At 31.8% G+C, this 72,089-nt stretch overlaps 3 protein-coding genes across 12 annotated transcripts in view; 1 reads left to right on the forward strand and 2 right to left on the reverse strand.

Annotated features, from left to right (window-relative positions):
• The window catches only part of LOC113867377 (SKP1-like protein 21), a 9,318-nt gene extending 2,414 nt beyond the window's left edge, over nucleotides 1–6,904 (forward strand). The window contains exons 2-11 of one of the 6 annotated variants that reach the window (XR_003505167.1): nucleotides 414–652; nucleotides 1,824–2,015; nucleotides 2,099–2,209; nucleotides 2,921–2,996; nucleotides 3,709–3,812; nucleotides 3,976–4,157; nucleotides 4,481–4,611; nucleotides 4,961–5,101; nucleotides 5,190–6,516; nucleotides 6,592–6,904. Coding sequence is in view for 2 of the 6 variants with exons in the window: in XM_027502661.1 (XP_027358462.1) it covers nucleotides 617–652; nucleotides 1,310–1,531; nucleotides 1,824–2,015; nucleotides 2,099–2,209; nucleotides 2,921–2,996; nucleotides 3,709–3,812; nucleotides 3,976–4,157; nucleotides 4,481–4,611; nucleotides 4,961–4,977 (1,071 nt within the window). In the remaining 4 variants the exon portion in view is untranslated. Of the gene's footprint in view, nucleotides 1–261; nucleotides 653–1,309; nucleotides 1,532–1,823; nucleotides 2,016–2,098; nucleotides 2,210–2,920; nucleotides 2,997–3,708; nucleotides 3,813–3,975; nucleotides 4,158–4,480 lie in introns of those variants that run through there. The other 5 variants (XR_003505166.1, XR_003505164.1, XR_003505165.1 and 2 more) reach the window with 5 other exon arrangements.
• A 13,747-nt stretch (nucleotides 6,905–20,651) lies between these two features.
• Nucleotides 20,652–30,556, reverse strand: LOC113867641. Of its 5 annotated transcripts, none has more exons than XM_027503050.1 (11): nucleotides 30,426–30,551; nucleotides 29,303–29,357; nucleotides 26,462–26,674; nucleotides 25,831–25,967; nucleotides 25,634–25,678; nucleotides 25,499–25,552; nucleotides 24,217–24,321; nucleotides 23,911–24,114; nucleotides 22,605–22,690; nucleotides 21,195–22,153; nucleotides 20,652–21,070 (listed from the first exon to the last, which is right to left on the reverse strand). In XM_027503050.1, the coding sequence occupies exons 3-11, from the start codon at nucleotides 26,631–26,633 to the stop codon at nucleotides 20,817–20,819; spliced, it is 2,016 nt and encodes a 671-aa protein (XP_027358851.1). In that variant the 5' UTR covers nucleotides 26,634–26,674; nucleotides 29,303–29,357; nucleotides 30,426–30,551; the 3' UTR covers nucleotides 20,652–20,816. The 5 variants fall into 5 exon arrangements, with proteins under 5 accessions (XP_027358851.1, XP_027358850.1, XP_027358848.1 ...); XM_027503049.1 differs by having other exon boundaries at nucleotides 22,605–22,684; nucleotides 26,441–26,674; XM_027503047.1 differs by having other exon boundaries at nucleotides 26,441–26,674.
• Nucleotides 30,557–34,332: 3,776 nt separating this feature from the next.
• On the reverse strand, nucleotides 34,333–39,466 carry LOC113866646. Its single transcript, XM_027501458.1, has 3 exons — nucleotides 38,784–39,466; nucleotides 35,949–36,604; nucleotides 34,333–35,681 (listed from the first exon to the last, which is right to left on the reverse strand). The coding sequence occupies exons 1-3, from the start codon at nucleotides 39,464–39,466 to the stop codon at nucleotides 34,333–34,335; spliced, it is 2,688 nt and encodes an 895-aa protein (XP_027357259.1).
• Nucleotides 39,467–72,089: the final 32,623 nt, after the last annotated feature.

Consider the following 72,089-nt stretch of genomic DNA (forward strand, 5'->3'; position numbering starts at 1 on the left):
TGCATAGATCCCCCGCAAGGGTTTTTGCTTCCCCATCCATAAGAGAGAGACATAGAAAGGGCTTAAAATTTTCTTTCAGTTATTCAAAGTTAAGTTGAAATTCATCAGCTACTTATTATTATGGAAAGTGGAGTTTGAAATTTATAATTACGATGAAGTTTAAAATAAAAATATTTTCTTTTTACTTTTATCACCTTGAAAAATGAAGAAATTTAGGTTTCTTTTGCATATTGAGTAAGAGTAAATACATACATCATTTTGAGATGAAACTTCATTCTTTTACTATATTGACTTTACAATCAGTTTGCCTAAGGATATAATTGGTACACTCTGGAATCACAATTATTGAATATTGAATAATATTTCATTCTCAATTGGTTTATTCCCATAGCACTTCCTGCTTTATCTTTTAGTACAGGGACTTGTGGAAGCATCTCTCACAAGAATGCTATTAGAGTCCATTACTATCCCAACTCATGGAGAATATTTGAAGAATCTATGCTTATCTTGCAAACCAACGTTTTTGAAGAAGTACAAAGTTTCCTTTGTATTGTAATAAACTTGTCATTGCAAACGTGCCAAAGCCCTAGTAATTACAAGCCGTGTCTGTTTCCAAATGTCTGATGCTGCTATGGCAATTGTGAAACCAGAGGTATCAATTATATTCAATCTGTTCTTTTAATCCATTTTTTTTCTGTTATTATGGACTTGTTTCAGCTTGCTTTGGCTGTATGTGTTGATTCAATGCATAATATATGCATATGAGATTGCATTGTCATCTCATTACTGTAGGTCTTAATGAGTAACTATTAGGGCATCTAAAATTCTTATTTATTTTACTTCTAGTTCTTCAGTATGTGTCAGAATTCTTTGAATTTGTAGACAAGATGAAGATTTCCTTTACGATGTTTTTTGGTTTAAGAATAGATATTCTGTCTGGTCTTTAATACAAATAAGTGTTAGTCAGGGCTAGAGGCAGGAATTCTATTCATCTGGAACAACTTAATAATATGATATCATCACATAAGTCAATGAAGAAACGTAGCTGTTTTTCTACTAGTTTTTTTACTCCTCTTTTATCTGGTATTATGAAGACTCCCCCTCTCCAAAAAAAAATAAAGAATCCAGTAGATGTTAAATAGTGTATTTTGCATACTTCCCTTTTTGATCACCACCACTGATTTCTACTTCTAGATAATAAGATGGGGTTACTCTATTGTTTTGAAATTTAGAATATGGTAAAGTCAGGTTTACTGTTGTTGCCTGGGTGGCTAGTTAGTTGATTTTAGTTTGTTGTTCGCATGCTTAGATGAAATCGTACATCTGGCTTCAAACTGTTGATGGTTCTATTCAGCAAGTAGAGGAAGAGGTAGCCATGTTTTGCCCCATGATTTGCCAGGAAGTACTTCAGACAGGCATGGGATCTTCCAAAACATATGCTATATCTCTTCCACAACGTGTCAATCCTGCAAGCTTGGGTTTAATACTTGATTACTGTCAGTTTCACCAAGTACCAGGACGATCTAATAAGGTCTGGAATAATCCAACTTTAATGGGATTCATTTTAACTTGCTTTTAGGCATATATATACTTTTGTACTCCTTCATTATTTGAAGATTTCGTGCTTGTTAGTTTTGAAGTATATTTGTTAATTTTGAACTTTTACTTGATCCTATCTAAGACATATTTGGTAACTTGTCCGTCTTTTTGGTTCTTCATCAAAATATTATCTCTTTACTTTCACTTTTATCAGCTGAAACACTGGAGAGATGGCACAATTTATATATTAAGAGTGTTTGTGTTTTATTGTTCTACTGTTGTAGGAGCACAAAACTTTTGACGAACAGTTTATTAGGATGGATACAAAGAAGTTATGTGAGTTGACATCTGCTGCTGACAGCCTCCAACTGAAGCCTTTGGTTGATCTGACAAGCCGAGCCCTTGCTCGGATTATTGAAGGAAAAACCCCTGAGGAGATTCGTGAAACATTTCATTTGCCTGATGACCTCACTGAGGTTTGTGACAATAGCAAAAGTGATCCCAGTATGCACTCTGCAATCATGTTTGTTGATCTTGATTAACATTTGGTCTTTGACAGGAGGAGAAGCTGGAGCCTCTCAGAAACATAGCCGATGATCCACGAATTCGACTTCTAAACAGATTATATGCTAGAAAGAGGAAAGAACTAAAAGAGAGGAAGAAACTGAAGGTAATTTCTACCCTTTAATTCCATTCATATTGTTGTTCCTTGCATATTGAATGTTTAACATAATTCTTAGGTTGAATTATTAGTTTGATCTCCGCATGCGATAACATTTCTTTAGTCCCTTCATGAAGAAACTCTACATTTTGGTCCTTATATGAAAAGTTATTTACAAAATAGTCCCTACCATTTGTCAGAGTTAGAACAATGTTAAATTTGATCCTTATACTTGACACTATTTTTCATTTTAATCCCAATACTTAAACTTCATTGTGGTCCCTACATATAAAAAACTTTACAGCTTAGTCTCTACACAGACATATCATTTTTTGTTTTAGTCCTACATCAAAATATATTAACTTCGTTATAACCATGATAAATAGTGGGGACCAATATGTTTTTTTTTTTTTTTTTTTTTTTTTCATATAGGGACCAAAAAGTGTAGAATTTGTTCATATTGGTACTAAAATAAATTAAAAAAAAGCCTTTTGATTAATAATATTTCTAAAAATTTAGTTCTTGACTGAGTTTAATGGCATCATGTGTTCATGTAGCCAACTTCACCTAGTGGGTTAAGGATTAAGGCATGGTTGTTGTTGTACTAAAATAAAAAGCAAGTCAGTATAGGAACTAAAATTATAATTTATTCTTATGATTAACTTCTTTACAACCTGTGTTGCAATCACCCTAAAGAGTAAAATGTTTTACATGCTTCAGGATGTTGAGGCTGAGGAACCAAAAGATGAGCGCTCAGTTGAAGATCTTCTAACATTTATAAATGGTGCAGATAGAGGTGTCTCCTGTCTTTCACTCTGACCTCTTATCAAAATTTCGTTTATCATTAATTTTTGTTGGCTGTCTTATCTTTTTTTTTTTTTTTTGGTGGGAGTCGGGGGAATAAATGATGTCAATCTTGTCTGACTGTTAAAGAAAGGAAGATCATTTTATTACATTTTGTTCCTCTCTTATAATACTGCTGTGTGACTTGTTTTCTCAACTTATACTTTTGTTCCTGCATACCTTTCTTATTTAGACATCAATCTGATGCTGACTAAGATTTTAAGTTTTGAATATTGCCATCAATAGGATTATTACTGGCCTACTACTTTATGATGAGATAATTTTTAGATTTTCTACCACACTGTGTCTGGGACAAAGACTGGTAGGGCCAGTCCATGTCTGGGACTGAAGGTGCCAAGGTTGGGCTAGACTAGAACAAAGACTGGGACCAGATTGCTTATAGGACAAAGACTCAAGCTACTTTTCTGCTACTACTGTTATTATTTTTTGTTTGTAATTATTGTTTAGATGCATGGAGTTGTTCTTGCTTTTGCTAGATGGTAGAGTGCATTATGGTGATTTCTTGTCATCAAATAAAAAATTTCTACATTTATTCAATCATATTGCTTGTAGTAAAGTCTTCTTTAGAGTACAATAATTTTAATGCACCCTACCTTATTTTTGCTTTACATGGCTTACCTTAAGGGATACATATGATTTGGCAGATGTAAAGGGAACTAGAGCAAATAAAAATAAAAAGAAGAATAGGAGAAGGAAAGACCATGCAAAGGATCTTTCTTCAAAAAATGCAAATGAAAATGATAATAAGGTTAGACTCTGCCACTTTTTCTTTCTGAAAACACTTGTTGAGGATATATTTGTGAGGTGCATGAATCTTACTCTCATCGCTTAGATGATCGGTAGCTCTTGGTCCCAGCATTATTTTTTGTATTTGAGTACTGCCTCATTGAATATCCTTTTATGTATTTTAGGAGTTGAATCCACTTCCTTCTGCATATCACAATGGCAATTTTGACAATTCCTTAGAATGCTCTGCAAATAAACACTCAAGGATGCAAGATCTTTCAGCTGTTAATTTTTCTCCAATGTTTGAGTTTATTGATGGTGATCTTGATGATGATTTAGATCCTGCAATGAAGGAGGAGCTTGACAGGTAGATACATGCTTCTTTAATTCATGGGGAATAAGTTCAAAACTATATATGTGCGTGTGTGTGGGTGTGTGAGCCTATTCTCAACCTAATTGTTAACATTATTTATTTATTTATTTCTATGATTTCTTGATCTTCATGTTGTGTATGCTGTAGTTTTACATAATAATTCATTCATTTACCATATTTGGATAGACAACTTGTGGAATGGTTATATCAAATATAACCTTTGAAAAGGGATAGCTTTATCAGCTAATTGTTGAATGATTTATTTTATTGTATTCTCTTCTGTCTTGTGCTAATTGACTTTGTTTCCATTCATGTAGGGAAGTGGAAGATTTTGCACGAAGATTAAATTCAGTTTGGCCTGAAAGAATGCAAATTTTATCTTCGACCCAAGACAGAAGACTAGTACCAATTTCTATGAATAGCAATGGTTCAATGCCCTTGTATACAAGTATGTTGTTCTTTCTATCTTGTCATTATATTCTTTTAGAACCCTGCTTTCTTCCTTGTTTTTCTATCAGGGCTACACAAGCAGTGATATGTTTTTGTTGCATATGTTAATTATTTTCAAGTACTTGTGTTGTTTCATAGGGCTTGATCATTGTGTGATTTCCCCCCGTTTCTTTTACTGTTTTATGTGTGTATATCACATACAAGTTTTGAATTTCAACAAAATGATTTTAATTAGTTACTGATTATTTAGAAGGGCTAGGTTGGTGGTCAGGAGTTGCAACAAAGGTTTTAATCATATATGATCTCAAGTCTCTTGTCATTGAGCATGTAATTTGTGGTACATATAGGTTTTGACCAGAGATAGAGAAGCACCTGGCAGATAATTCAATTTCCTAGGTGAGTGGAAGTTGAAGTGATCTGAAAAGTTGGCAGCTTAGGGTTTGCTGTCATCTGAATCTTGGAAGCACAAGTCTCTGTGTCAACGCGAAGTGAGTACTATTCTTTTGTCCCTTTTAACTTGTAACCAAGAAGCAGTTTTGTTTTTTAACTTTGAACATTTTGAATTCTGCAAGCAAGGGGTGAGGGGCATATAAAGATAAGAGAAAGAGAGAAGAAGAGAGTGAAAAACACTCTTGGAAAGCAATTTTTGAGTACAGTTTGCTCATCTACCTTGACCTTGTTTTCTTGTATTTATTCAACTCTCAATAATTGTGGTGAGGTCTTTGAATTTTTTGAAATTAATTTCATTGTCATTTTTATTTTGTTTAACTTTTTTTTTTTCAGTTGTAAGTTAGAAGTTGTATTATATCCTTCATATACTATTTGGCATTATTAACTTATTAAACTCTCCAAACCCTCACGGGAAATGTGATTATAGTTTAGCTGTATTGTACCTTAAGGGTTTATTTTAGTTGATTACTAGATAGAAGATTGAATACCATTTTATACATTTAGGTTATGTTTTGAGAGTTGGGTTTTGAAGGGAAACGGATGGGAGGACGAATATTTTATGTTCAAAATTAAAGAATTATATAATTTTTATAAAAATAAATAAAAGATTAACATATTAAGTTTATACTAATATATCATTTTATGACTTATTTCAAAAAAATATGAAATTAGAGAATGCTACTTAGAAATAAAAAATCTGTCCTTGCCTTCCTCTTCAAAACTGAACACTCTAAAAGTCTTGTTACTTTTTTGGTGGTTGATTTACTTCATTACTAGTATTTCCTCCCTTGTGCCGTACTATGGTGGCCAAGGAAAGTACAATTTTTATATTGCTGAAAGGGTCCTTCATCAAAAGAAATTTATTAGATGAACAAATTGATGTTTAACTTTGTCTCGAAATCATGTTAAATTTTGTACGGCTGCATGATTTTTCAAGGATATGTGAACGACCAAACTCTAGAAAGAGGCTTAGATAAGGGCCTAGTTTGGATTATCTTTTACCTTATGAGAAGTTTGGTTTATTTTACCCCTCTGATTTATTTTATTTCTTCTCACACAAATGCTTGTTAAGAAATTTATTGGAACCGGCTCGAACATTTGAAGGAAATTGCCCTGTAAAAAGTTGAATTATTTTCCTTTTCCCTCTGCCATCTTCTATAATTGCTTTTGAGAGAATGAGCAGAGTTTATGGGAAATCTGGTCAACGTGACTGACTTCCTCATCTAGTAGGAGTAATTGACGTTTGTAAAAACTATCTCATTAGACCATTGGTCAAGTTCGTGCATCTGGTTCACTTTAACTGTTTTTCTCCGTAGCCACTATTATTTGTCGCGTCTCACAGCAGGTGTATATGTGATGGAGAGCTCATTTATTTGCGACCCATTAGAAATTAATATTGTAATCAATGGTCGAAGGATGCAAGAAACTTCTGATATAAGCGGTATTATTACAGGTATAGAAATCATTTGGGAATTAGAAATCACTCTCAAATATTTATTGTGCAGTCGTATGATTTTTCCATTGTCAGGTGAACTGGATGAACAACTCCACCGTCCGAAATCACAACCTGGGGTATAATAAATACCTGGCAATAAAGATTTCTTGTCAGCAGCTTGGTTTGCAAAATTTGAATATAGGCACTGACAAATTTAGGTAGGAGTTGGACAGTTCGCGCATTATGTCCACTAGTATGAGCCACCATTGCCGTGACGATTTTTGACAAGTAAATTATTTTTATTGGCATGTTTTCATTTATTGATAATATGGAATATGAATTTTTAAGTCTGTTGTGTATTTCTTTGGTATTCCTGTATGACGAGTTAATTTAAAACTTTTTTTCCCAACATTTTGTCTTAATTGATGAGGGGCCCTAAATATGCTATAACTTGAATCGTAATTCTACATGCCCATAATTCATTCATCTTTCCCAGCTGATTAACTTACACTTAGTGGGTCTTGAGGTCATGACATAATAGGCGTTTATCGCCTATTGCTGAGAAATATTTGTATAGAATTAATCTGCTGATTTATTTAGATTGAGTTAATAAATAATGTCCTTTTTTATTTTATTTTTTTCAAATGCGTTAGAATTATCTTATATGTAAAATAATGATGTCATAACTATTTAAGGTCTATTTAGGCAATAATGTATTTGAGCACTTGTTTAAATAGCTTATCACAAAAAAGTTTATATTACAAGCTTGTGTATAAAGCTTACTTAGAAAGACTTAATCTGAATTTTACTATAAAGGTTAATAAGTCAAGAATTTAATAAGAAGGATTAAATTTGGTTTTAGTCTCGGTAAAATTATTATAATTTGGTTTTGGTTTCTCTTAAGTTCTTATTTTTTAATTCATCCTTATAATATTTAAAATACTTGAAATTTATCCTTGCCATTAATAAATATCCGTTAAATGCAGGCTGGATTAACGATTATTCAACTTAGGCAATTTTACTAGGCACTTTAATACATAATTGAAAATAATTTTTCTTTAAATTCACTATATTGTTTTTATTGATAAAAGAAAAAGGAAAAACCCTAACTCAATACTCCATCTTTTTTTACCTACACATGCCCGACAATACATTTATGAGGTACACACAAAGATCTATATAATAACAGAGATAAAATTCTATGGCACTTTCTAATACTTTGAGCAAATTCATATTTATTTTTCTTATATTAATGTTAATTCAATCTATCAAAGCTATTATAAGAAGGATCGTAGCAATTAGATTATTGCCTAGAAATTTTTTGATACATGGGATCTTTATAACAAGGTAAGTGTAGATTATACTTACTTCTAGTCAGGGACTAGAGGATAGTCATTATAAACAAAGTTTTCAGAGAGAAGTTTAGAAAGAACTCATGATATATGAAAACACAAGTTTTATTTTTAGTTCCGTCTGCCTCTAAAGGGCAAGAGTTCTCAATATATAGAGGATGGAAAGCAAACATAATTATTACAAGAGACAGGTTTGGATAAGAATCCAACCTTTTACAAAGTGCCTTTGAGCAAGCAAACAAAGAAGAAAACTTTTAGTACATATGAGTCACACTAAAAATATAATACATAAAGATGCTTTATTACATAAAGTTGATTTTCAGAGATTCTTCAGTCCTTGCAGATAGGCTCATGGCTAGGAGACAAATTTGGGTCATCATCAGTTCTCCATCCTTCCTGATCCACTACAGATTCGTATGGATCCTAAGAGTCCATTATTGTATCAATAGCATGTGATGATTCAACTTCACCACTAATTATGAGATGACTTTCTCTTTTCCAATTTTCAAAAGTAATGCTGGAAGATATCAAAGGTGGAATTACTTGTTGGACTTTGTTCCACATATTTTGATCATGAGGATCTAAAGGACAAATAATATCCATAGATTTTAACTTTGTACATGTGGAGTTTACTTTGATCATTTCTTCCTAGGCTCCATTTTTAACATAGAGATGAGTAATCAGATCAGCATGATAAAATAGTGGTCTTTCCAGTTCTGTTATATCTCTTATACTTCCATAAGTGTTCCAAAATCTAACTTGATTTTGAGTATAGATTAATTTGGAAACTGGATTTTGAAATAAGGTCTATGAATAATTACCACAGGAATATTTTTTGAAAACTCAAGAGGAAGTAAATTAATTTCTTTTCAAATACAGAATCTCTCCATTTCAGACTGAATGTCTTTCTTCCAATACTAAATAGGTTGGAACCAGGTTAAGAATTTTCATAACAGGGATGACTCATGCTGAGGATTATTAAGAAATTTAAACATCTTGAATGTGAGAAACACTATGGGGTAATGAAATAAGAGAGTGACACACCATAACTACCAAAGATCTTATTCAATCATAGGAAACTCCATTAATAAAGCAAAAATATTTAGATAACGAGCATCAGCATGGAACCATGAAGGTTTTGATTTGACACCATGGTTATGAAGAGAAAAAGCTAGATAATGGAACATATGATTTCGAGCAAAATCTTTAATGTATTCTATGGTGAGGAAACCATCATTATTCAACTCAGGTGGAAAGATATGAAGAGGTTGATAACTTGTACTTGCTTCAGCTATGTTGAGTGGGCATATTAGTGGATAACTATGTGCAGAGGTGATAATGGTGATAGGCTTTTTTGGTCTCGATAATAGATCAGGGACAATATTCTTTTCTCCTTTAATATGTTTAACAGTAAAATTATACCTGGAGAACCAATTCTGAAGCCTAAGAATTTGAGGATCAGGAGGCATTTTGTTTTTGAACTCAAGAAGAGCTAGAAAAGAGGAATTATCCATTTAAACTTCAAAATTGTGTCCTCTTAAATGGAAATCAAATTTTTGGATTCCATTTTTTACTACTAAAGCTTTTTTGAATGTAGTATGATAATACTTTTTTGACTCTTTGAATTGTCCACTAACATGTCTACAATAAGCCTTTTTTCCATTTATTTCTTCTAACAGAACAATTCCCCAGTAATGATCACTTGTATCAGTTTGTAAGATCTTTTTTCCTTCACCAGGAATTTTTAATGGTAGAGGATTTTGAGCTATTTGTTTCAAATGACGAACAACTTCAGTTTGTTCTGGACCCCATGGTGAAGGGGTTTTCCTTAAGAGTTTTGATAAAGGACTTGTATATTTAGCAGTATTAGGAATAAAATCCCTAATATAATTCAAGACTTCTAAAAATTGTTGGATCTGTTTGACAGTGAAATTTTCATTAGGAAAATTGAGCAATTCTTCTGCAATATGAGGTTGAGGTTGATAATCTCCCTAAGAAAAATGCATTACCAAAAAATCTATCTAGGATTGAGCCAGTTGTATTTTCTCTCAGACAGCATGATTCCATGATGATCAGCAAGTTCAAAGAATTTATTTAGAAGAATCTTATAGGATTCTTTATCTTTGGAGAATAGGAGAACATCATCAATGTAAATGAGAATACTGTTTAAGATAGGTTCAAAGATTCTTGTCATGGCCTTTTGGAATAAAGATGGTGCAACCTTTAAATCAAATGGAAGTACTTTCCATTGATATTGAGCATTGGGAATACAGAAAACAGTTTTGTATCTACCTGCTGGATCTATCTCCAATTGCCAAAACTCAGATTTTAAATACAACTTTGAAAAAATCATGGCTTCTTTTGTAAATGTGGGAAGAGAAGAGGTCTTTGGAATAAAAAATTTATCATCTTTGAGGAAATGGTTTAATGGTTTGTAGTCAATTACTAACCTCTTTTTTCCTCTCAATTTTTCTGACCTTTTCTCCATATAGAATGCTTGGCATACCCATTCAGATTTCGTTGGTTCAATCAATCCTTGTCTTAATAGTTCATTGCATTCTTGCCTAGCCAGATGGAGGTCACTAGGACTCATTTTAGGATGAGTGACTTTTGTAGGATTGATATCTTCATTGAGCTTGAAAGGAAGTTGAACAAAGAATTCTGGATTATGCCAAATTGGAATTGGATGAGAAAAATTCTCATGTCCTTCTGCATATAATTTTTTGAGTTTCTCTTTTATTTCTGCATAATCTTCTGGTCATTCTTCAAGAGAATAAAGTTTCATTATATCAGTGTATGGCTTGAAGTTTCTTTTGAATTTGACTCCTTTTGGTAATATCTGGAGTTTTTCCATCTAACAATATGCATCCATGCCAAAAAGAATATCCTTGTTAGGAAGATGACTTCCTATAACTTTCATCCAAACTATATAGTCTGGAAAAAAGTTTAATACCAATTGGCATTTTTGAGACCAAATTGGTTTTGAAAAGTTTCCCATCAGCAGCTACAAACAAAGAGGAATCTTTTCTCCAGACTTTTTTGGGAAGAATGTCTGGATTTATCATTGTTCTTTGTGCTCCAGTATCCATGTAAGCAATAGCTTTGATGGGTGTAGCAAATTTTGAAGAAAGGAGTTGAACTTCATCACAAGGTTGTGATGGGATTGGAGTAAGGTTATTGACTTCTTGGGCAGAATAAAGAGGTATAGAACCACTCTCTCTATCAGATGAGTCTGAGGAATCATCAAAGGAGTCTTGAATGGCAAAAACAGTGTCTTGGTCGGTTTCTTCTTGTTCAGAATATTTTGATTCAATATCTCCTTCAAGAGGGTCTAAAAAATTTACCAAATTTTGAGCTTTGGCATCTTTATTGGGACATTTTTTGGCAAAATGTCCTTTTTTTGCCACATATGAAGCATCTGGTGCCTTTGTTCTTTCCCCTTTTTGATTTTTTCTTGAAAAATTTCATTTTTTTCTTCTTCTTTTCTGAAAACTTCTTGATCTTTTCTTTCTTATTGGATGAACAAACACATTTCTTGTCTTTGCATCCGATCTCAAGATAATTCTTCTTGCAGGCTTTTGTGAATTTTGATCTTTAATTCATGACATCTGTAAAAAATAAATGTTGTCTGCAAAGTTTATCAAGAGCTTCAATAGTCATCTGGTGGATTTGTCCAAGATTCAAATTATTTAAGTCTCTTCCTTGGGCCCTAATCATTTTGTGAATTTCAGGTTGTAATTCCTGAGGAAGAGAAGCAACATAGGTATTTTTGAGACTTGTATCATTGTATCCATTGAGAAGATAAAAATTCTCCACCATTCTTTTGTGGTGCTTGTTCATATGACTTTTCTTTAATGAGCAACACTTCATTTCAAAATAGTCTTATTGACTTTCTTATCACAAAGATCCATATCTCCTACAAGTTCTTGGTGTATCGCTCCAAGGACAGAACATGTATTGGATAATTGATGAAACTAATCTTGTTTGAAACTTCCAAGATTGTCGTACAACTCTTTCAAAGAGCCAGTCATTCTGAAACAAAATTCTTCAATGACTTTATATGGATCAACATCTGTCTTCATGAATTTTGTATCAAGCCATGCGCCAAAATCAAGTAATCTTTCCTCCAATGCTGAGGAGAAACATCATCAAGAGTAAAATAAGGACCTCCATTGAGTTTGGAGCCTTTTTTATCCCATTTATTTACTTCTTCATCTTCATCTTCTTGAGAATCATAAAAAGATCCTCTAACATTGTTGGACTCAGCAGTATGAACCATCATCATTCCAGTAATATCAGTGAAATCATTTTCTGATATTTTTGATGTTTCTATAGAAATTGTCTCAGATGGTTCTTCAGATTTTTCTGAATTGCTTCAGGAATCAAGATTAGAAGTTCCAAATGATTCAGTGGTTGTATCTTCTTCAGATAAGCTAGAATCAGATTCTTCAGTAATATCTTCTCTCTGTTACTAATCCTTGGAAAAAGGTCTTTTCTGGGCTAGTTTTTAAGGATTTCTTTGGAGGAGGGGATTGATCATCATCGGAAGAACTTAAATCTTTAGTTTTTACAGTATCTGAAGAAGAAATACTCATCTTTCCTTTTCCTTTTGAGCTTTTGGGAGTAGGCTCAAGTTTTGGCCTATAAGCTGAAAGAAGAGAGTATGAAGGTGCTGTGAACGTTTCCCTAGAGTAAAAAGGAGATGGACTGAAAGGAGAATAATAAGTCGATTGAACAGGAGGTGGTACAAAAAAGGGATTTTGTTCATGATCCCTATTTTGTTGTTTTGCAGCAATCAATTCATTCATTTCTTTGATCTGCCATTTGAGTCTTCTGATCTCTTTATCTTTTTTATGACATTCTTCTGTAAACACGGCCTTTTCTTCAGTCAATTTCGAGATATCTAACTCCAATCTAATAATTTTCTTTTGAGATTCTTTGTAATATTTTCTGAGTTTATCATAAAGATATTGAAGTCTTTCATCGTTCTTGTAGACGGATTCAGCAATCTGGTCTATTTTTTCATCCATCTTTTTCAAAAGTTTGTTTTGGGCTAGAGAATTCTCAGTTTTCTAGTTGAGAACTTCTTCAGCCTGAGATGGAGCTTTCACAACCCCATCAGATTGGACTTCAGAGGGTATCACTAATGGCCTAGTATTGACCTTAGTGATAGGATCAACTTTCCTTTCAAGTGAAGGAAATTCTTTATCATATTTTGAAAACATCATGCAAGGAATAGGACTTTGGACTTTGTCTGGAGAAGAGATGAAAGAATTGCAGAGTCCTGGAGGAGGAGGCCAAGTGATCAAATCAAGATCACTAGGAGGCTTAGACAAAAGTCCTTTTTTCAAGATTTCAAGGGCTTCCTCATAAATAGGAAGATGCTTTCTTTCTCTCCTTATTCCTACCCAAGGAGTAAATCTAGGGTCTCTCCTTCTGGGTTAAGGAGGTGGTTTGCAAGGTTTCTTTTTCTTTTTCTTTGAATTATCATCATCATCAGATGTATCACCAATATGCATCCATCAATCACAATCAGGATCACACATAGAATGATCAACATCCCACATGAAATGACCATCAAATTTATCTGAAAAGATAGGAGATCCATCAGATCTGAACCTGTATACTGGAATTCTGTCTTCTCCCTCAATTGGAATAAGCATCATTGATTGAAAGCAATTGGAGGACTGGCTAGGTTCATCTTCTGGCTTTTTGAATATAGTCCGAACACCATCATCTACAGATCTTCTGAAAGTGGTTTCAAAAGACTAGATTGGTTTGTTATTTTTCCTGATCTTCTCATAATTGGTTGTCCATTTAAGAGTAATTAGCTTGAGAAGTTCTTCTCTAGGAATTTGTCTGGGAACTTGAATGATATAAGGAACTTCATTCTCATTTCTGTTGGCAATAACAAAAAGGTTGTCATTAACCATTTCTGGAAGAGGAAGATTATGAGCATGATTCTGTAGTCTGTAAATCATTTGATGATGAAGAGTTGCAGATAGAGCTTCTTCAATCTGCTCAGCTCCAGTAAGTTGAATTTGAACCTTTAACCTAGTTGGGAGAGTCTTGTCTTTCAAAGAGACATTGTAGTTTGAGAAAATAGTGAGAACCACACTTCTAGCATGAAGGGTGGTTAGCAAAGTGGCTATAACAGCATGTTCATAGTGGATATAAGTGGTATCAAGAAGAGAAATTCTAGCAGTAACTAGAAGATTTTTCCTACCATGCAGAGATAGGACTAATCTGATTGCTCCAAAGTGTAGAGCAATATATCCCTCAGTCTTCCAGTGATCTATAAATGTCTTAGGGATCTCAAGATCAATATATTGCTCTTCTGAAGTGGCAGGTAATTCACATTGATCCATTCTGGTGAATTGGACATACTCCTTAATAGGAGACTATTTTCTGAGGATCAACAAATTGATCTTGTTGGCCAGAGACTTTTTCCTTCTAAAAACATTGTAGGTACTTAACAAAGGAGCTATGGATTCCTGAACTTGTGCATCTTCAGGAACATATGTATATCCTAGCAGATTTTCTATTTTGTCAGCAGCAGTTCTGACACAGTTTTTTGGTAATGAGATTGGTGAGTTTAGGAGAACATGAGAAATTTCAGTAGAAGAGGATTGGGTAGTGTTTGTGGTTGTATCCATAGTTGTAAAGGTCTTACTCACTTTGGTTATGATGACTATCACACTTATCTCCCTTTTTAACAAGGACTTTAGGCTCTGAGTTAAATCAGGTGTTCGTGGCATTATTACAGACATGGGCGACTGTTGATATTGTCTCTTTGGTAGGTGCCTGTCAGCTTTGCAGCCTATAAACCCTGAGGAACTCATAATCAGATAACCATTAGGCTCTGATACCATCACTGGCCGGGAGCCTTCTATATAATAATAGAGATAGAACGCTAAATCCTACAAAAGCTACTCATCCTAGAATGAGTCCTAGTATCCTCCATCTTGCTAGGCAAAAATGTAATGAACTATTAAGGCAAGGATTGATTTAACCAACAAAGTCTAAATGGGCATGCAAGCATTCTATGTGGAGAAAAGGTCAGAAAAATTGAGAGGAAAAATAAAGTTAGTAATTGACTACAAACCATTAAACCATTTCTTCAAAGATAATAAATTTCTTATTCCAAAGACCTCTTCTCTTCCCACACTTATAAAGAAGCCATGATTCTTTTAAAGTTTGATTTTAAATATGAGTTTTGGCAATTGGAGATAGATCCAGCATATAGATACAAAACTGCTTTCTGTATTCCCAATGCTCAATATCAATGGAAAGTACTTCCATTTGGTTTAAAGGTTGCATCGTCTTTATTCCAAAAGGCCATGACAAGAATCTTTGAGCCTATCTTAGACAGTATTCACATTTACATTGATGATGTTCTCCTATTCTCCAAAGATAAAAAATTCCATAAAATTCTTCTAAATAAATTCTTTGAACTTGCTGATCATCATGGAATCATGCTATCTGAGAAGAAAATACAACTAGCTCAATCCTAGATAGATTTTTTGGGAATGCATTTTTCTCAGGAAAATTATCAACCTCAACCTCATATTGCAGAAGAATTGCTCAATTTTCTTGATGAAAATTTTACTGTCAAAAAGATTTAACAATTTTTAGGAGTCTTAAATTATATTAGGGATTTTATTCCTAATGCTGCTAAATATACAAGTCCTCTATCAAAACTCTTAAGGAAAAACCTTTTACCATGGGATCCAGAACAAATTGAAGTTGCTCGTCATTTGAAACAGATAGCTCAAAATCCTCCACCATTAAAAATTTCTAGTGAAGGAAAAATGATCTACAAATTGATACCAGTGATCATTACTGGGGAGCTATTCTGTTAGAAGAAATAAATGGAAAAAATGCTTATTGTGGACAATTCAAAGAGTTAGATAAGCATTATCATATTACATTTAAAAAAGCTCTAGCAGTAAAAAATGGAATCCAAAAATTTGATTTCCATTTAAGAGGACACAATTTTGAAGTTCAAATGGATAATTCCTCTTTTTGAGCTCTTCTTGAGTTCAAAAACAATGTCTCCTGATCCTCAAATTCTTAAGCTTAAGAATTGGTTCTATAGGTATGATTTTACTGTTAAACATATTAAAGGAGAAAAGAATATTGTCCCTGCTCTATTATCCAGACCAAAAAAGTCTATCTCCATTACCACTTTTGCAAATAGTTATCCACTAATATTTCCACTCAACATAGCTGAAGCAAGTACAAGTTACTAACCTCTTCATATCTTTCCAGTTGAGGTGAATAATGATGGTTTCCTCACTATAGAATACATTAAAGATTTTGCTTGAAATCATATGTTCCATTATCTAGCTCTTTCTCTTCATAACCATGGTGTCAAACCAAAACCTTCATGGTTTCATGTTGATGCTCCTTATGTAAATATTTTTGCTTTATTAATGGAGTTTCCTATGATTGAAGAAGATCTTTGGTATTTATGGTGTGTCACTCTCTTATTTCATTATCCCATAGTCTTTCCCACATTTAAGATGTTTGAATTTCTTAATAATCCTCAGCATGAGTAATCCCTGTTATGTAAATTCTTAACCTGGTTCCAACCTATTCAGTGTTGGAAGAAAGACATTCAGTCTGAAATGGAGAGAGTCTGTATTTGGAAAGAAATTAATTTACCTCCTCTTGAGTTTCCAAAAAATATTACTGTAGTAATTATTCATAGACCTTATTTCAAACATCTAGTTTCTAAATTAATCTATACTCAAAATCAAGTTAGATTTTGTAACACTTATGGAAGTATAAGGGATATAACAAAACTGAAAAGACCACAATTTCATCAGGCTGATTTGATTACTCATCTCCATATTGAAAATGGAGCTTAGGAAGAAATGATCAAAGTAAACTCCACATGTACAATGTTAAAATCTATAGATATTATCTGCTCTCCAGATCCTTATGATCAAAATATGTAGAACAAAGTCCAACAAGTAATTCCACCTTTGATTTCTTCCAGCATTACTTTTGAAAATTGGGAAATAGAAAGTCATGTCATAATTAGTGGTGAAGTTGAATCATCACATGCTATTGATACAATAATAGACTCTCAGGATCCATACGAATCTGTAGTGGATCAGGAAGGATGGAGAACTGATGGTGACCCAAATTTGTCTCCTAGCCATGAGCCTATCTGCAAGGACTGAAGAATCTCTGAAAAGCAACTTTATGTAATAAAGCATCTTTATGTATTATGTTTTTAGTGTGACTCATATGTACTAAAAGTTTTCTTCTTTGTTTGCTTGCTCAAAGACACTTTGTAAAAGGTTTGGATAAGGGATTCTTATCCAAACCTGTCTCTTGTAATAATTATGTTTGCTTTCCATCCTCTATATATTGAGGAACTCTTGCCCTTTAGAGGCAGACGAAACTAAAAATAAAACTTGTGTTTTCATATATCATGAGTTCTTTCTAAACTTCTCTCTGAAAGCTTTGTTTATGATGAATATCTTCTAGTCCATGACTAGAAGTAAGTATGCTCTACACTTGCCTTGTTATAAGGATCCTGTGTATCAGAAAACTTCTAGGCAATGATCCAATTGCTACGGTCCTTCTTATAATAGCTTTGATAGATTGAATTGACATGAGTATAAGAAAAATGCATATGAATTTACTCAAAGTATTAGAAAGTGCTATAAAGTTTTATCTCTGTTATTATATATAAGGCTCTCGGCCAGTGACAAAGCAATACATTTACGAGATACACTCCATATTCACTCCTTTGATGTTTTTCCATTTCATTATTATATTCATTCCCAAATATGATTGTTCGTTCAAGTGTCTTTATTCAATTTCATGCTCGATTTTTAAATTCCCCCCTTTTTGTTTAATTCTAGACCATTATAATTATTTAATAGTTGCACCGGACATAACACTAAATTGACTTAATACACACTTTTAATATGTAATAATGTTTTTTTTTCCCTCTATGCCATCACAAGGAGTAGTTTGTAAATAACTCATGACCCAATTATCAATGAGAAAGGTTCATGTTATTCATAATTTGGATGTGGATACTTGATCATATTTTGAGGCATTAGGAATTGTAAAACATATTGTGAGACATCTTGAAAATGTAAAAATGTGGTAGATAACAAAGGAGTCTAATTTTGATGATGGTTTAAAATCAATTACTCAAGATAGCCATGCATTAGAAATGACAAATTATGCAATAAAAAACAAGTTTGAGGTAAAGATCTATTTAGAACATGTGTTGAACATACCAACTAATGTTGAAGAAATTCTAGTCTTGACTCAACCAAAATGGTTTGCAAGAATGATGCTAAAAGAATGAATAGGAATGGCCCAAATGATGAAAGTGAAAAAAAAAAAAAAAACAATTGAAATAATAGGCTAAAATAAAGTAAATGAAATGCGCAAAGTTTAAATACACCTATGAGAGGAATTTAGTCTTGTGATGAGGTATTTAAATTCAAATACCTAAACTTTTAAAGTTATTATTTTCTTTACACTCAGTCCTTTTGTTTCAGTCTCTGAGTCTACCTTTTTTTTCTCTCCTTTAGCTTATGTACCTTTCTTTTCACTATCTTCCACCAAAATCACCTTGTTTGCGTCCTATATAGGTGTATAACTGTCGTCAACCCCTCTTTGTACCACCAATGTCTGATCGGCCTATCTTTGACTTACTTCAGTGCTACTCACCCTTTCTCCTCTAGGCTTGCTTCCTAAGACTAAACCTCTCATTGCTCTTCATACTTTATGCTTTACTCTTAATTCTTCTCATTATATCTCTTTAACTTTTCAACTTTTGTCCTCTTTCCATTATACTTGTTTGTTTTTCTTGTCCTCTATTTCTATTCCTAAGTCTATAAGTGATGTTCTCCCTCATCTCAGTTGGAAACAAGTAATGATTGATGAGATATGCGCTCTTCAAAATAGTGGTATTTAGGAACTTGTTTTTCTTCTTCTTGAGAAGTCTCTTGTTGGTTGCATGTGGATCTAAATGGTTAAGGTTGATCTTGATGGTAAAATTGATCACCTTAAGGCTCATTTGAATGCCAAAGCTTATACACATATATTTGGTTTGAACTATGATGACACTTTCTCCTTTATAGCCAAAATGACATTTGTTTAGCTACTCATATCTATGATTGCTATTTGTCATTAGCCTTTTTTTTTTCAGCTTAGATATCAAGAATGCTTTCTTTTGTGGTGATGTTAAAAAAGAAGTCTATATGAAGTAACCTCTTGAATTTGCTGCTCAAAGGGAGTCTTCAAGACTAGTTTATCATCTCTAGTTATCTCTTTATAGTCTCAAACAATCTCCAAGGGTATAATTTGACAAATTCAATATGGTGGTTCAATAGTTTGACATGACACAAAGTGAAGCAGATCACTCAATTTTTTATTGTATTCAACCTCGAGTTATATTTACTTGTGTATGTAAATAGCAGTGTCATTAAAGGAAGTGATCACTATGGCATTGAACATGTAAAACAATACCTTTTTTATTACTTTCAAACCAAAAATCTTAGCAAATTGCGATACTTTTTGAGGATTGAGGTGGCACAATCTAAGAGTAGTGTTGTAGTTTTTCAAAGGAAATATGCATTAGATATCCTAGGAGAAATAGGATTGATGGAAGTCAAACCTATTGATACTCTTATAGATCCTAATACCAAACTTTTGCCAAGTCAATAGGAGCCACTTTCAAATCGAAAAAGGTATAAAAAATTTGTTGGAAAATTAAACTATCTCATAATTACTCACCCATACATCTCTTTTAAAGTTAGTGTAGTAAATTAGTTTCTTAACTTTTTTTGTGACACACATTGAAATGTAGTAATTCATATTCTAAAGTATATTAAAGGAGCTCCAAGAAAAAGTCTCTTATATGAAGACAAACGACATACTTAGGTTATGGGGTACTCAAATATAAATTGGGTAAGATTACTTAATGATGTGAAGCCTATATCTAGCTATTGCATCCTTTTCAATAGAAATATAATTTCTAAGAAAAATAAGGAGTAAAGTATAGTTGAAAGGTCTAAAGTAGAATATTGAACCATAACTTTAATCATTTGTAAATTTATCTTGCTTAAACAATTATTCAAAATATTAAGATTTAAAACTTATTTGCAATAATTAAACAGATTTATATACTATTAAATCTATTTTTCTATGAAAAGACTAAATATTGAGATTAACTGTCACTTCATTAGAAAAAAGATTTTATAAAAAAATATCACTACATTATAAATTCTCATAATTGGTAAATATCTATACCAAATTTTTAAAACATCCTCAAATTAATTGTATATGCAACATGTTTGATACATATAATTTATATGCTTCTATTTAAATAAAAGGGTTAAAATTATGTAATTATAATAATACTGTAAATAAAAAATATTAATATTTTTATATTAAGGATAACTACATCACTATATATCTTCTTGACCTTTTACACGCTGCGCTGAAACAGCAAAGCAAGAAAATGGTAAAGCCAAAGAAATTTGGAATCATTGAATCATCTCAAGTAATAGGGTTATTACTAGCAAAATTTAGACAATTTTGGAAGGAGAGGAAAGAAAGTGGTAAGGCTAAACAAACTTGGAATCATTGAATCATCTCAAGTAATAGGGTTATTGCAGGCAAAATTTAGACAATGTTGGAAGATGAAAAGATCTTGTCTAATAAAGACGATGACCAAGGCACCCAAAGAAAAAAAAAATTTGACCTTTAGGAATTTAAACAAAATTATTACACAAAAAAAAATTGATAGTAATCCCACAAGTAAAAAGAATCTAAGGATATAAAAAAAAATTTCCAGCAAAACCTACTTTCAGCATTCCGACAGAAGACCTGGTAAAACTGGAAACCTCTGCTAACAATATTAATTGGCAACAAGTCAAACTCTATATATCTGTATAACTAACTAATCTACTTTCTTCTTTAATATTAGGTAGTTGTCATCCGTTTAGGAATATACTTGATCTTGGTTCCTTTTTCAGACTTCAACCTGGGTTTGGATTTAGTAACTCTGGTGGTTCCAGGCAACGTGTTCTCTGCAATTGCGGGAATGTTGCATTTATCAACATCAGAAGATTGACATTCAGCTATTTTAAAATCCTGTATCTCCTGGCACCCCGGAGGTTCAGAGTCATGGGAAACAACCAATGTTACATGATCTGATAAGATTGCTTCTTTCCATCCTGCATGAGAATTGTTTTAAATTTTTAATCAGGGAAAATAAATTAAAGACCAAGTCAAGCATTTAATCGCACTATCAGTAAAATAGAAGTAACCATGACAACTGCATGAAGTGACAAAGCTTACTTTGTGCAAGAAAAGCTTTTGCAGCACAGCTGGAAAACCGTAAGCTCCCTGGATCCACTCTGCCCTCTAGATGGGAGAAATCGTTTTCAAAACCAATATCATTACCATCTACAGAGCACAACCCTAAACAACTTGGACCTGACAAGTTTTGACCACCTCCATTTCCATGAAGTGCATCAACATCTGTTTCACCTCTTTGAACTGGAGATGGATCTTTAGTTTCAAGCCGGCTAACTGGCCTCCAACACTTAACTGTTAACCGATTATTGCCACATGTGACAAAATCAGGTTTTGTGGGCTTATCCTGAAAACTATTCTGCTTGGCCACATTCTCAACCATGCAGTCCTCTTGGGAAGCCACCATATTACCCTCTAATTGGTTGGAATTGCCAAGGTTAACAGATATAGATCCTATCAAAACTTCATGATTCTTAACTTGGTTGGATTCTCCCTCAATAATGGTTTTTAAAACCACCTTGTCAATTTCTGTCTTAGGTTTTCGACTCCATACTTTACTACTATCACGGTGGGTTCCATGTTTTTGAATCAAATCAACTTTTGAAATTTGAGAATTTTGATTTGTATGCAAAGCATTGGCTACAGCCCACTGTGATTTTGGCAGCCCCTGCTGCCATCTGGCAACTGCTATGTGCTGATGATTCTGACCATGCGCTGACTGTCTCCCAATATTCTGATCAGTGACAAATTCATACCCTGAATGAGTATCTGTTTCTCCATCTATTCCTTCACTAGTTTCAGGGCATTGGAAAGGTACGTGTGAAAGTGCATTTTCCGGAAAATTGTATGTATCCAAAGATGCTTCTTCAGGTGATAAAGCCTTTACAGTACTGGCAGTATTCCCTTTAATTTCTGTCTCATCCTTGCCTCTTTGTTCCCTAGCCTTCTGTTCTTTTTGTCTAAGCTTCTTCTGGCGCTTCCTCTCCAAAATCTCAGCTTGTCTATAAACAGAGTGGATTATTATATAATAAGTCCTACCATCCATACATGAACAGTTTTCAAGAGTATAAGCTTCATTCAAGATTAATGTAGCGCATGATTTATTATAATAGTTCATTAGAAGTTACAGTAGTACTATACAATTCAAAAGCAATATGAGAAAATTAAATGAAAACCATTTTAAAGGCAATCACATGCTACGTTAAATTTACGGAAACTATGATGAGAGTTCAGGTCGATGATGCAAGGGCCTATCAACCAAAATAGCATTAGGTTCTGCTTTGTGTTTCTTAGCTATACAGGTTTATTGTGGGAATGAATCTCGTTTCACAAAACAAAACCATAAAAAGGGTTTCTCGTGTTCCAATCTATATCCTAAATTTCATTCAATTCAGATGATTTTAGTTTTTCAAAACTAGACTTTTATTGTATTGCTCAAACTCAACCTGGTACCTTTTCTGAGCAGCTTCTTCCTCCTCCACCAATTGCTTCTGGCATTTCAATGCTTCAGCATCCTTGTCAGCAAGCCATGCCTTCACCTAAGTGAATGAAAGCTCATCATATTCATCATGATTACAACAGAAAGAATCAATTTGGGAAACCAAGCATTTTGGTTTGTAGTAATACATAGAGACTTTGATGTATTGTATTTTATGAGCAAGTTATGCTAGGACCTTCTGTTCTCTACAAATTTAAATAAATCTGACATGAGCAGGACTCATGAGTCAATTATCAAGAGAGATTTTCAGCAGCCCTTGATTCTGAAAAACTGTTCCACATTGATTTTCCCTCTCTACTTGTCTTTTAACTTATCTCTCTTCTTTGAGTGTACAAGGAAAAGGGATATTCATGTATACATATAAATTGGTGAACTCTCAACCCAAGATAGAAGTGTGGACAACAAAGTGCACGTCATCCACTATCAGGATACTTTCCATGATAATGATTATGGAAGCAGGATAGCATGATCATATGTCTAGTGGCACAACCTTCCCAGTGATGTAACAATGTTTCCCGTATTTCTGAGCAGACACCTGATCTACCTCCAACTTTCCAAGGTATTAAGATTTTAAATGTGGGCCTGATCCAAAATTGGAAGAGTGACTTCAAGCTTGAATGACTTCTTTGTCTAAAATGTCTTAGGCTAGGTAGACTTTAAAAGTCATTTTCCTAATGTACCTTTAATCGTTGTTAATCCACGAGTGCAGAACTTATTATTATCTAACAGACTAACACCAGGCATTGTATAACAAACAAACCTTTTGAAACTGTTGAAATCCCATACCAACTATAAATATAACCAAAGTATTAATAAAAGGCTTAGGCAATCCTCATCTTACAAGGTAACTTTTAGGGTTGAGTTAGGCCAAGCCCAATTCAAGATGATATCAAAAATCCAATGTAATCTAATATTAGGTCATCCTGACTTAAAAATCTCAACCAAACCCCTTAGATTTTTCTAGTGCAATTAGCTTAGTCCAGTAAATATTCTAATGCAATCTCATGGTTCAACAACTTTTCCAGTGCAATATAAATAAAAAAATCAGACCTACAATTTCCATGCTCCATATGTGCAAACCTATGCATCAAGGAGTGTGTTTAAAAACATTGAATACAAATATGGTCAAAGTAATTCTTATAAAGTCTTAAGCAATTGTCACCTTACAAGCAAGCTTTTAGGCTTAAAGATAGAAAAGAGGGGGGGGAGAAGAAGTATATGAAGTTATGAACATAATTTTAAGTAATGGAAAACAATTACCAATTTCTGTTCTAACAAGAAACTTGTGCAAGCAACTAGGTTTTTTGGTTCAAGACCAATTTTTCCAGCCTCTCCATCAAAAACATATCTTTGCATTGACACTGCCGTTCCCCATAAACATGTTTTTTCACTAGCATCATCAAGGGTACTGAACAACTCCTGGGAAGATATAGGGAAACTGGAAGGTTTAGATTGAACAATATCCTGCAAACAATTTATATATATTGCATTAATATACCAAAGATTTATATTTAAAAAAATTTAACAATAAAAACTAATCGAAAATTGGATCATAAAACTGCTTACCAAAAGGGCAGCACCAGCCCTCAGATAATACTGTGGAAGTGGAGAAAATCCTTGTTTTCGAACAAGACTTGTCAGAGCATTTAATATTGAAGAACCCTGAACTTCCTAGCATTGTCAATGAGGAAAAGCAAGATATTTAGATTAATTTAGGGAAAATAGGAAATGTGAAAGATAGTAAGAGCAGAAAATAAGAGAAACTACAAAAGATGTGTGCATCTGCATCATGCTTAGGACATATACTGGCTTTTTGAGCCAACATTGGCAGGGGTGTTTCATAAATGTTTTGTTTCGTTCCTAACTTGCACTCCTACTATTTAAAAATTAAGTATTGAGAAAACAATTTGGAAATCCAAATCTCCCTCTAAAGCATAGTCTTTTGTTTGGACAGCAGGGCTTAACAATACAATCTTGCAGCAAATTTGAAACCCCATGCTATTCTTTCTCCCAACATGTGTTTGTCTTATATGCAGATCAAGCTCAGAGACAGTATAGGCCACTTATTCTTGCACCATAAGGTGACTAGTTTCCCTGGAGCAACATTTTTCAGGTTATGGGTAGCATTGTGTCCCTAATAGAATTCTTTTTTTTTTTTTTTTATACTCACCCAGAGAACCACGCAAATTATACACAGCCAAAAAGTTTTACTCTCCTTACTTTTTACCAAAACCTTTTAAACCCTAAACCCTTAAAAGATGAGTTTTCAGTTCCAACAACAAACACTCACACCCAGAGCAGATAGATTTGTAGTCATTTTTAGCATTTACACTCTTCTTTAAATGATTTCTTATGCTCCCCCTGATTTTTTTCTCTTTTATATCTAATAAAAATTTCTTCTAAAAAAATATATTTAATTGCAAAACAAAAGGATGGATAAGTTGTAAAACGCACATTCACATTTGAAAAGGAAACTATAATTTTCCAATCACACGGAGAATGATCGGGTAATGGATTTTGTTAATCAATATAGCAATTAGCAAGAACAATAAAAATGTATAGGTATGATCAGGAAAGTAGTCGAGGTACAAATAGATGTAAATAAAAAAATAGTATATCTGTGGCAGAATTTCAAGACTTCGGAGCTATAAACTATCACAAGTACTCAGTTTGTCATAATTAAAAAGTACGCATGAGAAGTGGATGAAAGATGAGATGTTTAATTTTACCATACTCCCTTGGTTTCATCTCTCCCAATATATTTGGCATATAAACAGTATGCATGATTAACATTAAAATAACTTCATGTTCAAATAACTTAATAATGTAAGGAGCAACGTGATTTTACCTCCAGCATCACATTTTCAAACGATACAACTTCCTTTGCTTCTTCTACAGAGAGCTATACAAATTATGAATAAAATCAACACATTAAAACAAGTTGACTTATTCACGTGTAAATTTAACAGTGATGAAATATTACCTTATCCCAATAAGCTCCTAGAAGATCCCTAGTTTTTGTATAATCCTGCGATGCCTAAACAGCATCAGAAAAACATAAGGATGACAAGGAAAAGAAACAAATAAGCTGCTATCTAAGTATATCATGAAGAAAACACATAAGGGTTAATGCACAAACAAAGAGAACAGATATCATTATTTGTGAGATCTAAATGATACCTTATCAAGCTTTTTCAACCGGTGGTGTACACGTATATGTCTTCTATAGTTAATTGAAGAGCAAAACTCTCTGGAACACTTGTCACACTTCTGCAACTGAACCTTCAGAGGAGAGAGCAAAGGCCACCCTGGAAATTCTGTCAAGTGAATGAGAAGTGATATCAGAATAAATGGCTTCAATTGAGGGCCTGTTTGTTTTAGACTCAATATCAATTACTTCAACCATCACAAGCATTCTAATCAAAATTTATGGTTAAGATCAGCTTTAACACACATCACAATTACATTCAACAGTTGAACATTAATTCTATCAAAATTAATTCTACCCAATTTTAAAACAAACGAACCCAAAATGTACCTATAACAGGCCCAAAAGTTATTTGTGATACATTGTACATATATGATATAACTCTCATCTTTGAATAAGACAACACAAAGGAAGCAGTAGTCTAAAGACTCTAAACTAATGCAGATGCTATACATACAGGCATCCTATACATATCACATGATTAATGCATATGCTTCAATTCAATTAACATCCAATGTATTCAAATGGGTATTGCTTTAATGCTTTTGAAAATGAACCTTCCAAAAATATCAATAATCAAACCTGAAAAAGAATTGTTAACACCTTGCTGATCTAAAGCATGGAGTAATTGAATCCACTGTACAGGGCTTTCACTGGCCCTTGGAAAAGAAAGGACAGGTTCTCTGCCAATTGCCTGTTTAATTATGGTATCTATTCTGTCTTCTGTTTTCATGACATCTGGTGTGTCAGAGACTTTGAGTTTTGTAACTGGCATCTATTCACACAAAAGCTTACTAAGCAATTTTTCTAGACCACCTGCAGAAAAGTATAATGTAATACATGTAAATCAAGCTAAATGTAATATCACAAGGAAAAAAGATGAAACGTTGCTTATTTGAAAAACTGAATTTCCAGCAAACAAGTAAAAGTTGTCAAGACATGAAACAACACATTTGTTTATTTGAAGCAGGGAATTTCCCTGATTATTACCAAAATAAAAATATTCCTGTCAATTGATAGATCAATGTCAGAGTAAAAAACATGATTCCATTCCCTAAAAGTATCTTAGAAACCTACGGAAATGTGAGAGTAGCATAAATTTTTCCTGCTTCTTTCACCCCCAAGACCTGGACCCTTGGTTGAAAAGTTAAAATTTTTAAACTAGCGTCCAGATCAGACGAAATAGCATATCTCCAAAATATCACGCTGCATCATATGAGATGATCACGGGGTACAGGCACAAATCCTAATTAGGGCTACTGCAACTTGTGCCCAGGGCCCATTAAAGCCATGAGGTAGTTTTGTAAAAGGTTTTGTGTTGTGTGCAGTGCAGCAGACAAGTGTCATATTTTACATATTTATTGTACATGATGAAGTTTCCAATAATAGATTGCACAGCTCAAAGGAATAAGAGAGAATCTCATTTGTAATCCGGAAAGATTCCCCTGAATTGTTTTAATAGAATTTCTATATATATGAAATGAGAAAAGACCGGAAGATCTTCTAAGGCTCATTATGCTTCCTAACTTCAGTGTTGTCCTTGTTCTATTGAGCATTTCATACCAGATGTTGTGCATATGAGACATCACCCACCGTTACCCACTCCCAACATTGACCCACCACCATTGTGTGTGCCACCAGCACCTAGAAGATCTGCTTGTGTCTCTCATCCACCAAATATGTATTCCCACACACTTCTCTCAATGTCACTTTATCTAGCATTCTTGCCCTACTTGTTATGCTAAAAAAATTAACCATGCATGTTGGGAACAAGCCATGCAAGCTTCGAGATATTGATCCAGGCCCTCGGCCCTCCTAGTATTAAATCCTTTGGGTGCAAGTGGATGTATGTGAAGCTTAATTCCAATGATTCTCTAGAGTATTATATGGCTTAGATGATTGCTCTTGGCAACAAACAAAAATATGGGGTAGATTATACAGAGATGTTTACTCTATAAAACAGTAAAGTTAATTCAAATCCCTGCCATAAATTAATATCAGCTTATGTTCTTTATGGTTTAGGGTTTATTCAGATCACATCTTTATTTTTTTCTCCTATAAGTATTTATCTAGAAATTTACCTAAATTGGCCTAGATCTATTTTCATAGCCTTCAATCTACTTCTCTAGTTGACATGCCTTGAGAGGTCAAGATGAAATATTATCACGAAAAGGGTGAAACTCTTTCTAACATTTCTTTGTTGTTCAACAAGTTAGCCAGTTTATGCAAACCCCTAAACAACTCCATTTGGCTATTGTTAATAATATTATTCGCTATATGAGAGGTGCTTCAAGTAATGGATTATTTTTTTCAGATGCATCATCCCTTCAATTGTTTGGTTACAGTGATGTTGATAGGGCTGGTTTCCTTTAGACGTGGTGCTTTGTTTATAAGTGGTGTATGATCCTTGGCCTCCCCTCATTCCTCGGAAAAGTAAGAAACAAATGTGAGCATCCAAGTCTTCAAACAAGTTTGAATATTGTGTTATGTCTACTGCTTGTTCTAAGATCATTAGGCTTTGTGATTTATTGGCTAAGCTAGAATTTTCTCAATATAATCTCTCTATGCAAATAATACCAGTGCTATTCCAATTGGCACTAATGTGGTTTTCCATGTGCACACCAAGCATATTAAGGTGTGAATTGTCATTCTATTCATGAATTTTTTGACAGTCATGTTATCTCGCTTCTGTACATCGCCCAGATCTTCAACTTGTTGATGTCTTTTACCAAAGCAATACCACAACATTGTCATTAATTTCTCATAGGCAAATTAATGATTCCTGATTAGCTGCATCAATTTGAGGGGGGATGTCAGTAGGACAGGAGGCAATCCTAATTAAAGTTACTGCAACTTAGCCCGACCCAACAAAGACTTGCAGCAGCTTTCTAATGTGTTTTGTATGTTGTACAGTGCGGCGGACAAGTGTCATAATTAATGTATTATTGTACATAATTAGCTTTCCAAAAGAGACTATTAAATGAAAACAATTTCCCTGAATTGTTTCTGTACAGTTTTTATATATATGAAAAAGTTTACAAACTGAATATCATGCAGTCAAACCATTTAACAGCTCAATATGCGAAACATGACACAAACATGATCTCATTTATTCATCCAGTTTAAGTATAACAGCCTCCATAACAAATTGCGCTTTGCCAAGTGTGGGAAAATAAATTGCAACTAACATCTAGTTGTGAATCTAAGCACCAGAAAATTAGTCCATTGTTACCTAAATAAAAGATTATGTTCATGATTTACATTAGCTACAAACCGAAATCTTAAACAAGCATCGTCAGTGCAATCCACAAGATCATTGCAGCTCATGACTGCATGTACACTTTTTTTAAGTAATAGACCTCCCAATAAAGGAAGCCACTAGTTTACTGTTGAAAACTTGAAGCTTGACAAGCAGCATTATATCTAAACCCAAAATTCACCTACCTCCACAACTCTGAAAAGGCTTCCTGAGCTATTATCAACCACAAGTCCACTACTACTGAACAAACAGATTAAAAGAATACAACAAGACTTGAGTAGGGTGAACACACAAACATAGAACCCTGGTCACCACATCTGCACAATTGTTAAAGTTGGGTGGGAGTGGGACAGATATGTCCATTGTAGAATAACTTGAGCGTATTCACAAATGACAAGAGCCAAAACAGGTTAAAATACAACAAAAAGACAAACTCAACAAAAAGTTCAGAAATTATTCGTTCTTGCACATGGACATAACGGTAACGGACCATGGAATGGAATTTAGCAAAAAGGATCTCATTTTTCTGACTCCGCACACAAATCATATGTACCATAATAATAGCAACAATTTAGACATGTAAATTAGTGCACGGTGCACCATTTATCAACCAACGGCTCCAAGCCTGCAACAATTTAAGGTTACAACAGCAACTGTATTTCCAATGAATTAAAAACAAAAACTACATCCCCTGGCTAGAACCAATAACACCAAAATAAGGTCACTTCACTTATCAGCAAGCTAATCATTTACGGATTTCAAAGCACACACAGGTCAAGTATTTCTCACTTCTACATCAACCGATTTTTATTTTAGGTCCAACATTATTAGATTCAACTTAAATTTTCAAAACAAAAAAAATTGCCACATGCCATATAAAATTAAACACTAAATCTAATCGCAATCGACAGATACACACACCGCGCTATAATCTCTGTTATTTTCTTTTCATTTAAGGTTAATAAAAAAACGGAAATGTAAAACGGTGACAGCTCAGATTATTCTCCTCTGCATTGATCGACACAACCAATAAACATAACCTTGAGATTTAAACTACGATTAAATGAGCCAAACACAAGCATCGACGATCCTTCACAAACCGACATTAAGAAATATATAAAACTGAACCAAAAAAAAAAGAAAAAGGAATTAGTTCACATATTCAAGTTCCTCTTTCATCCTAGGTTATCAAAACACTGAATATTTCAAAACAAATCGAAAATAAAACATTAAGAGAAAAGGATGGGGAAAAAGGTGATCTGTGAGGGAGTTGGAGAAGATTGAGTAGAGTGAGAGTGGATCACGTACCTGATAGAAATGCAGAGGAAAAGAGGGCGCGGAGAAGGAGGAGAATCTCGGAGGATCAGAGGAATGAGAAGCGGCGGCGGAGAAGGGAAGAGAGAGTGTTTGGCGGGAAGGAAAATCGGCGAGAAAAGACGAGAAAGCGATCAGCGAGAAGGTTGAGAGAGAAAGAGAGAGTGAGAGAGATGTATGAAATAACAAATATATGTAAGAATGAAAATAAAATGAAATTTATAAAAAAAAAAAAAAAGTGTTTGGGAGAATGAATTGTGAGTTGTAAAATAATATGCCAACTGGCTTGGCCTGTCCATGGAAGAAATTCATAAATTAAATGAAATTTATTTGCTCAATTAATTTTTAATTGTAAAATTAATGTCTTATTGTCTTGATATGCGATATTTTTACCAGCAGAAAATATCTGTGATTTAAAAAAAATACTTTTATTTTATTTATTTTTAAATAAAAAATTAAATTATTTTGATTTTTATTAACCAGTATTATATACAGAGAGAGCAAGAAATTAGTTAAAAAATTAAAAATATTTTTTATTAAAAAATATATTATAATGCATTAAAAATCCTAAAAATACAATATTTTCAACTATTTGAGTACTTATTAACGTTTATCTTAATTTGTAGTCAGTATTTATTATCACTTTTATGTATTTATTGTTATTCCAATTTAAAACATTTTTATATAAAATATTCTTACTATTAATATAATTATAAAAAAAAGAAAGTAATATTATAAAGGGACATAATATAGCATTTAAAAGTGATAACAGATACATCTTACAAAATTGTCATTAGTACGTGCTTTTACTGTGGAATAAAACTACTGCAAAATAACTCCAAAATTGTGACAAGGCGGTGGAAATGGAAGGGTGGAATTTTTGGCTTTTTCTACAATTAATTAAGGAGATGAACAAGATTGAGTACAGGGGAAGCCAAACTGGAGGTTGAATATCATATATATATTTGCATGGTTTTTATGTTCAGATTTTCATTAGTAATAATCTTTCAATAATCTTTTATGACTGATTGTCTAAAAGGGATTGGTCTCTAAAGTTTGTAGCCATTTCAATTAAGACTGAAAGAACAAAGGTTTAGAAACATTTTCATAGTCGGAGTTTGGTATATTATGATGAGAGTTTACTGTTAGCCCTTTCAATAGCAATGGAAAAACTTGTTATATTATATTTGATGGAGATTGTGTGTGTGAATATTGATATAATGTAGCTAATTATATAGAAACTAAAATTAAGGATTAACGTGAATAAACTCTTTTACAAGCACGTACAAGAAAAAAATTAAGATAAAATAAATTAAACTTTGCCTACAAGTTAAAATCAAATTACGTATTTTAACTTTTGCGTAAGTTAAATGACAAAGCTTTTGAAAAAGTTAAATTGCATATATAGCTAAATTTTAACATAAGATTATAAGTCTTTGTAAAGTTTATCCGCCTCTGTCTAAGACTATTGGTATCAGATTGAATTTGAGGGCCTACACACTAATTGTGGGTATAATGGACATGTAACAATAAATTATTTAACTAACATAAATTTGGAGAAAGCACCAACAGATGACAAGACCAACCTTCCTCGAGCAATCATGAAAGAAAGTATTAGTAACAAAAATGATGACATTGTGGTTGAGAATAAAGGAGAGAGAGCAGGGATCCATTCAATCATCATATATAGTATGGTAAATATTGGATAACAAATGTTGTATAAGGTGAAAAACCAAACAAAAACATATCATAATTCAAGACCAATAATTTGGTTGAAATCAAGTGTAAAGATAGTGATTACGACAAATAAATTTAAATTTAAGAGAAAATCCAATGCAATCAATGGAATTAATAAAAGCCATGCAACACCGAAACTATGGCTACGTAAACATCCAAGAAAGGAAGTTCACAGTACACCCACCAAGCAAATGGTGCTTAATATATATATATATATATTAGTTTGGACCGTGCAATGCACGGAATAATTTATATTATTAAATTTTAAAATTTTTATTATTAAAAATTATAAAATAAATTTAAATTATTTAATAATTTAATTTGTATGTATTTATCATATAAACATATAATAGATAAAAATATATTGGTGTTATTTATTATTATTAATAAAAATATAATTATTTTCTCATTAAAGAAATTAATTTAACAATATAAATATATTAATTATTTTTTATTATTCAAATAAAATATATTTTAATCACATTATTTTAGTATACTATAAATAAACTAAGATTATTATGATTATTAAAGTAAGCATTGTTATTTTGTTATAAAATTATTTTTTTATTTATTAATAATGTATATTTTATTGATGATTTTTACTTAAAATATATATTTATTAGACACATATGTAGTAAGTGAATTCTCGTTAACTTTTGTTTTTATAATTGGTAGTTAGTCAATATAAAAATTATTTTGACTATTAAGATAAATTTTGTTATTTTCTTTTTTTTTATGTGAAAATTTAATTAAATAAAATAAAAATACTTATTATTTTTAACTATTTCAATAAATATAAGTTGGATAACAGGTAGATAACTTTAATATATGACTGCTTAAAGAATATATTCGTGTTTAATAGACCCTCGTGCAATGTACGGAATAATTTATAATATTAAATTTTAAAATTTTTATTATTAAAAAATTATAAAATAAATTTAGACAAAATTAATAATTTAATTTGCATATATTTATTATATAAATATATAACAGATCAAATATATATCGATGATTATCTATTATTTATCATTATTAATATAAACATAATTATTTTCTCACTCTTTGTTAAAGAAATTAATTTAATAATATAAATATATTAATTATTTTTTACTATTCAAATAAAATACATTTTGATCATATTATTTTAGAATAATATAAATAAACTAAGATTCTTATAATTATAAAAGTAAGTGTTGTTATTTTGTCATATAATTATTTTTCTATTTATTAATAATGTATGATATATAATGCAATAATGTATGTTTTGTCAATAATTTTTACTTAAAACATATATTTATTAGGCACATTTGTAGTGAGTGAATTCTTGTTAACTTTTATTTTTACAATTGACAATTAGTTAGTACAAAAATTATTTTCTTTATTAAAATAAATTTTGTTGTTTTCTTATTTTTTATGTAAAAAATAATTAAATAAGGTAAATATACTCACTATTTCTAACTATTTCAATAAATATAAGTTAGATAATACATAGATAATTTTAATATATGATTGCTTAATGAATATATTTCTGTTTAATGGACTCTCGTGCAATGCATAAAATAATTTATAATATTAAATTTTAAAATTTTTATTATTAAAAAATTATAAAATAAATTTAGACAAAATTAATAATCTAATTTCTATATATTTATCATATAAACTTATAACAGATCAAATATATATCGGTGATTATTTGTTATTTATTATTAGTAATATAAACATAATTATTTTCTCACTCTTTGTTAAAGAAATTAATTTAATAATATAAATATATTAATTATTTTTTACTATTCAAATAAAATACATTTTGATCATATTATTTTAAAATAATATAAATAAACTAATATTCTTATGATTATTAAAGTAAGCGTTGTTATTTTGTCATATAATTATTTTTCTATTTATTAATAATGTATGATATATAATGCAATAATGTATGTTTTGTCAGTAAAATATAAGAGATTATTATTAGAAAAAAGATTAAGTAAAAAATGTATTTCGTCTAGTAATCATTTACATAATATAACAACAAGCTTCTTATCTTCATCTAAAATCAATATTTTCAATCCATCTTTCTTTCTCACTCTTGAGATAGTAACATATAATTGATCATGGGAGAACACTGGCCTTGGTAAGTAAAAACCACATTAGAAAGTGTTTGACCTTAACTCTTATTAATAGTCATTGCAAAACAAAGAGCTAATGAAAATTGTCTTCTTTGAAACTTAAAAGGTAACCGAGAATTTGAAAGAACTAAATTCATTCTTGGGATGAATACTTTATCACCAATATTTCTTCCCATAACAACAGTGGCTGCAAGTATGTTTCTTTCCAATTGATTAACAATCAGTCTAGTTCTATTGCATAATTCATTTGCTTGATCTATATTCCTCAAAAGCATAACTAGAACACATATCTTCAAAATTAATCTGTGGTTTGGAATTCCTAAACACTTAACTTCATTCAAAAATTCAGTAGTAAACCACTCACCTTCTGTTTCAGAATTTTCATCAGATGAGCAAGTTGAATCAGAACTTAAATATTCTCTTTCTTTTCCGGGCATCAAAGAGATAATTAATTCATTTACTTTCTCAACACTTTCTAAAGTAGGTGCTAATATTGCTCTCTGTTCAAAGAATTTAAAATCAGCACAATTATGGACTAAATTTGGATATGCAAATTCTACTAGATGCATAAGACTATTATCCTTTTTAAGAATGAGAAACTCTTCTGGAATTTCAAATGTACAATCTTCATCATAGTGAACTCCGATTTGTCCATCGCCTATTTGAAGAATCCAATCTGCAAAAAACTTAGTTTCATTTATAGCAGAAGTGTTTTCTACTGATGTTGATAATCTCATATTTTTTGTCAACTTGAGCACTTTGCAATGAGCCCATAGATAAGAAGAGTTCACAGTTACTGAAAGAACATCTTCACGACTACCTTTTGCAATAACCAGAAGTATTTGTCTGAAATCTCCTCCCAATACAACAACTTTTCCACCGAAAGGTTCATTCATACTATTTGAATTTCTCACTCTCATTAGATCTCTTAATGTACGATCTAGAGCTTCAAAATAAAATTTATTAAGCATGATGGCTTCATTCCATATGATAAGACTTGTGTTGATTAATAGATCAGCTTTCAAACTTCTTTGCTTGATTTTACACGTGGATGTATTATTAGTCATTAATGGAATTGAAAATTTGGAATGAGCTATCCTTTCTCCAGGAAAAAGTAAAGAAGCAATACCACTTGAAGCCACATTGAGAACAATCAGTCGTTTAGATCGAAGAGCTACTGATAGAGTATTCCAAATGTATGTTTTTCCTGTTCCTTCATATCCATATAAGAAGAAAAAATCACCAGATTTATTTAAGACTGAGTTCATGATTTCATGGTAAACAACTTTTTGCTCCATTGTTAAAGAATCTAGAAGTCTACAGTGTTGTTCAGCCAATTCAATTGTGTTGTAATTGAGCTCATCTGCTAAACTTATTTTCAACCAAACTGAAAATTGAATCTTATACAATTGGCATACAGGTGTAGTTTCTTAATGATCTTCCATTGCTTTGAAGAAGTTTTTCAACCTCGACCAAACAAAGATTTTTCAAGTCTTGGTCATTTAAAGTAAAATCTGTAAAAATAGGATAAGTTCACTCATTACTCAAATATCCAACTATTAAAAATATTTTTAGTCCTTATATACAAAGAATTTCAGAAAAAAAATGTATACAAACAATGATCATGTACTCTTAAATAAAATAAAGCTAATACCTAGATTCCTATTTTTCTTCCTTTGCTGATAAAGAATATCATCAGATAGCATCGTCCCTATTTTCTCCCACACATAATCTGGTTTGACCATTATATTGCACATTAATAACGTCACAAATAGTTTTCGTAGCTCATGTCCTAAACAAAACTCATTTGCTTCCTTTATTCCATCAACAAATTCTTTGTCATCACATAGAAGTCCTAATGAGTAGCATGCTTCTTGAAAATTGTTCAATATAACTCCATTAACAGTTCTTATACTCTCATAATCACAACAACCACGCTGCATTGTTAACAACAAACATAGATAATAAAGCTCGCCTGTCCTTGGAGGGATATAATGAAGCCTGCCAATTAAGAAACCTTTCTTTCTTGGCTGCCATTTACAATTCTCCCTATAAAAAATAAACTTATTAGGAAACTCTGCATAAGTCAACTCTTTAACCTCTGGATACACCTTATTTGCTTCCATCCAAGCTATGAACATGGTATCTTTGTCTTTATTTTTGTTAAAAATATCATCTATTCCTTCATCATCTCTAAAAAAAACAACTTGATGATTGGGTAAATGAAAATTTAACCTCTGAACTGCAAGCCATCTTTCATGAATATCAAATGCCAAGATTCTCCATACAACTTCAGATGAGGAAAGATATCTGCAATTGTAAAATTGTTTGATTTCATCAACAAAACAGGAATTTCCATCCTTGTCAAATTTTTGGATATTTCCAAGGTAGCTAGGTAAAGTCCATCTTGTTGTGATAGAAACGAATAAGAACAAATAAGTTTTAGCTAGTGTAATAAAGATACCAATTGTTGTTACAAAAACTCCATATGCTTTATTTATTTCAAAAAATTCAGAAACAAATATGTACATAATAGAGATATTCGGACCACCAAAGTAAAGAACTGTTACAAACAAGGAAGAAATTAATAGGTTTAAATAGGAAGCAATGTAAAATAAGCCAAATTTGATACCTGAATATTCTAGACCTTTGTTCACATATTTGAATAAATACTTAATAGCATTTGACTTGTTACAATACTTCATGTTAATATGGGCTTGGTACTTCATCAAAAGAATTGGATTGTAAGGAACAATATTTCTATTATCCATCTCAACTCCTTTTTTTTTTGTTGTAATTTCAGAATTTCTCCTTCTGTAAGAAAGATAGCCATCTTCATCAATGTAAGTAGTATTTTGAAATTTTTTTGGGAAATATTTTGTGCAATATCCTTCTTTCATGCATGGGCTATTACGGTTACCAGTTCCACATGGACCATGAACCATAAACTTTGTAACTGCCTTGTATAATCTTGGGCAAGAACTCGGGTTAGGCAATTCAGCATATATAAGTTTATCAATTTGATCTGGTGGATTTAACTTATTCTCTCCATTTAACCACAACAAAATATGAACATGTGAAAGTCTCCTTTCTCAAAATTCTACCGTATATGATACTCATATTTTAATACATCTTTCTCTCTATGTTTTCAATTTAATTGAGTCTTTTTAGTATATTATTTTGATGTGTTAGTTTAGATTTGTGTTGGTAAGTCATTTAGGATTTAAATTTAAATCTTTCTTAATTCCCGCCATAAATTCTTGTTTTGACACAGTTTTTTGAAAAGACCATATCTGGAGCTACACTACTCGGAATTGGACAATATTGGTATCCCTGGAAAGATAAGAGAGAGATCTACAACTTCTCTGTTGCGAGAAAAGCCCAGTTCGAACATCTTCAGGCCCAAAACTGCGTCACAATGTTGCGGTCCTGCAATTAATTTTTTAGAATTTGGTTTTATTGTTGACATTACTTAATTAGGGTTTTAGGAACCTCGTTAGGAAGCTGGGCCTTAATTAAGCCCAATTATTTTGTCTTTAAATAGGGTTTATGATTTCACGTGGGGATCTTCTTCCCTCTTTTTTTGCCTTAATTTTCAGAATTTTAAATAAAAGCTTTCGTAAGGATTCCTCTCGTCTCCTTCTCTTTTATTTTCGGAAACTTCATCCCCTTCTCTAATTGGTCGAGCAACATGATTATGAAGCAAGGCTAATTCATCAACCGGTTCAAGGTTTCAAAAACTACATTGCATTCGAGTTTCAAAATAGGTTTTATCGAATTCCTCCTTTCCTTCCTCTTTTCTAATTAGGTTAATTACGTTTTTCATGATATGGAATTTTCATTGCATCCTAAATAGAAAGAATAGGTTAATTTCAGATTTGAATTAATTGGATTCACCTAATTTAATCAATCAATTGTTCTAAATTTTGTTAAAGCATTGGGTTTGCGATTGCGGTTCTTGTTTTGATGGAATTCATAATCTAGATTTAGATTTTAGGGTTGTTGATGCGCATTGAATTAGTGTGATTGGAAATTCGTTGGGATTATATTTGTGTGAACGACGAGAATTGCATTGTAGGGATTGAGATCTTGAATTGATTGAATTTCATAATCCTTAATTTTCGTTTTTGTTATTTTATCGTTTAAATTCAAAACAAATCCTCCCCCAATCTAATTTGAAATTGCATGATGGAACTAAAAATAAAATGCATTTTATGTCCTTGAGAGGTGACCTAGGTTTGCTTCTTGTATTGCACAATTTTTGAGAAAATCTAGCTTGTTTGATACCATTGCGACGTGGTTATCAGTATACATACCTATGAAAACATTATATTTAAGTTTTGTCAAAAATCATAATAACTGGATTTTATATTAATTTTAATAACATAAACATATAAAATAAGAAAAGTGATAAATTACCTGCATCAAATTTTCCAAACACTTTTCCTTTTTTAAGTTTAAGATCATTGTATCTAACTTTATTTTAAACAATCTACATGAAATATTTGATCTGTCTTCAGCTTTTAATCCTCTTGCAGCAAGGAATCTTGTTATCTCTGCCCAACCTGAGTTGCAGGTGAATGTAATGAAAAGATCAGGGTATCCAACTTTTTTACAGATAGCCATTGCATCTTGGTTGTTATTAAATAGATATCTCATACTTCCAGTGAAAGAAACAGGTAATATAACACGTTTTCCAGCAGATGATGGATCTGTTTCACCTATACTTACAGCCTCTTCAATGCAATTTAAGATTTCAGACCTGATTGAAGATTTATTATTTCTTATGAAAGACAATCTTTGAGACTCTATCATAGTATATGTGTCAACTAAAAATTGTTGATATAATTTTCCTCCATTCACTATATTTCCAAATTCAACATTTCTCTGTTGAATTCTAAATGCTATAAATTCTCTAAGAGTAATTCTCAATCTTTTCCTATTTTTGCCTCCATGATCAGTTCCTCTGATAGGAATATCTTCTTGATATCCATCTTCTCCGTATGGAAATAATAAAGGATACTGTAATGGTATAAAAGTTGTATGAGTTTCATGTATTCTCATTAAATCTCCAGAATTTTTCTTTACTATGATATCTCTACCAATTTCTGAAGTATCAAAATATTCAACTACTAATGCTCCAACTTCATCTGAGGAAGGGAGATTATACATCCTGCATCTCTTCTTTTACTTCTAAATAGTCTAAGGCTGAAATCGGAAGCACAATTGTTAGAGAATTGGTCTCTAACTCTTCTGAAGCTTTGAGCCAATACATTATGATCATCAATCATTTTGGTCAAGTCTGTGACCAAAGTATCTTCTAAATGAAATTCTGATTTATTCTTCTTGCAAATATACATGAATAAATTTAATATGAATAATTGAATACATGTGAAATGTGTACAGTCCTATTATTTGAGTAATAGTCTTGATTTATACCTAAAACATTTCATTTTGTTTGCAACTTCATTATGTGTATCAAAGATGTATAATTGAGCATACTTTGGAATTTTTCCTTTAGATGGAAGTAAGCTACCAATTCTATGAAAGTTTTGACCACTTGGAACAAATTAAGGAGCACCAGATCCATCATTCATAGAGGTTTCAACTTTTCCACTAATAGAAGTAAATGAAAACATGCTATTATAGTATCTTATGTTCTCTTTATAACTCTTGCTCCTTGGATCTTTTCCTGACATCAAATTGCAAATGAGAAGGGGAGGTTTTGGCAATGTTGCTAATTGAACTTTTCCTTTCATACAACAGTATGAAAAAATTAGAATTATTGGATTTTTTGATTTATCACAATGTTCATCATACCACATCAATGCTTTACATGAAGAATATATGTATGTAGCATCTCCAACATCTAAAGTATCTGCATTTGTAATATTCCAAAAAAATATCATTATTTGCAATACTTCATACTTGAATCCAATCTATGTGAAATATTGACTCTTTACCTTCTTTTTCAGCCTTAATATGCAGATCTAATGTTGATTGATAAACATTTGTTGTTAGTTGTTTAGAATCAACTGCTAACATCAAGAGTTGTAATTTTAGTGTAAGAAGAGTAAAATATGAATCCAATTTACAATTGATTGAAAAATAATTGAAATAATGGACTTGCTGATATTCCTTCCCAATCTGCAGATTCATTATCATTGCACTCATTAAGTAGATTTCAACCAGGTCTAGCTAATAAATTAATTATTGTTGGATCTCCAACTGAGCACTTTTTTGCATATATTGATGAACATGGATTTATAATTTCTGATCCACTTGATCAATTATTGAAATAACATAAATAATTATAACTCATTTGATTTGGAAGGTAATAAAATTAAAGAATATCAATTATGATTTAAAGCGATTAAAGAATATAAACTTGAACATGGTATCTGATTTTGTAATAGTGATGATCTGCGCTTCTTCACTTCACTAACTGCACAATTATTCGAAGGAGAACAATTTTCAGATGTTGAACTTTCAAATCAAGTAGTATTTAAAAATACAATTCTTTTGAATAAATTATATCAACAAACATTGCGAATGATAGTTAATAATTTGAATACCGTTCAATAAAATGTTAAGAAGTTTTCTCTTCTTCTTATAATCTGTTCAACATGAAAATAATATATTAAATTTAACATAAATTTAAATGAGTTTAATAGATTTTAAATTAATAAATTGTGTTTTTTTTCAACCTAAGTTCTGGTTAGGAGATAACTCTTGTGTTAAAGAAAGCTTGTTAGAAATATCTGCATTTTTATCTCCTGCAAAAAATCATAAATTCAATATCAAAACACTTTCCAAAACTATTTTACTGTATCATATGTATAATAATTTTAACTCAAAAAATGAAGATGACATACCATATTTTTGACTTCTAATAACTTTTTTTCTTGCAGAATCTATTTTCTATTGCTTCGTGTTATCTGTTTGCTTGATTCGTTAAAATTGAAATCTTCATCCATTAATCTATTATCTATAAGTATTTGAATATAACAAACTTGCAAATTGTTCTTCATAAAAGAACTGAAGCACAGAATCTCGAATGAAAATATGAATAAAGAGTATTTACCTTTATACTTCTTATTAATCAAATACTGTATTATAGGAACTTGGTATCATTATTAGGTGCTTAGCTTATTAATCTATTGTACTGATTATACGAAAAAGGTTCAAGTTTAAGTTTTTGAGTTAATATGTCACACTTATGTAATAGGAATAGTATTGCATTCTGACATGCTTTGCATGTGTGACTCTTATACTTTTGTGCATGCAAGTCTACTTTGTACATGTTAATTTTGTGATTTGGTTGAGTTGCTAAAAATTCAATTCTTCAGTGAAACATACTCATTAATGATCTTATATTAACTTGATGTGGTTTATTTATAAGTCATCATTTCTTCAAATGTAAATTACTATCTTCTGTTTTACAAAATAAGGTAAAAACTTTGTTTTGTAATGAATATTCTGCAACATGAGTCTATTATGCCAATAATGTACAAATATACCGTAAATGTTTTTCTAGTTGTCCTTAAGCTGATAAATTATTTTAATGATCATATGTGCAAGGAAAACATAATCCTGTTTGAAAGACTTAAGTCTTGCATTATGACATAAATTGCATGTGCGACTCTTATACTTCCATACATGCAACATAACTATCATATTAGCGTAACTTTTTATTGCTTCCTAACTTTTTAGTGTTTAAATCATTTCTTTAAAGCATGCTTAGAAATAAAATAATTTCACAAAATAACACTCTCATTTTGTTGCCTTCAATAGTTGTTACATTACAGAACTTAATTTTCTTAAATATAAAATAAATTACTCATTGTTAAAAGTAACATCAACTACTGCTTGGCCCACTTTGTTAAAAGAAAATGTACAAATATTTCTTTCTTGCAGAATTCTTTCCAACCTGCACCAATTCTAATAGACCTTGGTCTCAATTTGTTCAACAATTTGCATGAAACTTCAATTCTGTTTGGACCCCGAAGTATACATCTTTCCATGGGAAATTTTAGGAAATGACCAACCTCAGCAACAGGAATATACTGTCATAGAAAATGGAGATTGTTAAATATAATTCAAACATCTAATTATTAAAACATATAAAAATATTAAAAATTAAGTTACCATCTGGCTTCTAGTAGTTTGATAATGCTTTAATGTTACCCTGAATGTTGGTGGTAAAGGATAAACAATCTAATTTGCTTCATCATTGTAAATTTTCAGCACAAAAATATTATTTTCCTTGTATTTCAAATTAAACCAATGCATTCCTTCTAACTTATAGAATGCTCTTAGTTCCATCCATCTTGAAGAGATAAAACCTCTAGTACCATCCCACTGAAAATCAACTACATGCTCATTTCTAGTTGGGTCAACAACTGTCCATTTACATGCAAGTTCATAGCCAAACAGAGTCAGGAACTCATGTTCTACTTGTCGAATCCTCTATGCCAGATATAAAAGAATCTTGTTGAATAAGTTACATATTATTGTATAATAGGTACTGCAATTTCACTAAAAATAAATTTAACAAACATACCTGGTTCCTATGGTCTATGATCAACAAATGGTGTAAGGTTTTTGGCTAACGAATAGGAATAACTTCTGCCATATTACAATACTAACAAAGGGGGATATAAAAAAAGTTTAACGGTTATTTAGTGAAAGGAGAATTTTATATAGCTGTTACTTAGCTTACATTGCAGTTAGAAGGTCTGTTCAACTTATTATTATATAGAAATTTCTAGTTGTCATTTATTGCTAGATATAAAATCTAACTTAATTACAACCTCCAAAATTCAATTTTGTGTACAGTTGCAGCGCATGAAAGGATTCAAATGATGCACTGCTTCTGTGATGGCACAAATACCAAAAAATATTGTTTGTAGTAACTTTGTTTTCGATATAACAATATCATTTATCAGATTTTAAAGTATAAATCTTTTGCAATTCCTGCTTTTATTAATTGCTTGAACATTTAAGTTTTCAATGCTTACTTAAAATCCTGCTATGATTATATGGAATGCTTGAAGCACATATTCCAAATTCACAGTGTTAGTGGAGTAAGTAATAATATAAATACTTACTATTCATCTCCCATCTCAATATGTAGATATCCTCTATATCTACATATTAGATTATAACTGTATGTAATATATGATTTTAGCTTCGTATAAACATACACCAAGTTTTCAGCAAGCATAATTTTTTTCCATGTTGTATTATAATTAGTGAGTTATGTAATGCCTCGAATTTTGCAACATTAATTATTATTATTTATATAAATCTAAATATATATATATGTGCGTATAAGTGTAAATGAATATTGTAAATTTGCATTGAAAGCGTAGTGATGGTGTTCTTCTGTGTAATGAGTATGAATATATATATATATATATATATATATATATATATATATATATCTGTGTGTGTGTGTGTGTGTGTGTGTGTATGGCTTGATGTATGATTGATTGCATTGGACTGGTTGGGCTAAAAATGGGCTAAGTGCCTAAGTGCAGGGAGTAATACTAAGCTGTCCTCACTATCCTCTCGCTGTAGCGAGAGGGCCTTAAGAGGAAGGACCAAAACTGTTGCCTTCTTGCGGTAGCGACAGAGCGACAGTTTGGGATGCATTTCTAGGTACAGTCTCGTTGTAGCGAGATTCTGCAAAAATCAAGATGCAGTTTCATTTGAGATTTCTGCTGTGATAACAAAGGGCGTCACTGCAGCGAGAATTTCTCGTTGTAGCGAGAGTGTCGCGATCAGAGGGTTTTAAAAGAGGGTTTAGGAATTTTAGATTCATTTCTCAAATTCCCTCCCAAATCTTTTCAATCCTCCCGACCCAAAGCCTTATTCCACCGATTAATTGCCTCTAAAGCAGTTCGAGAGCTTGATTAAAGGTTGAATCTGTGTAGGGAATGCTTAGAGGTGAGTTTTAATGGTTAGGGTTCTGTTTCTCATCTCCTTTTCTCTGTTTCTGGGTTTCCCTAAGTTCTCATGGAGTTCCTCCATGTGTTTAGGACGAAATCCGTGAAGGGGAACACTTCTTGGTAGGAAAGCTCTACGTAACCACTATTGTCATCAAAAGTGATCGTTCCAGAGAGTCTTCAACTTGGCGAGTTGCGCGTAGTCACTTTTATCAGCAATAGTGATAACGCGCAACTACTTTGGCTCTGCGTTGTCACTTTTATCATCAAGAGTGATAGTTCCAGAGAGCTCTCAATATCAGGAAGTTGTGTGTGGCCACTATTTCTGAGAAAAGTGTTAACGTGCAACCAAAAACTCTCTGCGTAACTACTATTTCTCATAAAAGTGATGACGTGAAAATCTGGAAAATTTTATAAATACCAGAAACGATCCAGAAAAAGGGGATTCTGTTCATTTTCAATTTTTTTAGTTAGACTCTCGTTAGAGGAAGTGAGAGAGAGGAGTGGGGATTCGAATCTTGGAGCTTCACGAAGAGGAATTGGAGTGGAGCAAGCTTCCATGGCGTTTCTGAGTTTCTTCTTCTCTTCTTCTCTTTCTTTTCTTTTCTCTGCTGCCATGGCTGTATAATTCGTTCATAGTTAAGGATTGTAGATCTGAAACGAATATGTTAAATTGATTTGGATTTGAATTTCAAGCTTTGGAATAGATTGAGTGATTGATTCTGCACTTCACGTGGAAATTGAATGGAAATTTGATTAACTAAATTCAGAGGAACTCTTGTCAATGGAAATTGAATTTGTTCTTCAGATCTGAACCAATCACCGATATTATAGTTTTCTTAGGAATAAGAGGCTTTGATCTTGCAATCTTCTGGTTTCTTACACTTAAAGCAATATTGAATTGAATCAGATCTAAGGAATTAGAATGGTTTAATTGAATGTTAGGTTCACTGAGTTAAGGAATTAACCTCTGAATAATATAATGTGAAACTGATTGTCATTCTTTCCAATTGCTTGTTAGTTCAGAATTTTATTGATTAAACATTAGAGTTTTGGTGAAGCAATTCCCTAGCTATGGTTTCTTTCTCTGTTATCACATAACTGTGTGTTCATTGTTCTGTTTTCTGCAAGTTCATTTTACTTTTAATTGTTCTAGTTTGCTGTTATTACATGTTACTACTCTCCTTCCAATTTCAAAAAAGCTTAAATGGTTATAATTCTATAAAGTGGTTATAATACTTAGAAGGTGTCCACATCATTGTATCCCAGATTGGATGCAATTGGAAACTTTTTATAATGGGATGAATGCAGTAACAAGAACAATGGTTGATGCTGCTGCTGGAGGTTCATTAAATACAAAGTCCTTGGAAGAAGCTCAGAGAATTATTGACATGATGGCATCTTCAATGTATCAGAATTCAAACTCAAGAAATCAAGGAAGAAATTCTGGTCATGAAGCTAAGGTTCTGGAAACTTTTCTTGCACAGAATCAGCTACAAAATCAAATGTTTTCAGAACAATTAGTTGCCTTAACACAACAAATCAGCAATCTGCAAACAGGGAGTGTGCCTACCAGTCAGCTAAGTTGTGATTTTTGTGGAGGAAACCATGTAAATGGTGCATGTGAGGCATCCACAAGTGAACCAAAGAGCAAGTGAATTATATGAATAATTTTCAGAGACAACAGCCATCATATCCCCCTGGATTTCAATTTTCGAATAATAGAACTCAGCAGTATTCTAATTGGAATAATCAATATTCTGCTGCAAAGAATTCTAACTCAAATTTGCCTTTTTCTAATGCAGGTCCAGCAACACAACAGCCTTATTTTTAGAGGAATTCATCCACTCAACCTCAAGGCAATCAGAAATTTTCCAAGCCTATGAATGAAAGGTTGACTGAGATGGAAGAAACTATGTTGCAGTTCATGAAAGCGACTCAAACAAGCTTCAAGAACCAAGAAGCTTCCATGAAGAAACTGGAACCACAAATCGGACAATTAGCTGAACAACTATCTAGCAGGGATGAAGGAAGATTTTCAAGCAATACAGTAATCAATCCTAAAGAGCAATGTCAAGCCATAACTACAAGGAGTGGAGCTGTAGTTACAAGTCCTAAACCAGCAGAAAAGAAAGTAAATGATGCAGAAGAGAGAAAGATTGAACAAGATCTGCAACAGGGAAATTTTAAGATATTGAAGAAAGACCATTCAGAAGAAAAAGTAGATGTTCCTATGAATTCTGAGAGGAAAACCAAAAAGCAACTCTTTGAGGAAACTTGTAAGCCAATAGATCCAGAAAAATACAAGAGGCTGCCCTATCCTCAAAGAGTCCAAAATCCTAAACAAGAGGAACAATTTGAAAGGTTTATGAATGTCTTTAAGAAATTACAAATTAACATTCCTTTTGCAGAAGCTTTGGAGCAAATGCCTTCATATCCAAAGTTTATGAAAGAACTACTTTCCAAAAAAAGGAAGCTAGAGCATGATAAAACAGTACCTTTGACAGAGGAGTGCAGTGCCATTCTCAAGAGAAAGCTTCCTCAAAAGCTGAAAGATCCTGGATCATTTAGCATTCCTTGTGAAATAGGAAACTGCACTATGGGAAGAGCATTGTGTGACTTGGAAGCAAGCATAAATCTGATGCCATTGGCTGTTCTGCAGAAACTTAGGATAGAGGAAGTGAAGCCCACCAACATTACACTGCAACTAGCTGATAGATCATATACTTATCCATATGGAGTTATTGAAGATTTATTAGTTAAAGTTGATAAGTTCATTTTTCCTACAGATTTTGTAATTCTGGACATGGAAGTGGATTCCAACATTCCTTTGATACTAGGAAGGCCATTTCTTGCAACCGGAAGAGCCTTAATAGATGTGCAGAAAGGTGAACTTATGCTTTGAGTTCAAGATGAGAAGGTAGTGTTTAATGTGTTTGAAGCTTTAAAATATCCAATTGAAGATAGTACATGTATGAAGGTAGATATACTGGATGCTTTTATTACACAACGCCATATTAATGAAATTGATGAACTTGCTGTGTTAGAAGAAATAATATTTGCAGGGAATAACAAATCTGAACTTCTACATGAAGAATACATCATGGAAGTGCATCAATAATTAGAGGCTTTGCCAATTCAAAAATTTGCAGAAAATTCAGTGAAGGAGAAGCTAGAAAAGGATGATAAAGAAGAGGAAAAGGAAAAGCTAGAGCTGAAACAACTTCCTTCCCACTTACGGTATGCATTTCTGGATGAGAAACATGAAAATCCAGTTATCATCAATAATGAACTTAAGGAAGAACAAGAGGAAAAACTGCTGAGAATTTTGAGAGAACACAAATCTGCAATTGGATGGAGTATTGCAGATCTGAAAGGTATAAATCCTTCATTTTGTAAGCACAAAATTTTATTTGAAGAGAATTTTAAGCCTGTTGTGCAGCCACAAAGGTGGTTAAACCCAGCCATGAAAGAGGTAGTTAAAAAGGAGGTCATGAAGCTGTTAGATGCAGGAATAATATACCCTATTTCTGACAGCAATTGGGTAAGTCCAGTCCAAGTTGTTCCAAAGAAAGGTGGTATGACAGTTGTACCTAATGAAAAGAATGAACTTGTCCCTACTAGGACTGTGACTGGATGGAGAATGTGCAGAGACTATAGGAAATTAAATGATGCAACCAGAAAAGACCATTTCCCACTACCATTTGCAGATCAAATGCTAAAAAGACTTGTTGGACATTCATTTTATTGTTTTCTTGATGGGTATTCAGGATACAACCAAATAGCTGTGGATCCTTTGGATCAAGAGAAAACTGCATTCACATGTCCATTTGGAGTCTTTGCATATAGGAGAATGTCATTTGGTTTGTGTAATGCCCCTGCCACTTTCCAAAGATACATGCTTTCTATTTTTTCTGATTTGGTAGAAAACATCATAGAAGTGTTCATGGATGATTTCTCTATTTTTGGTGATTCTTTTGATGATTGTTTAGCTAATCTATCCACTGTTTTGCAGAGATGTCAAGACACTAACCTTGTGTTGAATTGAGAGAAGTGTCATTTTATGGTACAAGAAGGCATTGTCCTTGGTCACAAAATTTCAGAGAAAGGAATGGAGGCGGACCAAGCTAAGATAGAAGTCATTAGTAAATTGCCTCCACCTATCAATATTAAGGGAGTTGGAAGTTTTTTAGGACATGTTGGTTTTTATAGAAGATTCATAAAAGATTTTTCTAAGATTGCTAAACCCTTGAGTAATTTACTTATAAAGGATGCAGATTTCATATTTGATGATAACTGTTTGCATGCATTTTCTATTTTAAAAGAGAAACTGATTTCTGCACCTATTCTTGCAAAACCAGATTAGAAATTACCTTTTGAACTCATGTGTGATGCAAGTGATAGTGCAGTGGGTGCTGTGTTAGGACAGAGAAAAGATAGGAAATTACATGTTATCTATTATTCAAGCAAAGTGTTAAATCCTGCACAAGTGAATTACACAACAACAGAAAAAGAACTTTTAGTTGTTGTATATGTTTTTGATAAGTTCAGATCATATTTAATGGGTTCAAAAGTGATTGTATACACTGATCATGCTGCTCTTAAATATCTTTTGACAAAACAGGATGCAAAGCCCAGATTATTAAGATGGATTCTACTCCTCTAAGAATTTGAGCTAGAGATCAAAGACAAGAAAGGGAAAGAAAATAGTGTTGCTGACCACCTATCCAGATTACCTTTGGAGAGTTCAACCACTGAATCATTGGAAATAAATGAAGAATTTCCAGATGAAAAGTTGTTTGCAGTGAATAACATGCCTTGGTTTGCTGACATTGCAAATTTTAAAGCCACTCAACTCATGCCAAAGAGGTTTACCTGGCAGCAAAAGAAGAAGTTCTTACATGACAGCAAATTCTATGTGTAGGAAGACCCATACCTGTTCAAAATTGGAGTAGATGGGTTAATTAGAAGATGCATTCCACAAAGTGAGCAAGCTGAGATACTATGGCATTGTCACAATTCAGAATATGGAGACCACCATGCAAGTTCAAGGACTGCTGCAAAAGTTTGCAAGCAGGTTTCTTTTGGCCTACACTCTTCAAAGATGCCAAGAGGTATGTGAAAAACTGTGACAAATGTCAAAGAACTGGAAATATCTCAAGAAGACATGAGCTGTCATTAACCAACATCTTAGAAGTGGAACTATTTGATGTATGGGGGATTGATTTCATGGGACCATTTCCCCCATCATTCTCACACGAATACATTCTAGTGGCAGTGGATTATGCGTCTAAATGGGTAGAAGCAATTCCCACCAGATCAAATGATGCAAAGGTAGTGATTTCTTTTATAAGAAAGAACATTTTTTCAAGATTTGGTGTACCTAGAGTGCTAATAAGTGATGGAGGTACTCACTTCTGCAACAAATATCTTGAAGTTGTATTAATGAAATATGGTGTGAAGCATAAGGTTGCTACTCCATACCATCCACAAACAAGTGGACAAGTGGAGGTTTCAAATAGAGATATCAAGCAAATTCTAGAGAAAGTAGTGAACAACTCAAGGAAGGATTGGTCCAAGAGGCTGGATGATTCATTGTGGGCATATAGAACTGTTTTTAAAACTCCAATTGGTATGTCTCCATATCAGTTAGTATTTGGAAAGGCCTGTCACCTACCTCTAGAGCTGGAACATAGAGCATATTAGACTACAAAATGACTTAACTTTGATCTGTCAAGTGCTGGAAGGAAGAGAGTTTTGCAGCTGCATGAATTGGAGGAATTCAGACAGCAAGCTTATGAGAATGCAAAGTTGTATAAAGAAAGAACCAAAAGAATTCATGACAAGTTCATTCTGCAAAAAGATTTTAGACCTGGCCAGCAAGTGCTGCTATTCAATTCAAGATTAAAATTGTTTCCAGGGAAATTGAAATCTAGATGGTCTGGACCATTTTTAATAAAGAAGGCCTCTCCCTTTGAAGCAATTCTTATAGAAGATCAGAAAACAGGGAGGGAATTCAAGGTCAATGGCCAAAGATTGAAGATCTATCATGGAGAAGAGTTTGCAAGAAACATATCATGCTTGAAATTGGTTCCTCTTGAGTGAGGAACCACTAATGTCAAGCTAGTGACATTAAAGAAGGGCTTTGTGAGAGGTAACTCACATTTCTAACCCAGTTTAAGCTTTCTATAGTGCTTTTAGAATTCTGCATATTAATGTTCTGTAAATTTCTGATATTCTGCGAAAATTCTGCAAAAATACTGCTGAATCTGATTTTCTGAGGTGCATTTGGATGCTTAAATTGAGAATTGATGAGGTGAATGTGAATCAAAGGGTTAAAATTCTGCATAATCAGATTTTCCAATTTTCTGTTCTTCTACTATGTAATTTTGCTGCATATCTTTGTTGAGGTGAAATTGATATGTGAATTGAGATCTAATATGTCTAATGTGTATCTGCAGAATTAGAAATATGTATAATCATGTTTTACAATTTTATCCAAATTTGAATATATGTTGCTACAGCTGTCTTTAAGAATTGAATCTGATAAATGGTCAGAGGTTTGAAATTGATATTCAATGTGGAGAGTGTGTATTTGATGGATTCGAGAGTGAAAATTGAATTAATTGAAGTTTTAGAGGTATTTGATTAATGAGAGGAGTCACTTTATTGTAGAAAAGAAGCTACGCAGAGAATGCATTTTGAGGTTTTCTGCTGGAACAATCACTTTTACTGATAAAAGTGATCACGCAGAGACAGATGAAAAAATGAGTTCTCTGGAGCACTTCCTTTTTCTGTCAAAAGTGACTACGCACAGGTAAGTAAACTTCTAATATTTCTGCGTTAGTACTTTTATTGAAAAAAGTTATCACTTTGCTGCACGTTATCACTTTGCTCAGCAATAGTGATAACGCGCGCCTCACTCTGAAAAATTTACTCTCTGGAACATTCACTCTTACAAATAATAGTGATAACGCTGGGAATTTTAATAACATAAAAGTCACTTTTATTCTCCAAAGTAGTCACGTGCTCAAGCATGTCTATAAATACTGCTAAGGGTGAATACGCACATACGTTTTTAAATCAAAAAAATCCATTCCCTCTCTGAGAGCTCTCCTCATAAATCTCTGCATTGCGATTCAGAAGCTTCTTCTTCCTTGTTCGAACATCATTTCTGCATCTTCAACCAAGTTACACTTCCCTCACTTCTAAAATCTGTGATTGGGATTTTTGTATGTGTTTAAATATTTTGGGGAAGTTACTGAAAAAAAAGGATAACTAAGAATGTTCGAGACATTTAAATCAATTTGGGGAATAGAAAGTACTAAAATTAGGTTTTGCTGTAACTTGAGTTTTCTAAGAAGATTCAATTCTGCATTGCACTTTTCATATTAATAAACTTCTGCAGAAATGACTTGACCTAAAAAGATAATAATAATAATGTTTTGATTGAGAGATATTGAATTTGAAGTCTGAATTTATCTATTGAGTTGTGTTCTGCATATAGTGTCTTGGGAAAATGTCGAGATGAGTGTTGGGAAACTATTTTGATATTAGTTTCTTCAAGAATAGAATAGACAATACTCTGAATTGGTCTTTCTCTATCAACTATGACATTTCTACTGGATAACTGACATTGCATTGCACACTATATGTATCACATTCTGCAACATTTTAGTTGACTTAAATTGGAGTGTGGAAATTGGTTGATTGAAAATTTCTGAATACGACTATTTGAAATTACCTGCTGTGATGGAACCACTTCTTCATTGATCTGAAAATTACAATAAGTGAGTTGCAGCAATATTTTTGGAAATTGATTGAAACCTGAATAGATTGCTCTGCACTACCCTAATTCTTTAGGACAGTGAACACATCCTGAATTTCCAAATTAGGAGTTTCTCTGAATATGATGGATTAATGTTGAGCATCTATTCTGTGCATCTGTATAATACATGTTTTGACAGCAAACTTAAATTCACACTCTGAGGCTATTTGGTTCAAAATAGAATGGATAATACTGTTAGTTTGATGGAAGGGTTGAAATCACATTACATTATATGAACCACATCTCTGCAGAATCTGAATTGATAGCAACAGAATTTTCTGAAACTGTAGAATTGGAAATTAGAATACATAGCTGTGCTGAAATTGAGTTAGACATTAAATTGGGAATATCTGAAATGCATATTTGATTGCAAAATGAATACAACTTGTGAATTTTTGCTGACAGCACAAAATTAGTTTGAAAATTTGGTCAAGGCATGTAATAATCTTTCTGCGTTACCCTGATATTTTATAAGAGTGTGCACTCTGAAATTCTACTGTTAAATTTTACATGTTTTGACTAAGTTGTGTAATTGGGTGTTGGTATTTGAATGTGAATGATACTATTAGCAGATTGTATGATGTGAAGCATTAGAAAATTTAAATTTCTGCAAACTACTTGATTGAACTTTCTGCAGTATAGGATTATTCTATGATTCTAAAATTTTAAACTGACAATTACCCCTTTCTTGCAGAAAATTACAAAATGGTTAGGACTTCATTCAATACACCTGTGGGTCCTCCTAAGAAGAAGCAAGCTACATCTTCTAGCACTCCTAAGAAGAAGCAAGCTGCATCTTCCACAACTCCAACAAGAAGATCCAGCAGAAATCTCCAAGCTGCAGCATCAAAGAGGGCTAGAACTGATGGTGTCTCAAGTTCCTCACCTATTCAGATCTCTGAACCCTCACCTTCTCCTTCACCTCAGACAAGGTCATCTGCACTTGCATCTGAACCTTCACCTTCTCCACCACCTCAGACACAATCTCCTGCACCTTCACCTACACCATCACCCCCACCAAGAACAGCTGCACCCTCAGGATCTTCACCACCTGCCACACATGATCCAAGATTCAGAAGTTTGGCTCATGAAAACTTTTTCAGAGCCAATATTCTAAGAAGAAAAATTGTTCCTGACAGAGCATTCCAAATAGCTGGGAACAATTACCCTGAATTCAAGGAGAAAATCCAGAAAAGAGGCTGGGAATTCTTCTGTGCAACAGCTGGCCTGGGTTGGAGGGAAATAACTCAAGAATTCTATGCCAATGCCATGAGGTTTAAAGGAAAAGGAATCCCTAAGTTCAGCTCCATGGTCAAGGGCATGAGAATTGACTTATCACCAGCAAATATCAACAGGGTGCTGGATATTAATTCTGCACAACATGCTGCACAGCTGGACTTCAAAACATTTAAGGAAAGTCCAGATATTGATTTTGTGCAAATTCTGGAAAGGATTGGGAAGCCAGGCACCACATGGGAGCTCAACCAATCTAAGAAGCCAAAGCATATTGTCACCAAGAATCTTCTGCCCTTTGCCAAAGTATGGAGCATGTTTATCTTAAATTCTTTCATGCCTGTCAAACATAGCTCCACACTAGCTGTGAAGAGGGCTACTCTGCTTTTTGCCATAGTCTCTGACATCTACATAGATGTGAGAGAAGTAATAAGTGAATGTATTTTGGGAATACTGAAGACAAAAAGGGATTCATTAGCCTTCCCTTCAGTAATTACATTACTTTGTGAGGACGCAGGAGTAGAGTTTGGTGATTATCAGGAGAAAATCAGAGCTGCACCATCCATTTCTGCAGCTCTGATCAAAGAGATTTATGCAACTGTCTCCTGCACCTCTGCAGCCCTAATTCCTTCACAATTCAAGAAAGAGAAACCAATGATGATGAAGGACACTCTGAAGCAGCTAGCTGAAGGGAAGAATAAATTGGCTGAAAGGCAAACTGAGCTGCACAATAGCCTCAAAGCTGGAGTCATGTTAATGGAATGTATTATGCTGAATATTGGTCAGAAATTGGGAATGACCAAAGAAGAAATGTATCATATTCCAGACTTGGCAGAAAATGCCCAGTGCCTTCGTTCTTTTGTTTTCAAGAATATGCCAATATACAGAACCCACTTTCCTCAGCCACCATTTGAAGAGGTAGTGGAAGAAGAAGAAGAAGAAGAAGAAGAAGGTTCTGATGAGGAAAGCTCAGAGGAAGAAGACACAGTAGAAGACTAGTTTAGGGATTTATTTTCTGTTATTAGGGGTTTGTAAATTTTTGGTAGTTTTAAACTTTTTAGGTTGTAATCACTAATTGGTACAATTTGGGTTGAATTTCACATACTTGTTCTACAATTATATTAGTTTTTAACTAATTACCTTTCTCTTCTTGCGAATTGATGGAATTCTGGTGTTTTTGTGCAGAGAATGTCACACACACAACACTCACACACATTGGATGGTGACTCTTGCACAAGCTGCCATGAAGGGGGGTTTCATTCTCTACCTCTTATTCATGTGTAGCCTCACATTACACTGAATTTTTTTTTAAAAACACTAAATACTAAAATAAATAATAAACTGCTGGCTGTGAATTCTGTATGAATTTCTTTTTAAGTTGTTTTTTCCATTCTCAAAATGAGATCACACTTGTATTTTCAAAAATGAGGCAGTTGCCACTAGGTGCATATATTTCTGAAAAGTGCATTGTGTTTTCATTAATCCACATGATCACTTATAAATGCCTAGTGAGACTTAAGCTGTCTATTTCTTTTTCTTGTGTGATTAATCAGATTTTACTGCATTCTCTAGAACTTACCCTTGTTCTTAATTGAATATGCATGTTACAGTTCTCACACACATGATAGAGGCCATGTTTGATATACCTAGTTAGCCTAAAATGCCTTCCCTTATGATTAATTGCCCTAGTTTACCCCTTTGAGCTTAATATTCCCTTTTCTTGAGTTAACTTCATTACACGCCTTGCTGAAAAACCAATTTTACCATTCAAATTGATCAAAGGCATTGTGAATTTAATCAAGAATGAGTTTTAAAACTAAGTTTGGGGTAGCATCCATTTATGTTGCTTGAGGACAAGCAAATTTTTAAGTTTGGGGTAGGGGAATAGCAAGTTATCTAAGTTTGAGTTCAAAAAGTCAGAACGAAAGAACAAAAGTGCTGCAGAAAAATGAAAAATTATGCAGCAGAATTGTGGAAAGAGTAAAACATGAGTTCAAAAACACAATTTGAGTTGAAAAGAGCAAAATGAAGATCATAAAGAAGAAATTCGCAGTAAACTGTTGTAGAGAAAAAGAAAAATAAATTCAAGGAAAAGAAAAGAGTAAATGGAAGTAAGAGAAGAAAAAGGAAAATGAAAATTCTGCTACACAAAAACAATCAGTTTGCTGCATAATTGAGGGATTTAATGTGAATTGATGCTAAACCAGACTAGTTTTAAAGTCATTCACTCAAAATGCTTCTGATCTTTTGAAATTGCAACTTGTTTCTTATTTTTTTTCAGTATCTACCTTAACCTAAGCCCTATTATAAACTGTAAAAAGTCCTCTTGATGTGTGATTGGCTGTACTAAGCAGAGGAGATGAAGAAATTGGGCAAGCATATGGTAGAGTGTAGCTGAATTGATGATTAAAGAGAGAAAACAGTACCTAAACACTGCTGAGAAATGAGGGAAACACTGTCCAGTGAGAAGTGATCATGATTTTTAATGTTTCTCACATGAATTTGGCTGATATATATTCACTTAGATAGCAATTCTTGTTTAAAATTTGATGAATGCATTGTGATTGCAATGATGAGTAATTGGATGAACATCTTGATTAAAAATTTTGCAAAAAACATAGAATTTGAAATTGAAAAATCTGAGAAAAGCAGTTTGCTAATTGGTTTTTGAGAAGTGGAAGAATTACCCTTGGTTTAGGTTGATTTGCTTGAGGAAAAGCAAAAATTCAAGTTTGGGGTAGTGATGAATCCATATTTTGACTGATATTTTAGCATAATTCTAACACATTTGATAAGAAAAATATATAAAGAAAGCAGAAAAACTCAAAAAAAGAGAAGGAATTGAAGTTTTGTTTAAATTTGTAGTTATTTTAGCAACTGTGAAAATTTTGCTTAGGAATTAAGTTTTTAATCTTGTTTTTGAAGGAATAAATTGAGCAAGGATCACATCCATGAAGGTTTGATAACAAGGAAGAGGAAAGAAGCAAGTCTGGACTCCAAAATCACAAGAATAAGAAATTGCAGACTGGGCGTGATCACTATTGTCAGTGAAAGTGATCACTTCAGAGCTCAAAGAAGAAGTAAAGTCTGGGCGTTACCACTTTTATCGTTAAAAGTGATAGTTCCAGAGAGGCAAAATATCAGGAAAGCTCTGCGTAACCACTATTGTCATCAAAAGTGATCGTTCCAAAGAGTCTTCAACTTGGCGAGTTGCTCGCAGTCACTTTTATCAGCAATAGTGATAACACGCAACTACTTTGGCTCTGCGTTGTCACTTTTATCATCAAGAGTGATAGTTCCAGAGAGCTCTCAATATCAGAAAGTTGCGCGTGGCCACTATTTCTGAGAAAAGTGTTAACGTGCAACCAAAAACTCTCTGCGTAACTACTATTTCTCATAAAAGTGATGACGTGAAAATCTGGAAAATTTTATAAATACCAGAAACGATCCAGAAAAAAGGGATTCTGTTCATTTTCAGTTTTTTTAGTTAGACTCTCGTTAGAGGAAGTGAGAGAGAGGAGTAGGGATTCGAATCTTGGAGCTTTACGAAGAGGAATTGGAGTGGAGCAAGCTTCCATGGCGTTTCTGAGTTTCTTCTTCTCTTCTTCTCTTCTTCTCTTTCTTTTCTTTTCTCTGCTGCCATGGCTGTGTAATTCGTTCATAGTTAGGGATTGTAGATCTGAAACGAACATGTTGAATTGATTTGGATCTGAATTTCAAGCTTTGGAATAGATTGAGTGATTGATTCTGCACTTCACGTGGAAATTGAATGGAAATTTGATTAACTAAATTCAGAGGAACTCTTATCAATGGAAATTGAATTTGTTCTTCAGATCTGAACCAATCACCGAGATTATAGTTTTCTTAGGGATAAGGGCTTTGATCTTGCAATCTTCTGGTTTCTTACACTTAAAGCAATATTGAATTGAATCATATCTAAGGAATTAGAATGGTTTAATTGAATGTTAGGTTCACTGAGTTAAGGAATTAACCTCTGAATAATATAATGTGAAACTGATTGTCATTCTTTCCAATTACTTGTTAGTTCAGAACTTTATTGATTAAACATTGGAGTTTTGGTGAAGCAATTCCCTAGCTATGGTTTCTTTCTCTGTTATCACATAACTGTGTGTTCATTGTTCTATTTTCTGCAAGTTCATTTTACTTTTAATTGTTCTAGTTTGCTGTTATTACATGTTACTACTCTCCTTCCAATTTCAAAAAAGCTTAAATGGTTATAATTCTATGAAGTGGTATTTGAAACCTAAATTCCCTGTGGAGACGATATTTGGATCTTAATTTTACTCATTACTTGCTGTAATCCTAGTGCACTTGCTAGTGTAGATTGCAAACAACAGAAGGATCCTTTGCTAAAGAAGAAGGCAAGAGAATATTGAAGGTAGCGTCCATAGTAGCTTCCTTACACAAAACAAAATTGCAGACAATAGAGATAAGATACATATATTTTTGCAAAGCCAAGAATGATGTACAACTGAAAAAATGACATTCAACCAAGAATGAAGTCAGAAATAAAGGAAGATAATATCTAACCTAACTTTCTTTTTGAATGGTAGATTCTTCAGTTTTCAACCTTTTGATATTCCAGTTGTGTTTATTGCATTGTTTCATTTATAAACAATATTGATAAATGCTAAAATCAAATGAATAAGAAAGAAGTGGAAAGTTTAATCATATTACAGATGGGCATAAATGAACCATCGAAAAAAACAATGCAGTAGGTTGTTTCTCTGCATGCTCCATGCATTGAAGATATTAGTGGGCTGTCAAAATTAAATGTCAGAGATTTGTTAACTTCCTCTCATAAATATATTCCACAACAACCTTTGATATTCTGGAATCAATTTCTTTAAAAATTAGATATCATCAAATAAAACTTATACTACAGCAAAAAAAATCAGAATCATGCGTAGGTTACCTTGTGATTTCATTTGAAAGATTCTTTGCGAAAGTTGAAGGCAAGAAAACGTTGAAAGGAAAGTCCATAGTAATATGTAAAAACAATGTGAAGAATGGTAAACTAAGCATGAAGATGTAATAAAATAAGAGATAATCAAACATGAAGAGAGAAGAAATAAAATTTATTGGCTACCTCTACTTCTATTCACTTACAAAGGTTTGTAATGGTAGGCAAAAAGAGCTTCAATATCACAGAGCACGTAAAACTGATTTCAAATATTGAATAGACTATTAGTAGTAGGTTTTATTTTATTTTTTTTATTGGAATGGGTTCCAATACAGTATGCCAATATAGAAAATGACTAATAATAAATGACTCTGTTAGTCTGTAATTATTATTTTTTTAATAATTTAAAGTAGAATAAAATTTCTAAGAATAGAAAAGGATAAAGAAGAGTGCTAGAGAAGTTTTTCATGCGGTGCTGACACCTCATCAAACTTTTCTCAAAATGGTACTCAATTGTGTTTATATATATACACACACACAAATAATGAAGGGAGATGGCCTCCAAGATAATATTGATTCATCGAGGAATACTAAGGAAACACACACATGCTATTAAGCACACTTTCATGTCCAATCCACTTATTTTTTAAATTCTATTACTTGATAATCAACTACGAAAATAAGATTAATGATTTTCTTAGTCTGTTATATTATCTTTATTATATCCTTAAAATTAACAAGTTCTCAACTTACTTCATGGGTTATGAAATGTTAGGAAATAGTAGAATCTAACGGTGGGAGTGGAGAGCATGCTCTTAACAAGATTTACAATAACGACCCAAGTATTGTTTGACTTGGACAGTAACATGGACAAGAGCCTGTCATTGGAATAGAATTTGAGTTGTGGAAAGATGCTTATTCATTTTATACTCGTTATGCTAAATGTGTTAGATTTGGTGTATTAACTAAAACGAGTCGTTCAAAATTTTTCAAACAATTTATTGATGTGAAATATGTTTGCACAAGACATGGGAGAAAACGAGAATCCACATCACTTAATCCACGTCCTTGTTTGAAGGTGGAATGTGAGGCTAGCTTATGTATTAAAAGAAGTTGCAATGGAAAATGGGTTGTTCACAGCTTTAACGATGAATAATGTCTTTTGGTTTATCAATTTTTCCTAACAAAATAAGTACAACTCTTCATCTTTTCAATTAACAACAATCATGGCAGCTATCTGCTGATACTTATGAGAACATGTTAATACAAGTTCGCCTAAAATAAAAATCAATTTCAACCCAAACACCAAATAATGCAATACTTTACACATCCTATTGCAACATTTTGTTGTTGGAAAGTGTTGACCAAAGCAGCAAAATGAGAAATGACTGACATGAAGCTTTTGAGAGATAGATTTAGGTTTATAATTCATTAACTTCCATCAAGTCTACAACAAAACAATCAAAGTAACTATAAAATAGCTAAGCGAAAAAACAATGCATAACACCCCCAAATCTTATTATTTCAAACAACATCATTAGTCAAGTAACGATCACACTCTCGTTCAATTGCATGATTTGTATTAGGATGACCTTAAGTGATGAACTGCACATAATATTTAATAAACACCTTTCATTACCCAGAATAAGAGATAAAAAAAATACACATTTTTTACCAATTTTGATCCAATCATAACTTCCTTGTTAAAAATATCAAATGTATTCATTACTTCTTTTTCAACTAATTCAGACTTCAATTTCATAGATTTCATCACAACAAAAATTACCTAGAATGAATAAGCATCTTCCCACAATTCAAATTTTATTCCAATGACAGATTCTTGAATATTGTTACTATCCAAATCACTAACCCGTAGATCCTTTTTGTCAATCTTGTTGACAGCATGTTCTCCACTCCCACTGTTAGATTTCACTAATTGCTAACATTTCATAACCCATAGAGTAAGCTTAGAAGAAAATCAGATGATATAACAAAAGTTAAGACTGCACTTATAAGAAAATCATTAATCTTGTTCCCGTAATTATAGCATGTTGTTAGTTGTTACTGAGAATGTTGTTAAATGAGAGGACGAAGAACTTCGAGTGGTAATAGCTGTGTTTGGCGTTTGGATTGAAAGAGACGGGTAGTTAACAAATATTAGTGGCCAGTTACCAGGTAACATATTTTCAAATAGCGTGACATTCTTCTTGATTTAGTTAATGCATCAAATAATTGAGAAGTCGACGATGGATTGTCCAAATGAACGGTACTGAATTGGGATTTGGATCAAATTAATGTTAAAAAAATATCTTTAACAGAGTCTCTAATATTTTTATTATTATTGATTAAAAAATATATAAATTTCATTCTTTATTTATTAAGCCACTCATATTTTTATAACTTCAAATAAATTTTATTTCAAAATTATTTCAAATATTATATTTCTACCAACCCTCTTCCAGTTAAATAAATGGTAATAAATAGCATATTCATTAAAAGATGGCCTAATAATATAAAAAAATATATTCCCTCAATTTTCTTTTTCCTAAACACTTTAGTAATTTTATTTTATTTATTTATTATTGTCATTTTATAAAATTAATCAAAAATTAATTCTTTTTTAGAACTTCATCTATAATAATTAATATTTGTTTAGTAGATGATGATAAATAAGTAAAATAATTATTATAATAGATGAATAATATAATAGAAAGTTAAATAATAATTTTTATAAAATTTAGAATATTAATAATTTTCTTAAATCTTGTGTAAAAAAACCATAAACGGAAAAAAAAAATTGAAGAAGTAGCACATACACTTGTCGTGAAGAGAGATTTGCTTACAAATTAATGCTATTGATTAAGTTAAAAGTTTACATTAATTGAAATGTACGTGCTAATAGTAATTCGCGTGAGTCGGGTATAGGTCAAAAACTTTAATGAATATTAAAAAATATATATAAATACTAGCAACATACTTGTTAATATTGACAAAATTTTATTAAAAAATAAAAAATATATATAAAAATATTAATTTAGAAATGAAAATTAGTAAAACTTAGATTATTTATATAATTTTTAATAAATTTTAATCAATAACAAGAGATGCATTATAAAAAATATGTTATTAATATTAATTTTTAAAAAATTGTTAATAACCATTATATATTTCTTATTTATGAACTACTTTTTTTTAAAACATTCGATATGAATAATCATACTTTTAGTTTTATGTATATTGTTAAACATTTTGTGATTTAAAAGTTAATTTCAAAAGAAAGAAAGATGATAAAAAAATATTTTTAAATTTAAAAGTTATATAATATTAAAAAATTTAAAATTATCACATTAAATTTATATTATTTTATTTAAAAATATATAATTTTAAAATAATAATTAGAAATAGAAAAAAAAATTTCCCTCCATTAATATCACACATCTTAAATCACAAATACATCTTGAATTCATGACTAAAACTTATTAATATAGAATCTATTAAGAGACTTAAAATATGAATTTGTTATTTTTCATAAAAGAATATTCATTTCTAAATGCTATATTTGTGTGGAAGCTAAACACCAATTTACGGCAATAACGGCATAAATAAAATTGCTTGAATCCATACATTATGATTACAATCAGATAGAGTCACCAAGAATTTTGTGAGAATAATGAAATACTAAAGAGTACTCTTTAATATTATATTCTTTATAGCACAATATTTTTTTAATAATTAAAAAATATTAAAAACTATAAAAATAGTAAGATTAAAATAACTAAAAATACAATTCACATATTTTATTTTTAATTAATTTTAATAAATAAATAAAATATTTAAAATAAGAGTTTAAATTTAGTTCTACATATTTGTTTTTACATTTTTTCTTATAAATCCAACTCTTACTTTATAAAATAAAATTTAAATAATTTATACAAGAAAAGGATCAAAACGTAGGTTACAATTATTTCGTTTAGTAACTTTTTGTTATATAATTTAATATCAAAACAAAATGTTTAATTAAAAGTTTCACTCCACATAAATCATAAATACAAAATTTGATATTAATTTAAAAGTATTTAATAATTTATTGGTATACATTAAAATAATATATATATATATATATATATATATATGAATACATTTATTATTATTATTAAATATAAAAAAATAAATAATAATCACATGATAATGTCATTTATTATTGTATTTGAATTAATTTTAATACAATCAATTAATAATTTTTTATTTTTTTAATATTGATAAATTTAAATTGTTTCAAATTTCTATACAATTATTTATAATTAAAAGTGAGAAAAACTTCAGTGAGAATATGATGATATATTTTAGAGAGTACAACATCAAACTTCTCAATATCACTATTTTCTAATGAATCCACCGTTAGTTAAAAAAATTTAATATCTCTCTGTTTCTTTTTTCTCTTCTCTCTCAATACTTTGTCTTTGCAAAGGCCCAAAGACAAAGTGGGGCATTTGATCAAAGTCATAACTTCCCTTCCCCTAAAGAAAGGGCAACCCCTTTACACTTTTCCTTTCATCTTCTTTGAAACTCTTCTCTTAGATCACCATCGACCACCATGTTCTACCATCGGAGCCACTGCTAGAACCACCAATCTCTCCCTCTTCATCTTTCTTTCTTTCTCTTGCTCCTCTTCTCTCTCTCAATCCTTCATCCCAAACTACTCAAAACTACTATGGAAACTTCTTCCCTCTTCAATTTTTTGTATCTCTTCCTCTCCCTCCCTATCTTTCATTTTTTTTCTCTCTCTCTCACACTGCTACCCACACCATAATCTCTGTTGGCATCGCCACCTTTGATTGTGTAAAGAGATATTTCATCATTCATTGATTTTGTATTGGGTGAATAAAATTTGTTATAGAGATGTGAAGATAAGACTTATTTATATAGTCTAGATGTAACTACTCTGGCTACAAATAAGGAGTTCGTTGTCATATAGATGTAACTACCCTAAATACAAAGAGAGAGTTTGTTATATCAGGATTAACACAAAATCCTATGGGATGTTATTTCCCTCTATTTTTTACATCCCCCTGCAAACTGATTGTGGGTAATTGATGAACATTCAGTTTGGGTTGAAGGCTCATAAAAGTGGCACTTAAGGGAGCCTTTGTTAGAAGATCAGCTACTTGGAATTGTGAGGGTATATGCTTGACAACTATTTCTCCATTTGCAACCTTTTCACTAACAAACCAAAGCTCCAATTCAAAATGTTTTGATTTAGAATGCAGAACTGGATTAGCTGTTATCATGATTGCACCTTGATTATCACACCACAGTAAAAGAGGCTTCTTTTGGATGACATGCAATTCAATAAGAAGGGACTTTATCTATTTGATTTCGACAACTAGAGCAGCTAAACTTCTAAATTCTGCTTCAGCACTAGACCGAGAAACTGAATGCTGCTTCTTCGCAAGCCATGAAACAAGATTATTTTTTAGGTTAACATAGAATCCTGAGGTGGACCGCATATCAGAGGAGTCGCAAGCCCAATCTGAATCACTTTAGCCAGTGATGAAAAGATTCTGTGAACGAGAAAACGCTAATCAATGATTAATAGTACCATTGAGATATCGCAGAACATGTTTTGTAGCTTTCCAATGACTTTCAAGTGGACTATGCATAAACGGACATAATTTATTGACTGCATAAGCTATGTCTGGATGTGTTATGGTGGCATATTGCAATGCTCCAACCACAGATATGTATAAAGTTGGATTAGAGAAAGAATAAGTACTATTCATTTGCAGTTTCATACCAGGGGCTAAAGGAGTCTTTATGTTGACTTTGGATAAGAGATCAGTTATGTATGTGGATTGAGAGAGGATAAGAGCACCAGTGGTAGTGTGTTTGGCTTTAATGCCTAAGAAGAAATGTAAGGCACCAAGTCTTCGAGAGGATACAGAGAGTTGAGTTTAGAAATCACAGATTTGATTTCAGAGTCTGAACTACCTGTTATTATGATGTCATCAATATATACCAGAATATAAGTGATGAACTTAGGTATAGCATGCACAAAAAGAGATGTATCACATCTAGCAGGCTTAAAACTGAAAGAAAATTAAATTGGATGCATGCTTGGAAAACCAGGCTCCGGCTTGCTTGAGCCCATAGAGAGATTTCTTCAATTTACAGACAAGATGAGGATTGGCAGAGATGAAGCTCTCTAGTTGCCGCATATATACTTCCTCTTGAATTGAACCATTTAGGAAAGCATTGTCGAAGTCCACCTATCGTATATTCAATTTTCTTGTGACAGCAATGCTCAAGATTGTTCGAATGGTTGCTAGTTTGATGACGGGACTGAATGTCTCAGTGTAATCAAGGCTCGGTAGTTGAGAATACCCCTGAGCTACCAGTCTAGCTTTATGTCTGGCTACAGAACCATCAACATTGTATTTTAGCCGATATATCCATTTAGAACCAATGGCCTTCCTATGAGGAGGCAAAGGAACGAGATCCCATGTTTTATTGGGCATGAGAGCCATGTATTCTTCGTCCATTGCAGCTAACCATTGAGGATCCTACATGACATCCTTGGTACATCGAGGAATGATCTCTGTCAGTAAAGCTTTGGGTTTAAAGACACCAGCTTTAGCTGAGTAGTCATAGAATGAACATTTGTTGTAAGAGTAGGATGAGGAGGTTGTTCAGGTGCTGAGTTGACAAGTTCATGAATTGTAGAGTTAATATTTGATGGTAATGGGTCAAGAATAGGAGATGGAGTAGGAAAAGGATTAGTTAAGGGAGTTGTGGGTTCAGCTGGTGTTTGATTTGGATGGATGGTAGTATTGATTTGTGGTATAGAGGGAGGGAGAGTAGAGGGAACTAAGGTATTTTGAGCAAAGAAGGATGGGTTTGTTATCATAGGATATTATTGGGTTTCATCAAATATGATGTGTCTGACAATGTACTCTTTTCCAGATTTTGTGGTACATTTATAGTATTTGTATTTGGTGTTGTAGCCAAGGAAAATGCAGGGGATGGATCAAAAATCAAGTTTGGTTTTGGTGTAGGGCCACAAATAGAGGTAGTAGAGACACCCGAAAGGTTTGAAAATGGAGTAGCCAGGGGTTTTGTGAAAAAAAACCTCAAAGGAAGACTTGTAGTTAATCACCGAAGAGGGTATGCGATTGATGATGAAGGTGGCAGTGTTGAATGCTTCTACCTAGAATTTTGAAGGAAGGGAGGAAGCAGCTAGCAAGGTGAGACCTATTTCAGTCAAATGCCGATGTTTCCTTTTTGGGGCACCATTCTACTCATGAGTATGAGGACATGAGATGCGGTGTTATATTCCATGATCTGCAAGGTACTTAGTCAAAGCAAGGTACTCCTTGGCACCATCAGTTTGTAGAGCCTTTATCTTTCTATTGAATTGTAGCTCTACCATAGTTTTGAACTGAATAAAAATTGATGGAACTTCAAACCTACTTTGTAAAAAATAAAGCCAAGTGAATTTACTATTAGCATCCATAAACAGAATATAATATCTGTAGCCTTCTTTTGAAGGTGTGGGAGAGGGACCCCATACATCAGTAAAAATCAGATCAAGGGGATAGTGATAAATAGAATCAGAAACAAGAAATGACAATTTGTGCAATTTTCCAAGACAACATGCTTGGCAAACAGACTTATTATTCTCAGAACATGGAATATTACAAAGATTCAAGACATGCTTGACAATTTTATTGGAACAATGACCTAGCTTGCTATGCTAGGTATCAAAATTATTGGCATAAACAGTAGAACTATAGGCAGACATAAGAAATTATAAACTTGGAGAAATAAGCTTCAGATCTTCAAAAGCATAGAGTTTGTCCTTAAGACGGCCTTTGAGAAGAATCTTCTAGATTTCCTGACATTTAACAGCACACTTGTTAGGATGAAATTCAAAGAAAACATCATTTTCCTTTGCAAATTGGGAAACACTAATAAGATTCTTGGTTATATTAGGAACATGTAAGAGATTGTTTAGGGTAAAACGAATATTTAGATTTTTAGAGTAAAAGGACGAATGTCCAGCATGTGAAATGCTTAGACCAGTACCATCGCCCACATGCACACGATCACCTCCATTGTAGGCATTTTTTATCATGAGATTGCCAAGATCATGAGTTAGGTGGTTGGTGGCACCGGTGTCCGGATACCAAGAATCATCCATGTTACTTGTTGAAGCCGCAAGCATTGCCTGAACAGAGTTGTTGGAGTCACTATTCTGGTTTTGGGTCGTAGATAAGGTTGGTTCAGTGAGATTTTCATCAAAACGATATCAAAAGTGAAACGCAGAATGACCAACACGGCCACAAAGTTGACATTGGAGTTTTGGACCACGACCTTGTGTGGAAAGAGTAGAATTATGTCTGCCTCCGCATCCTTTACCACGATTGCCTAATCTGCCTGGACCACGACTATAAGGAGTGTTCTAAAACCCTCTTCTTGACTGATTCTAACTATGAACAATGTTTGCTTGCATAGGGGTGGAGTCCTTCTGTTTGTGAAGCTCCAATCGTTCTTCGTGGTGCATGAGAGATGCTTCAATTTGAGGAATAGTGAATGGTTCAGATCTAGTGAGACACAAAGTGATGAGCCCATCGTACTCATCAGGAAGTCCATCAAAGATCGCATCAATATGTTCTTCATCTGTCATAGGAGAACCGATTGTGCCAAAGGTTTCAATAATCTGCTTGATCTGGACCAAATACTCGCTGATTGATCCCTGTTTCTTGATGTTATAAAGTTGAATGCGAAGTTGCTTGACTCACACTTTCGTTTGTGAAGAAAAGTAGGTTTTCAGAATGGCCCAAATTTCATGTGACCAGATGCAACCAACAACGCGAACGCGAACGCGAAATTGATTGTCCATTGATTCCAAAAGCCAAGATTTAAGAAGGTTATGTTGCTATTCGAGATTTTCATATGCAGGATTGATGGAATTGTTCGCCCATCTTCTTTGGTGAGAAACTTTGAGGGAATCTCGTGACTCCCAACGATATGTTGTTTCAAGCGATATCCTTTAATTGTTGATTCAGCAAGCTGCATCCATATGAGGAAGTTATCTTCCATGAGCTTGCAGGAAATCGCTAAAGAGAAGGTTTGAGGAACAAAGATTATTGAAGTGGAGGCCGTGAATTCAGATCGATTGGCTTAATCTGATACCATGTAAAGAGATATATCATCATTCATTGATTTTGTATTGGGTGAATTAAATCTATTACAGAAATGTGAAGATGAGACTTATTTATATAGTTTAGATGTAACTACTCTATCTACAAATAAGGAGTTTGTTGTTATCTAGATATAACTACCTGAATATAAAGAGGGAGTTTGTTATATTAGGATTAACACAAAATTCTACGAGAAGTTATTTTCCTCTATCGTTTATAGGTTGCATGCATCACTGCAAACCGCCTCCCTCATTGACGTTGCCACCCTCCTCCTCCTTGGCCCTCCCTTGAAATGCTTATCCCGTCCCCAAATCCCCAAATCTAATTGTTATTGATTATGGATATGTTTTATGTTTTGTTTACTTCCTTCTTCTTTTTTCTGCTTTAGAAATAAAAAATGACATGGGTGACTGTATTAGCCCTACTCCCCTTTTTTTTTTTTTTTTATTTGGGTCATCTGTTGTTTTGTCCAAGTTTTTAGCTTGAATTCATTTCCAATTTTTTGTTCTCTATTGTTGGCCCATGCAATCCAATCTAACAAATGGGCTAAATTTTTTTAGCAAAGTAAGAAGTTGTTTGGTTTGTATACATAATAATTAATATATATATATATATATATATATATTACTTTTTATTTGTATTTGTTTATATCTTTAAATTTAGTTCTTTTAGTTTCTTTTATTGCTTATTTTAAATAATAATAATCATAACAACAATAATAATATAAAACAAAAAAAAAAATCTGTAAACATATATTATTTTGTCATAATATCTTTTATTGTTATTTAGATATAATAATAAAAAAAGGAAATAAAGTATTTTTTAATTCACAAAAATAAAAATGATGCACACACTCATACATTAAAATTTATTTTGATGTTTTATTATTTTTCTAAACTTCATTTAGTTAATAATTTTAGTATATATTTCTTTTGGTTATAAATTTAGTCTTACAAATGTTAATGATAATAATAGGATGAATATGTGAACATTAAAAATTAAAATTATCTTTATAACTCTAGAGAAATTTTATAAGTTTCATTTTATTTAATTATTCTTTGATCTTGATTGTAATTTTATCTCTATAATCATTATATTAACATGTAAAGTAAATATAATTTGATTTAGATTCGTATATTGTTCTTCCAACCCTAAACTAATAAATCATATTTTTTTCAAATTTATATTATAATAATAAACAAAATATTTATATCAATTTATAATATGTATAATTTTTTAATCATTAAATGTTAAATATTATAAATTATCAAAATTTACATGTGTATTTATGTCATATAAATTATTATATTTCAAGTTTAATTTAACTATGTAGTTATTTTATTAATAGATAAAAATATATTTAATTAAATAGTTTCATTTTAAATATCTATTTTAATAATTAATTAAATCAAATCAAAATAAATTTATTAATGTATTAATTAATAAGCTATTATTTAGCAACTCTATATTTATTCATTATAAATTGTTAAGCATATGTGTACTCACTATCTTATTTCTCATGCACTATCAGTATATTTAAAAATTAATCTTACTTCTAAAATTAATAAATTATATCTTTGTTTTATTTAATTAAAATTTTTTATTTAAAAATTTTCTTCTCTTAAATTATTAAATAATATTAAAATTTATTTTATAAGTTAATCAAGATTCATTACCATTTAATTATATAATTTATAAAGTTAAATAATACTTATTTTTAATTCAATTAAAAACTTCACCCTTTAAATATATACTCTTTCAAATATTTTCTTTAATTATCAAATAATCAATTTATTAATTAATTTAAAAATTTATCTTATTGATACAACAATTTGTAATTCATCTTAAATTAATTGGATAATTATTTTGTTGATTAACTTAATATTTTCTTTTAAATATTTAAAGAATTAATTTATTTACTAATTCATCAACTAAGTTAAAATTATATTAATATAGTAGTTTATAACATTATTATATAGTGTCTCTACTTCTATGTATTTAAAATCATTAAGATCATTATATACTAATGTAACCCTGTGTCTAGTACAATATAACTTTATTAAATAATATTTTAATTTTTTAAATTAAATAATTACTTTTATTAATCAATTTAAATATTTTTTTTCTTTTTAAATATTTCTCTTTTCATTAAAAATAATTAAATTTATATTTTAAAAGTTTTAAGTCATATTTCTAATTTTAATAAATTAAATAACTATATATTTGATTAGTGATTACTTAAATGTATTTTTTCATTTTATCATACAATATTTTGTACCAATGTGTGATTTACAATATCTTTGTTTGACGAATAAGTCATAACTAATTAATATATAGCTTACGACGTCTTGAATTTCTATAATATCAAATCTTGAATTAAAATATATACTTAAATATTTTCATAAATGAAAATATTTTTCTTAATTATCATACTTTTTTGCAACAATTTACTACATGAATGTATCACCTTTCTTCATATTTTATGTTAATTATTGTAAAAAGTAACACACATAGTCGTGCTATCTTATATTTCTAAAGATATTTTTTTTAAGAAAACAAAATTAATTTTGAAATAAATTCTGTTAAAATTTTATAAATTTTAAATTAATAAATTAATTTCACAATTTTTAAACAGAATTGTGTGACTTTGAGTTTCTCAATACACTTGACAATACCAAAAATAGAAACGAGACTTGTTAAGTTAAAGTAATTTTTAAAATAAATTTCTCTTTTTTATAATAATAATTAATATTTTAGTTCATAATTTCTTTTTTTAAATTAAAAATAGCAAAAATTATTGTATATGAGTTAAACAAATATTGTCAACATTATAATAAATTTATACAATTAATTTAAAGTAACTGTTATTTAAATAAATGTTATATGATGTTATTAATCTTGACTTTCTTTATAATTTCAAAGATTATATTTTTTTAAAGTTTTATTTAATAAAATTGTGTGGCTACTTCTCTTATTTTTTTAAAAAAAATATTTTTTAAAGCTCACTCGTTATTTGTTGTGACATCGTATTATTCAATTTATTTTTTTCCTTGCTAACTCTTATGTTCTTTTTTTTTTTTTTAGTTTTTTATCTGAAATTCGACTTAGGTCGCACATCTGGATGTGGTGGGTGAGTTTATCACTAGAAATTTTTTGTATACACAAGAGACTCAAACCTGAGACTTTAGTTAAGTATATCGAGTCTTTTATCACTTGAACTAACTTCCATTGATTAAGTCTTATGTTCTTTAATTGTAACTAATTATTATTATTATTATTATTATATGCTTTTTTCATGAATTTAGTAATTATTTGCTAGCTCCTTCAATTTTCATGTTTCAAGTAATTAGATCAATTGTTGATATATTTTCACTTTTTTGCTCCAAATTGCTCTAAAGAAAATGTAAAAATCAATTTTTTCTATTTTAGTTTTCAAAAATTTATTATCAGAAAATGAAAATAATTATTCAATATCTATTTTCTTAAAAAGAGCCAAAAGAATTTTAAAAAATCACTCAACAATTAATAAAAGTGATATTGTTAATATAAGTACTAACAAATGTTAGTCCCAGTGATAAGCGGCTCGGTATTGCTTAAGTAAGGTCTCAGGTTTGAATCTTTGTATATGCAAAAAATTTCTATATGCAGACCTACCTACCACATTTAAGTGTGACTCGGTATCGTTTAAGTAAGGTCTCAGGTTTAAATCCTTGTATATAAAAAAAATTTCTATTGGAAGACTCACCTACCACATTTAAGTACGCGACCCGAGTCAAATTTAACTACATGAAAAAAAAAAGTGATATATAAGTTATTAGATCAATTGATATTTTTTTTCAAATTACTCTCTATTTTAGATTTAAAAAATTATTATCAAAAAATAAAATAAAAACGTTTAATATCTATTTTTTAAAAAAGAGCTAAAAGAATTGAAAAAAAAAATCAATCAACAAATAATAAAAATGATATATAAGTTATTTTATCACGTTACAAAGTCAAGCACACACATTATATATATATATATATATATATATATATATTGATAAGTCAAAAATATATAATTTTAATTATAAATTTTTTAATTTGTATTCTCTTTATAAAATAAAAAGTATTTTTTATGAAAAAAACCTTTAAATTCATGGAATGATTAATAATATCAATGTAAAATTACTCTATCATCATTTGTTATAAAATTATAAAAATATTAATTTATTTATGTTATTTTAATAAAAATATCAAGGTATACATTACTACTTTGTCTTCTAAAAGAAATTTTCAAAATATTTTTAAATTATAATTTTTAAAAACTATTTTTTTAAAATTACGTAGTTTTGATTCTCTTGTTGTAACTAGGTGCTAGTTACAATACATAGGCAGAAGCAAGGATAAAAACTAGTTAAGTCCAACTAATTAAAAAAAATTATTTCACATGTTAAAATTAAAAATATTTTATAAATCTATTTTAAATAAATCACTTTTTTCATAAATACACAATTATTTTTTAATAAATAAAAAAATTCTTATTTTACATAATTTATTAATTATTTTTACAGACATTTTTTTTCAAGTTTTTCAAGATTATTTAAAAATTTCTATGTGTTGCTCCACTTGTGTGGCTCCAATTGCAAAAAAAAACCCGAAACCATGCAAGTGAATTTCC

This window comes from Abrus precatorius, unplaced genomic scaffold, assembly GCF_003935025.1.
Source record: "Abrus precatorius isolate BTA unplaced genomic scaffold, Abrus_2018 Scaffold5, whole genome shotgun sequence".
Classification (NCBI taxonomy): Eukaryota; Viridiplantae; Streptophyta; class Magnoliopsida; order Fabales; family Fabaceae; genus Abrus; species Abrus precatorius.

Excerpts from the sequence above, each read along its gene's own strand:
- LOC113867641 (XM_027503048.1), bottom strand. The coding sequence starts at position 26,633 with ATGCCAGTTACAAAACTCAAAGTCTCTGACACACCAGATGTCATGAAA. Across the intron at positions 25,968-26,440 it reads TGTTAACAATTCTTTTTCAG|AATTTCCAGGGTGGCCTTTG; the intron begins GTTTGATTATTG and ends TTCACTTGACAG. Across the intron at positions 21,071-21,194 it reads AAAAGCTTTTCTTGCACAAA|GATGGAAAGAAGCAATCTTA; the intron begins GTAAGCTTTGTC and ends ATTCTCATGCAG.
- LOC113866646 (XM_027501458.1), bottom strand. The coding sequence starts at position 39,466 with ATGTATAATCTCCCTTCCTCAGATGAAGTTGGAGCATTAGTAGTTGAA. Across the intron at positions 36,605-38,783 it reads TCAAATATTTCATGTAGATT|ATATCTTTCCTCATCTGAAG; the intron begins GTTTAAAATAAA and ends TTACAATTGCAG. Across the intron at positions 35,682-35,948 it reads GAAGAAAAATAGGAATCTAG|TTTGGTTGAAAATAAGTTTA; the intron begins GTATTAGCTTTA and ends TTCAATTTTCAG.